Consider the following 72,089-nt stretch of genomic DNA (forward strand, 5'->3'; position numbering starts at 1 on the left):
CAGACGCCCAGCTACGCCATTGACGTCTAGTCTGGTGTGGTGATGTGGAGTGTAGTTATTAGAAAGACGACAGTGAAGTATGGTGTAGCAAGGTGGCAGTGTAGTGTGCTTATTTGGGTACGAAAGGAGTGTGGTGTCTCATTGTGAGTGTGGTAGTGTGATATGTTCGAAATGTTGGTGGTGCGTTGTGGTGATGGGGTATATTGTAGTGGTAGTATAGGAGATTAATAGGGACGTTGGGGTAAGTAGGAAGGGAAGGATGGGTAAGTAGGGAGGAATGGCTGGGTAAGGAGACAAGACGGGAGGAATGGCTGGGTAAGGGGGCAAGACGGGAAGGGTAGGTAGGTAACTTATGACGAGAAGATTCCGCGCGTGCATATAGAAGCTCGGTCATTACTGTGAGGTGTAGTGTAGTGTAGTGTAGCGTAGTGTAGTGTAGAGTGATGTGCTAACATGTGATGTAATGTGGTGTGATGTGGTAGAGGTAGGATGGTTAGTATGGAGTAATAATAACGTCTGACTTGGTCAGGTGTATGTGTGAGATATTATGATGTGTGACATAATTTCAGTTAGTATGGTGTAACGTGGTGGAGTTGATATAGTGTGGTTCAGGTGGAAGAGTGGTGCCTCATTGTGGTGGAGGCGATAGGCGGATAGGAGGTAGGGGGGGAAGAGGTGGGGAAGTTTGAGGTAAGGGGGGCTAGTTATCTTAAACGAAGATTTGTTCGGTCATTACTGGTTATTGCAGTGTAATGCACCGTAGTGTACCCTAGTAAGTGCAGTGTGGTACGATGTGGTGTGAAGTGTGGTGTAGTAAGGTGAAGCCCAGTTGTGCTGCTAAGTTTGGCGTGAAGTTTTGTGTAGTACGATGTGAGGTAGCAAAGTATGTTGTAATGCAGTGTAGTGTGGTGCGCTGTGCAATGCGCTATAGTGTGGTGTTGTGATACAGGGTGTGTGGTAGTGTGGGGTGGTGGAATGTAGCGTCGTGTGGTGTGCCGTCTAATGTGACATGGTGTGGTGAAGTGTGATGTGGAGTGAAGGAATAGCTGTGTTGTGTGGTGTAGTTAGCCTAATGTATTGTGTTCTAGTGTGGCAGGGTGAGGAGAGATGAAGAGAGATGTGGAGGTAGTGTGGTGGTGAAGGGGGTAGGGAAGGAATGTGGTAGGTAGGCAAGAAGAGTTTTTTGGTTAGAAAGGGGTCGTTAGGTAGGAAGGGAGGTACGTTATTGGGTAGGGAAAGATAGATAGGTAGGTAGGTAGATGGAGAGGAAGCGAGGAAGGAAACGAAGGCAGAGTAGGCAGGAAGGGAAGCTTCCGTAGTAACGGAGGGCTGGGTAGGAAGGAAGGAAGGGGTAGGTAGGTAAGTTACGATCAGCAGCTTCTCGTGTGTAGGTTTAAGCCTGGTCATTACTGTGTGAGAGCCTCGGTAAGCCCCTCCATCCCTCCTGCCACCACGAGGCTAACAGAGTGCGAGGGAGGAGGGGGAGAAGGAGGGAGGTGGGACACAAGAAGGAAGAGGAGTAGAGAAAGGAAGGAGAGTTGGGGGGGGAGACGGGGGAGAGGGAGAAGACAGTGGTAAGATGAATGCGTGTGGAGAGGAAGAGCAAAATGGTAAAGAGAAGGCAATGGCTGGGAGAGGGAACAGATGGGTTGAGAGGGAGAAAAGAGTAGAAGAAGGATGGGCAGATATGGGGAGGGAAAAGAAATACTGTATATGGGTGGGAAGAGGAAAAATAGGGACTGAGAGGGAGAAGAGTGGGGGAGGGAAGACAGGCGTGGAGAGGGAAAAAAGAGAGGCAGGAAGTAGATAGGTGTGAGAACGGAAACAAAGTGGAAGAGAAATGATGGGTGTAGAAAGAAGTACAAAGGAAATCAAACAGTAACAGGCCTGTTGGTCCTTTCGTGACTGTTTGGTATAGGGAAGGTTATAACTAACAAAGCTATTCTCTCAGCTAAGGACTAGTGATAGAAAAGCAAGAAGGCTCTCACCCACCCACCAAACTCTACAGCCGAAGCCGGTAGGATATACTGAGAAGGAACACCAAACAATAAAGAAAAGTTGTCATGGAAATTTTACAGGAAAGAGAGAGAGAATATTTTACTCTAAACTATCTACCTGAAAAGGAAAGTAACATTAAGTCAATATTATTTATCGATGTTGATCTGTGGGCTGTGTATTCCAGGCTCTGAAAAAAGAAAAGAAAAAAATTATATATGCTATAGAAATGTGTTATTCTGGAGTGAACATACTCAGCTTCGAGTTAGAAGGCAGATACTTATCTAAATGTTTTTTAAAGGTTGGTTCTGTATCACAGTTCATTACGCTGGAGACCAGTTTGTTCTAAAATAACTACATGAAAGAAGAAATGCTTAGCTTCGTGAGACTGAAAACATTTGCTGATAATTTTGTGCCCATTGCCTCTTGGATAATTTAAGCTATCAACTGGAAATATTTATTCTATCTATCTATCTATTGCCAGACGCCTCAATCCCGTTTGGGTTGGCCACAAACAAATCCCCTCCAAGTCGCTCTGTCCCCCGCCATTTCACTGCCCTGCTCCCAACTCACACCCCCCTCTCTCATATACCTTTCCACCCCATCCCTCCATCTCATCCTCGGCCTCCCCCTCCCTCTTCCCCCCTCCACCTCACTCACATACACTCGTCAGTCTTTCACCCTCCATCCTCTCCACATGGCCAAACCACCTCAGTGTGTTCCTCATAACGCTTCCTATCACATCCACATCCACACCACAACGCTCCTTTATATCCTCATTCGTCAGCCTGTCTCTCCATGTGACTCCACAGGCTCCTCTTAAATAACTCATTTCCACTGCTCTCACTCTTGACTTGTGTCCTTCCAACAACGTCCAAGCTTCACTTCCATATGTTAGAGTTGGTATCACAATACTGTCATGTAGTAACTTTATCACTTCCATGCTCACTTCCCTGTTTCTTATCACTGATTTCAAAGAACCAGCAACCTTTCTTCCCTGCTGTACCCTTTCAAGCACTTCACCCTCCAAACCTCCATCCTTACTCATCACACTACCCAAGTACTTAAACGTACTCACATTTTCCAATTCCTCACCATCCAACCTCGCTGTACATTCACTAACTTCACCTCTCTCAAAGACCATCACTTTACTCTTCCCTACATTCACCTTTAGATTCCGTTTCTTACACACTCTCCCAAACTCATCCACCAAGCCTTGCAGCTCTCCTTCGTCTTCACTCAACAACACAGTATCATCTGCAAACAACAGTACAGGGAGTTTCCAAACACTATCCTCTCTCACCAGGGCCACTCCAACATTCACTACCCTACCTTGTATCTCTTTTATTACCCCATCCATGTACAGATTGAACAACCATGAAGACATGACACATCCCTGTTTCAACCCAACTTTCAAAGAGAAAAATTCACCTAGTTCACTATCCACACGCACTGCAGCCTTCGCACCATTGTACATACTCTTCACAGCATTCAACAACTTCCCATCTACTCCATATATTCTTAACACTTTCCACAATCCTTGTCTATCCACACTGTCATATGCTTTCTCCAAATCCATGAAAGCCGCATACAACTTCTTTCCCTTCTCTAGAAACTTTTCCACTAAAGATCTAAGAATGAATCTCTGATCTACACAACCTCTTCCCTTCCTAAAGCCTCCCTGTTCTTCTTTATTAATGACCATATTATCGTATCCAATGAATATTTTGAATTCTTGAATTAAATTTCATTGTAACATGCATTTTGTTAGACTAAAGAGATTCAGAGCTTCTAAACTCTCCTAATACGGTTCGTTTCTCAGTCTAAGGTATCATCTTTGTTACCCATCATTTTACTCTCTTAAATTTCTCCATTTCTTTTTTATACTACAACAACCAGAACTGAATGCAATGCTCAAAGTTTAGGCGTAATACGAAATTATTCAAAGTTAGGACGATATTATTGGACTTATATTCGAAGGCTCGACCTATGAATCCAATAATTTTCTTCTTCTTCCCCCCGCCCTCTCAGTAGGCTCTGTACACAGTTTGCTTCGTTTCGAATCATTTATTAAAACCCTAAGACATTTTCATGGTTTACACTAACTTGAGTCGAATAATATTTCTGTTTTAATTGGCCATTCTGGTTTTACTGTCAATGTTAACAACTTCACACTTAGCATTATTGAAGCCCATGTGCCATATTTGGATCCAGATAAACAGTTTATCAAAATCGTTCGAACTATCTGCCTCTGCAATGTTGTGTCTGTTCTGTTACCTATTTTATTATTACTGGCAAATGTTGATATCTTACGAAACAATCCTTCGTCAATATCATTTATGTATATTAAAACACAAAAATAGGACCAAACACCGAACCCTGTGGCACTCCACCTGTAAGGTCTATCCAGTCTGATCGATTTCCGTTTATTTCAACTCTGCTTTTTTCTAGTAAGCCAATCTTCAATCCACCATAACACACTGCCACTGAAACCATATGCCTTTCCTTCTGAAGGAGTCTTTTGTGAGGAACTTTGTCAAAAGCCTTTTGAAAATCGAGGTAGACAACATCAACAGATTTAATCTCGTCGTGCATGTTCAATATATCATTGAAAAGCCAACAGATTCCTGTGGCAAAAGCAATTATTTTGAAAACCATGTGGCTAAGCTTTGATGGTATTAGGTGTTTCTATATGTTTCACAAACCTGACTCTAATAATAGATTCAAGCAACTTACAAAGCACTGATGTTAAACTAACTGGGCGCTAGTTTTCTGGCAGAGCTTTGTTGCCCCTATTGAATAGTGGGGTTATCTTTGCAAGCGTCCTCTCATGTGTCACCTTACTGCTCTTTAGTGCTAAATTAAAAAGTTCAGATAAATGTGCTAATACTTCGTTCTGTTCTTCCATTAATACGCGTGGCGATATCTCGTCTGGTCCTGGTGTTTTATTTTCCATCATTTTTAAGACTGCAGATGGTACATCACTTTCGGTAACTGTATTATCAGTGACTGTTACTTTCTATAGGAACTGGGAAAACTGGGGAGATGCTATATGTATTTTCTATTGTAAAGACTGACACGAAGAAAATATTAAGAATTCTCAACATCTTAGTTTCATCATCATTATACTTTCAGTTATCTGTGAATAAGAGTCGTTAGAGTTATTAACTTCTTTTATTCTGATGTAGCTAAAAAAAAATCTTTGGGATCTGATTTACTGATACTGACAATATGTACCTCAAAGTTTTCTTACTTCATTTGCTTAATTTTTTTACTTTCCACCAAAAAGCATAATATTCGCTTTTATATCTTTGATTCCTTGTGATATTTTTAATTTTCATATTACTTTTTTTTCTAAAAAGTGTGTTTAATGTTGAAGTTCCACAATTTGCGTTTAGAATTTTTGATAGGCCTTTTGTTGAGCATTAGTATGCACAAATTCACTGCACTGTTGAGAGTTTCCATGAAAACTGCCGTGCATCATTGTTATCTAATATTTCAGCGATTGGGTGCCAGTCACTGGCCCAGACAATTGCCTTGAGTTGATTAAATTTAGCCCTCTTATACTTGTACATTTTCTCATAATTGGCACTGATATTGTCTTCATTGAATTTAAGTTTAAATGCAATTTTATGATGATTGCATCTACTAAATTCGTCTCCTACAATGATCTCACTAGCCACTTCATCTGCTCACTATTTTTTTTTTTATGTGAGGAAGAAGGAACCAAAGGCAACGAGCCCGCAAAACTGTTCCTTCCAAGAGAAAAACAAAATGCAAGAGAAAGAGCCAAATTCAAGATCCGATCATTTCGAGATGCCTGGACACAATGGTTTTTGAAAGACTTGAGATCATAGGAAGCAGGAAATACAGACAGAGGGAGACAGTTCCAGAGTTCACCTGTTGCATAAATGAAGGACTGGGGGTAACGGTTAACTCTTGCATTAAAGAGGTGGACAGAAAAGGGATGAGAGTTTGCTGCTAGACGGGTGCTATGCGCCCGTCGTAGAGGTGGAGGAATGCATGCAGACAGTTCAGAGGAGGAGTGACCATTGAAGTTGAGAAAGAAAAGAGAGAAAGATGCAACAGTGCGGGGAAGAGACAGGTTGAGAGGAGTCAGTAAGAGGAGGAGAGTTAATGAGGTGAAAAGCCTTTGACTCCACCCTATTGAGAAGAGCTGTATGTGAGGAGCCTCCCCACACATGAGAGTTGTACTCCACGCAGGGGCGGATAAAGCCCCTGTATAGAGTCAACAACCGTGCAGGGGTAAAGAAGGAATGGAGACAGCTTAGCACACCCAATCTCTTGGAAGTAGATTTTACAAGAGATGTAATATGATCTTTCCAAGATAAGTCCCGAGTAAATGAAACCCCAAGCATGTTCAAGGATGATGCAGGATTAAGCTGAATATTATTAAACATTAGAGAGTATACCTGTGGAAGATTTTGTTGGGTTGATAGGTGCAAAAACTGAGTCTTTGATGCATTAAAAAAAAACAGATTATTTTTACCCTAGTCAGAGATACGAGCCAAGTCAGACATTAAGTGTGCCATAGCCTCATCCCTTGTTTGTTGAAGTAACTGCTGAGATGGACTTTGCGGGAATTGAATGGAAAGATGAAGGGTGGAGTCATCAGCATATGAGTGGATAGGGTTAGATGTACAGCTCAGAAGGTCATTGATTAATAAAAGGAAGAGAGTTGGTGATAGGACAGAGCCCTGAGGAACACCACTGTTAATTATGATCTAGAAGAAGAACGATGGCCGTCTACAACAGCGGCTATAGAATGACCAGAAAGGAAGCTAGAGATGAAGGCACAGATAGAAGGATAGAAACCGTAAGAAGGCAGTTTGGAAATTAAAGATTTATGCCGGACTCGATCGAAAGCCTATGAAATGTCAAGTGCACTGGCAAAGTTTTCACCAAAGTCCCGAAAGGAGGTTGACCAGGAATCTGAAAGGCAGGCGAGAAGATCGCCTGTGGAGCGTCCCTGACAGAACCCATACTGACGATCAGAAAGAAGGTTGTGATAGGAAAGATGCCTTAAAATTTTTCTATTAAGAACAGACTCGAAAACTTTTGAGATACAGGATGTTAACGCAATTGGATGATAGTTAGAGGGTTGGGAATGGTCACCCTTCTTTGGGACTGGATGAATGAGATCAAACTTCCAGCAAGAAGGAAAGGTACAAGTTGATAGACAAAGGTGAAAGAGTTTGCCTAGGCAGGGTGTAAGCACAGAAGCACAGTTCTTGAGAACAACATGAGGAACTCCATCAGGCCTTATTAGTATTGAGGCCTGTGATGGCATAAATACATCAGCTGAAGAAATTTTAATGTCAGCCATGAGGAAGTCAGTGGGGGGAAGTGATGGAGGAACAGGACCAGAATTGTCTAAGGTGGAATTGGAGGAGAAAGTCTGAGCGAAGAGATCTGCTTTATCATTAGAAAAAATAGCTACAGAGCCGTCAGAGTAGAAAACAAGATGGAAGGATGATGAGATAAAGTTGTTAGAAAGGTTTTTGGCAAGGTGCCAGAAGGAGCGGGAAATATTCGAGTTAGAGAGTTGAGAGCATTTTGTACAGATGAAACTATTTTTAGCAGAGCGAAGAACAGACTTAGCATGATTCCGGGCAGAAACGTTTAAAAGATGTCATTCAGGGGTGGGTTGGCTCCAGTTCCTTTTATAGGCCCTCTCCTTGTTAAGGACAGCATTAGAACAAGCGTGATTAAACCAAGGCTTTCGTGCATTAGTCAAAGGATATGAGAAAGGAATGTATGCTTCCATGCCCGAGAGAATAACCTACGAAATGCGCAAGGCACACCAAGATGGCTCCCGGCCATGGAAGCAATAATCATTCCAGGGAAAATCAAAGAAGTACTGCCTGAGGGCCTCCCAATCCGCAGCTCCAAAGTGCCACAGACGATGTTTCTTTGGAGGGTCCACAAGCTGTACTGGAACGATAGGACGGGTTAAGGTGATAAGGCTGTGATCGGAGGAGCCCAACAGAGAGAAAAGATTAACAATGTCAGCAGAAGGATTAGTTGTAAGGAATAGGTCAAGTATGTTGGAGCTCTCTCCAAGGCGGTCAGGGATACGGGTAGGGTGCTGTACAAGCTGCTCTTGGTCATTAAGGATAGAAAAGGTGTAGGCTTGTTCACCAGGTGGATCAGTGAAAGGAGAGGAGAGCCAAAGATGGTGGTGAACATTGAAATCGCCTAGAATGGAGATTTAAGAGAAAGGAGAAATGGATGAATGTGTTCCATCGTAGAAGTAAGATAGTCAAAGAATTTTTGATAGTCAATAGAATTAGAAGATAAGTAAACAGCGCAGATATATTTAGTCAGAGAATGACATGAAAGCCGAAGTCAGAGTGTAGAGAATTCAGAAGAATCGAGTTCAGGAACACGAGAGCAAGATAAGTTGTTGCTTATATACACAACAGCCACCTTGGCTTTGAAATGAGTATAGAGAAAGTAGGAGGATGCAGAAAGGGGTGTGCTGTCAGTTGCCTCAGACAGCTGAGTCTCAGTCAGAAAATGAAGGTGAGGTTTAGAGAAGGAGAGGTGGTGCTCAACAGAGCGAAAGTTAGAGGAAAGGCCACGAATGAAGAAGTCAGACAGTGGTTCCAGGCATCTTGAGTCATCACCGGGAGAGGAGCAGAAGGTGGGGGCTTTTATGGTTCCCCCCCCCCCTGGGGATTCCGAGGCTATGTTATTCGACGCCATTTTTTTTTTTTTTTTTTGAAAAGTAAGTGTGGTGTGTACAGTGCATGTAGTTTGATGTTGATAGAGAAACTTGTATTGGAGAGCATGCTAGCCTACTCTCTGTGTTACTGAGACACTGAAAAAGTTCAGCAAAGGGGGATGGTCGGGACCTAGTCCCGAGGGCTGATGAGACTGGAGCTCCAGCTCTCCCTGTCATCAGCTCTCCATCCACCTTGGGTGTACTGCCCTGCTCGACTGGTGCTACAGTCTACTCCTCTTATACTTGGACACTTGCTCATAACTGGCCTTGACATTGTCTTCACCGAATTTTAAGTTTAAGTGTAATCATACTATGATCGCTCATACTAAATTCTTCTGCTACAGTGATCTCACTAGCCACTTCAGCTATTTATCACTCTGCCTATCCCAGTCAGTTTCAACCAGTTAGCTCCAGTGTTGTTCACATGATGTGAGGTGACGGTGTTGTGACGTCATCCATGCCGCAATGATCTATTTCCAGTAACGTGACATCACTTTCTCCTTGCACCGAGGATCGACGGTGAATCACAGTCAAACGCGTGCGTAGGTATGTTACCACCAAGCCAGTGCACATTCCCCCCAACGATACCTTTAACTCACAACCTGGTGAGCATACATTTGGGTCTTAACTAGCCAAACTAGCCAGAGCCAGCCTATTAACATCGTATGTGTTCAGCTGTATATATGCAACAGTATGTATGTGTGATCTCGTCTGCTGAGCTTTTGGACTTATCATCTACACACCAGCTGACCCCTATTCCCATTTCCAAATTCTCTTTCACAATATTATGGGAATGGTGTAGAATCCTCTGTAAAATTTTGTGGTGAGTGTAGTCATTCAGTGCAGAATGTATTCATAACTGCTACCTACCACCAGACAGTTTTATCTCCGAACTACTACTACTTCTTGTTTTGCATTTCTTAGTGTTGTGTTAATGCATTTTAGTTTTCATTGTACTTAAAACATCTTTTCCAATTCATCTCTCTTGCTTGCATTCTTTTTCATGCCCTTTCATTCATATGAGTACCTGCCTTTATACTTTCATTGTGCTTATTTCTGCCACCTTACTTGTAACATCTTACTTCATAAGTTTACATTTACTGAAACTGATGACACACCTTCGTCCGGCGATGAAAGCTTGTCTGGTTCCAGTGGAGTTGAGCATTCGCATGACAGTCTTACATGCTTGAGAAGCGGGAAATCTAATGTTAAATCCGATAGTGTTCCATCAGCTAAGTCACAAACTATCATTTCGAATCAAAGAACCGTCTCTTTTGTTTCAGCTAATATTTCCAGTGTTGATTTTTCATTCCTTACCCCCAGTACTTCACATATTTCTTGCTCATCTTTTGATGAAGGTTCTCTTTCACCACCGTCCTACCATGCCCATGTGTTGCGACTGTAACTGAAATTAGTGCTCCTAATACCATTCCCATTTTTGCTTATTCTACTTCTATCACCATGGCCACTCAACCTTAAAATGGCACTGTTCCACAGACTATAATCTTGGAAGATGCATCACGTCCAAAATTCACAGGTATGGGTAATGATATTACCGTTTGTGATTCAGTTAGTGAGGTCAAATCTGAAACTAATAACAAAAGACCTACAACAGACAGCGATAAGATAGCATACCTCACAGGTAGACTAGATAATGGTAGTTCAGTAGTGGGTTCTCTTGTGACATCTAATTTTCTGGATAGTGTGAGGCGTTTGATGATCACTATTTCAAATTTATGAGTTCATCTGCACCCACACTAAAGCTAGTTGTCTGATCAGTATTAATGGACTGTTGCAAAATATGCAAGGGAATAAGTAAGTCCCTCCAGCTGCGGCTGCTGCCACAGGTACTGAACTTTATGTTCTGTAAAACAATCATTGGATGGAAATAAACGGTGCTAAAACTAGTCTGCCCTAGGAAAATGTTGCAATGTGGTTTAGCTGTCCACGGTTCCTAAATAGCCTCAGTAAAAAAGAATTGGACACTACGTTAGAGATTCACTTTATCCTGATGATGAATTACTCTTCTTAGGTAGACAGACAGAGGAGGAACTCCGTGTTTCACCAACACAGCCTGTCCGCGTGGTTCACCCATCCACTTCAACTCCTGCTTATTAGTCTTACTAGCCTCAGGTCAGGGACTGGTTTATGCCCAGCCAGTAAAGAAACTGATGCGCAACGAAACGTTTCCCGTCCATGTCGCGTGCAAGACCTACGTCACAAGATAGTTCCTCTTATAGCTGTGCTATAGATAGGGTGTAATCTGAATACTAGTCTATAAGGCTCCTGTCCTAAGTAGTAGTTCATGTGTTAATGATCGATGTAGGGATAACTTTATTTTTATATGTCTATATCTCTGTATCTGTGCATAGGTGGTGTAACTGGAAGTGTTGAGCTATGGGAGTAACGAATAACAGATGCGTGCAACATTCCCCTTGCTTGTGCGTCGTTGCCGGGCGCCAAGTTTAAACCTTAAATAGAATAATAATGGGTATGCAATTCTTTCCGTATCATTGTCGTGAAATGATTACTAATGAAGCTGCTAGAATCCAAATATGTGAAATTAATAGGCAAAAAAGGCCAAATAATGTAATATAAATAGTGAAGAGAATTAAACCTCACCATATCGCAAAAACACAGTCTCATTTGATCTGGCAGTAGCGTCCCTACGTGCCCGACAATGCCACATTGGCTACCCAGACGTCGCGGATAACAGACGTTGATTCAGGTAGGCTGTACACATTCCTCCTTTCTCCCCCCCTTGCTGGTTTTAATTCTTGCTTGACGTTTTAATTCTTGCTTGACGTGAACAATATGAAGTAATGTTGTTAAAAGCTCAACGTACATTGGCTACCCAGACGTCGTGGATAACAGACGTTGATTCAATTCACAGACACCGTGACTTTGGGGCGTGCACGAGGCCATCATGTGATATTGCCCATAGACTTGATGTACACCCACACGTACACTACCCATGAATAGTTTTATAAACTGAATGTAGTAGAAATTGAATTATGAATCAATCAGGTGAACCTTTTTTTATAGTCGATAAGGTACAGAATTTTGAAAGTTAATGTGATCATGTAACGGAAAGGCGAATTCAAACTCATCAACCGTTTTCTTTTCTCTTTTATTCATAGGTTAGGAATATTGGGAGTGTTGAAGTGAATTTAGTGGTTGTAAGAAAAATGTGATTTTTGAGTTGTTCCTCGAGGCTAAACAAGCCTGAGTGATTATGAATTATTAGTGATTATGAATTATTAGTGATTATGAATTATTAGTGATCATGAATTATTAGTGATTACGCATTATTAGTGATTATGAATTATTAGTGATTATGAATTATTAGTGAATTGTGTGATGAGTTTATACTGCCCCGACGAAATAGAACAAGAGTGATTATTTTTGGTTCGAGGCTATGCCAGCCCGAAAAGACAATTCATGTCAATAAATGTCCCAGTCTTGAGGCTATTGACGAGCCCAAGAATGACCGATAGTGGGGAATGTGGTGTGATGACCTCAGAAGTCACTGTTGAATATTCAAATTGTTTCGCTTGGTAACAGTACTGTATGACTTTCGCCCAAACTATGGCTTAATTTACAACCCTTTTACATATGATTAAAGGTCATGTAATTCAAAAATGTCTGTTGATTAACCAGTATAGAATTATTAAAGTAAAGTATATGTAATTTTGATACCCAACCAAGGGAATTATGTCCTCTCACGCATAACTCACTCCCCTTCCAGTTCAAGATTCCTCCTCTTTGGGAACGACTAACACACGTGGTACTGACTTATTCTCGACTCGACCAAAACTACAAACGCTACCAAAAATATCCGTTAAGCAATTAACCTTTATCATTCAAAGTCGAAGTACTTCCCCCCTTTGTTTTTACTGAGGTGAATACTTTATCAGTCATTGAGGGGAGACTTATGTTGAGTACCATTTGTATTATCAACGAGTAAGTTAAACAGAACCAACAACGGTGGGAAATCCAATTTCTCACCATTACACTGACAACAACGGTGGGATATATATATATATCTATCTATATATATATATATATATATATATATATATATATATATATATATATATATATATATATAAAATCCGACCATTACACCAGATCTTCGAATAGAGTTAAAACAGTTTGTTGGTATTGTTAGCGCTGAGATCATCGAACACTTCATTGTTATAAGAAACTTTCAGCTGAATGTGGTCACAGTTGTGATAATAGATCATCTTTGCAGTTGCCCTGTAGTCCGTTCAGTAGCAACTCTTCTTCGCCGTCAGTAGGTAGTACATACTGCAACAATCATAAGTCCTTATCATTGTACCATCACATGTTGTGCTCTTGCCAACAAACAGTCGGGGGTAGATCCGCACCAGAACCAACAGAATCCTCCATAATGACACTACATAAGTCTGACCTACCTACTAATGAGCTGCCCCTACAACAGGTCGGTCCTCTGTCTTACATAAATGTAGTAGCCTTAGGTAATTGTGAGGGGGTTCTTATATAATTTTTTAAGGATTCTGGGTCTGTTGTAAGCCTAATCTCTGAATCATCCCTTTACAATATTAAGAAGAACACAAGATGTGTTTGGATACTTGAGCCACCTGAATTTTGGCTGTGGTGTTGGTGGTAAAGAATTTTACGCAAAGGGCAAGGTAACTCTTGAAATGCCACTTTATAATGAATAGATCGCCTCACAGCTGAGTTCTATATCACAAAGTAAATTTAGTATTCTGCGGATGTTTTGATTAGTATTGACACCATGACACAATATTCAATTGATCTAGTAGCAAACAAGGTGGTATCTTGGCCTGCCATCACCGGCAGAGTAGGGTTGGCTGCACAGGGTCGGCCATTATCAAGCAACTGTGCCAGCAGTGACTGTTGCAAATTCTGTTCATGCTCGTCAGTGAAGAAGTGCAGGTGCGGCCTTATTCTTCACAAAGATCCGTGGTCTCAGTATCAGTTTCAGTTCAGTTCATTGTTTCCTACAATCCGTATCCCCACTAGCCCTGTTCCTCACAGAACCCCAAATATCTCCCTCTACCGAAATATCCCCATTTTGTTTTCCTAGTTATCATCTCACAAACTTCCGTAACAGGGGTGGTCCCTGTTGTTATATCAAATCTGAGTATGCAGTTGACACTGTTTTAAAATTCACTCCAACTAATTTGGATTACTCTCAGTATAAACTATCTATCTATCTATTGCCAGACGCCATAATCCCGTATGGGGTGGTCATTTGACTTTGAGTTTTTTGTTTTACGGGGAGGGGCACTAGCCCTCCACCAACCCACTTTTTGACACGTAGGGAGCACGTATAGTTTGGTTATATGGTTATCACCCAGCGTTGTAAATGGTTTCCTGTCACTCAATGTAAAGCCACCTGTAAAGGAAACAAAAGCAATAAGAAGTGACAGGAAAGATGGGAGAAAGAGGAAGACAGGCACAGAAAAAGAATGATAAAGACTAAGGAAGAAGTAGGTAGCACTACATCCATTGAGTGGATGATGGTCGCCACCACCTACCACCTAGTATAAACTAAATTATCTAAATATTACCAAAACTATCCGTGTAGACTACTGCTCCTCCAATGCATCTTTAGAACCCAGTGTATTTGACTCCATATCCACAGAGTTGAGTAACCTTAACCTTACCCTTAGCACCGAAATTACCATTTTGGGTGATTTTAACGTACTGTACATATTGTAGAATGGTTATTGCACTCTGCCAGGACTGACAATACTGGTATAGAGTGAAAGCTTTTTGCAGGATCGTTTAATCTCACGCAATTCGTAATGCAACCAACCAAAATACCAGATAATCCTGACTATAATGCCCATCTCTTGGATCTATTACTGACAAATAATCCAGCTCAATACAGAATAGAATTACTGTCACCACCTGGATCTACCGACCACAACCTCATCAAAGCCTCATTAGTCGGCTCCCCCAAACCTCTCCGTTCTGAACCTCTCAGGGTGACCAGATGGCACTTTGATAGAGCAAACTGGGCTGGATTTAGAAATTATCTTGCTGGCATTCCATGGCAGTCTTTTTTCTCTAGTGATATCAATTCTACCTAGTCGAACATCAGTGACTTAATACTAGCTGGTATGGATTTATTCGTACTAAGTCAACAGTTCACTAAAAGATCGAACTCTCCAAAGATTGATTTGATAGCATCTGTGCCAGAGCAACAGCCCAAGAGTCATTAGCATATAGCTCATACTTAAAATTAAAAACATCTGAATCACTCTGCCAATTTAAGATTGCTAGAAACCATGCAAAAGCAGTAATAAATCTCGCTAAATCAAAAGTTTCTTCAAAACAAAGCATCAAAACTTAACAGTCCTAATGACAATAGAATATCCTGGTCAACTCTCAGTTCTTTCAATAATTACTCTAACAAGTCATCACCCATTCCCTCACTTAAATCAACAGACAGTAACATTACAAATCGGTAGAGAGGTGGCCTGCAGTCCTACCGGACCCAGGTTCAAATCCCGACTGGGGCAGGGAACAGTTTGAGGATTTGAATTTCATAAAAATCAGACTTTGCCTCTACTAGAAGACCCGCCGACATGTCGTAAAAATACCCCCGCTAATACCAATACACCAGTCCTGTATGAGACAGCCCTAACATGTATTCTATATGGACGGTGGGTGTTAGTGCCGAAGTGGTGAAATGTAGAGTTGTATGTATGTATGTAGGAGGACTACTGGGCCTTGAGTGCAGGCTGTGAAGCCTATGCCCAGAGTCGGACACATAAAATAAGAAAAAAGATCCGCGTGGTAAAGCGAATATCCTTGCCAGTACATTTGCCAGAAATTCTACCTTAGAGGATATCAGCCATAATGTCCCAGTACTAGAACTTGACTCTTCCGAAATTGTTCCACTTAAAATACAGACTAGATATGCAAAATCCATCCTCGACAATTTACCAACCAACAAAGCTCCAGGTCCAGATGGAATTCCTCCAACTGTTTTGAAAAAGTGCTCCGCAGAACTTGCCTCTGTTCTAGCTATGTTATTCAGACTATGCATACGTACCATTTTCATTCCCTGATTCATGGAAAGAATCCAATACCCACCCAGTACCAAAGAAAGGAAGTTCCTCTGACCCCTCTGATTACAGACCAATGGCTATCACGTCCTCTCTTGGTAAAGTATTTGAAATTGTAATTACTAAGCACATAGTTAAACACCTTGAATCTAACAACTGAAATAGTGAAGAACAATATGGTTTACATCACGAAAAATCCACCACTGACATACTCAATCTCATGACTCATGCCATCCATCAGTCAATTGACCAACATGGAGAAACCCCTGCAGTAGCCCTTGATATTTCTAAAGCTTTCAACAGAGTGTGGCACTGTTCCCTTCTGTCCAAACTCCTTTGCTGTGGAGTAACGTCTTTTGTTCCTCTGCTTTCCTCATCTCTCAGTGACAGAAAAATATGAGTAAACGTAGATCATGTGTCTTCCAATTTCCATTCAATTAATGCCGGCGTGCCACAAGGATCAGTTCTGGTGCCAACCCTATTCCTAGTGCATATTATTTCTTCTCTGTCACCCACATTCCAATCTATTCATATGAAGATGACTCAACACTTCACAGTTCTTTCACACTCAACACCCATTCACTGAGTTTAATATCTCTAACTCTGAACTTAGAACAGCCAACTCCATAAATCATGACTTATCCAAGATCACTGAATGGGGACAAAACAACATTGTCTCATTTAATGCTGGTAAAACCAAATATATAAAATTTACCAATAGACAGATATTGCCAGGTTCGTAGATTACCTTCAGTGCTACTAATATTCCCATCTTCAAAAGTATTGAAATTCTCGGTGTTTCACCTAACAGTGCCCTCAGCTGGACCTCTCATGTCAGACCACTTGCTAAAGTCGCCTCAAAGATACTTGGATTATTGTACAGAGTTCGTAACTTCTTCACTGACGAGCAGTTACCTGTAACTTATAAGTCATGTGCGCTCTCAGCTAGAATATTGCTCACCCTCGTGGAATGGATGTGGAAAGGTTGCATTAAAACAGCTAGACAAATTTCAAAACAAAGCTGTTGGAATTGTTCATAACCCTATTACAAATAAACTACCTCCCCTACAAGTAAGAAGGAATGTTACCTCCCTTGCATTATTTTACAGATACTTTTATGGCAAATGCTCAGACGATGATGCGTCCATTATGCCACCTCTCCGTGCCTTCCCTCGTGCTACACGGGCACCTGGTAGTGCTCGTGGCTGGAATGTCATACAGCCATTTGCAGAATTTCTGCCTATCAGAATTCTTTTATTCCCCGAACTGCATCTCTCTGGAAATCGCTTCCCTATAGCTGTTTCCCCACGAACTTCAACCTACAGCTGTTCAATTCCAGCTGATACAATTTTTTTATGAATGAAGGACGCCAGTAATCTGGTGTATGATTTTTTTTTTTATTCGTTTGTATTTCCTTCCTCTATTCTGTTGTTCAAAACAAGTATTGAAGTAAATGGTTTCTATGTGCCAGGTATGGACTACCGACACTCTGTCCCTTCACAGGTAAATTCGGTGACACAGCCTAAAGTAACTTCTGTTTCACAGCTACCAGTCGAAAATAATGAAGAGAATGTGTTGCAGTATCACATGGGCCTCCTTTAGCAGTGAAACAATGGCTGACTCATCCATGTCTCTGTTAGCTATCTCAAAAATTCTGGATGATATTTTGCAACACGCGAAGACGAAGATGGCGGTTACAAAACAATGTACGGCTTTTATTGCCGCACAAATTCACAAAAGTCTCCGTTCGTGTTGTAGATGCGAAAGAAGGAGTGGATACCATGATCTTATCTGAGACGTGTTGTGTAATGGTTTAACTTACGTGTTAATCTTGTATTCGGTGCAACATTAATGGTTAGTGTTATCTCTACCTACCAAATGTTACCAGTGCTCCACTAAAACATAAAAGTAGTACAAAGAGTCGCATTTTCCAAGTGTACCCATAGGCTGTAATGTTGTGCCGGGATACACCATTCTTCGTAACTGCTAAAGATGATCTTATGATGATCATGCACATGGTGTGTACGTCGTTTTAAACTCAAGGGATTCTGCTATGACTGTTTCTCCTTACATTTTCTCTTACCTATGCTGGTAATTGTCCTAAAGATACATGACAGTTACTTGATATTTTGCAGACCTATAGAGATGTTGCCATCTCTGGTGAACCTATGGGTAAGACGAATCTTGTCCCACATACCACTGAATTTGTTTCTGGTACTCATCCAGGATATTTGCCAGCATGCAGACTACCATAGCCAATGTTCTATGGCTGACAACTTCATTTCGGGTATGCCTGAACAAAGCGTCATTGAACACTCAGACAGTTCAGGAAATAGTCCGCTCATCTTTGTCCCAATGAAAGGAGATGTATTCAGACCCGTTGTTGACTACCATAAAGTAAACTCGGTCACTTTACCCGATCATCCCATTTCCAGTCTTGACAGACATACTGGAAGCACTTGGAGAGAATAACACCGTTTTTACTTCCTTTGATCTTCTTAGTGATTACTGGCAAGTTGAAATAATGTCATCTCGCCCCATAACTGCATTCAGCACCCCTTGTGGCCAATAGGAGTTCAAAAGACTCCCATCAATGGTCATGAGGCTAATCCATTCATTAGTCGGTAGTAGGGTTGATCATTCTCTTTTTGCTTACCCAGATGACATCATTGCCATGAGTAGGCCCAGAACATCTGACGAAATTTCAGCAAGTTTTTAATCGTCTCAAAATTGCAGGTCTTAAAATCAAACCCAGTAAATGCAATATTCTGCTAAGAAAATTAAATTTTTTGGACATGTGGCTCATGCACAGGGAACTCATACTTCAGATGAAAAGATTAAAGCAGTTGCTGACTTTTCAAAACCCATCAGTGCTGTTAATGTACGAAGTTTCCTCGGACTGAGTAACTACTACCGGCGAATAATAATTATTCATGGCTATTCTCAGTCGCCGCCCCTCGTACTAAATTATTTAAGAAAAATTAAACTTTTGTGTGGACACGTGACCAGTCTCATGCTTTTGAAACACTGAAGACAGCACACGTTAATGCTCCTGTCTTGGTATTTCCTGATAAAAAAAAAAGAAGCCTTTCGTCTTTTGTATAGATGCATCTGATGTAAACCTAGGGGCATCATTGGTGCAAGCTGATTATGCAAAGAGGAATCGTGTAATACTGTACGCTAGTCATCCCCTCAGTGTTGTCGGAGGTAAGTACAGTAGAGTGTCCTTCATTGGGAAACTTTAGTTGTTGTCTTATCTCTCAAACTTTTACGGAATATAATTTAGGGCATCACATTCATTTCCACATAAATCATCTGGTACATCATGACTTAGTCAGAGGAAGACATCTAACTGGCATGATGGCCAGTTATTATTCAAGGCTTCATCCCCAGCCTTTGAGTGTGTGCCTAGTAAATCTGATGTAGTAGCAGATGCTCTTCCTCATCATGCAGCTGCAGCCTAACCATGCCAACGTAGTAATTTTCCTAGCACCACCCTTATGTCAGATGTTGCTCATGGTTGCCAGCACACAGACCCTCTGTGGTCTGTGGTCTATTTCGTTGAGTTAGGAGGCTCCTCATCCTTGCCTACTCTGCCAGTGTCAGTAGATGAGCCTGTGTTGGACAATGATATCTTGTACAGGAAAACAGGCCTTACAGGTAGGGACATGCCTTAGACAGAGGGGTGGGTCAGCTCGTTGTTCCCACTGAATTGATTCTTGAAGTAATCCACAGCATTCTTTATACACTTCGCGCACCCTATCCAGGGAAAGATCTGTGCTTCAGACAAGCACGTTTTTCATTTTACTGGTCTGCAATGCATAAGGATACGAACGTTTATTGTAATTTCTATGTTTCCTGTAATAGTAATAAAAGATCAACTGGATCACCTGCTCCACTTTTACAGTATCAAGTTCCGTTACGTTCATGGCATACTATTTCAGTTGATCTCCTTAAGCTACCTCTTACCGAGTCAGATGCAGCGTAACTATCCGTGACTGTTAATTATTTCTCATGTTACTGTGTTCTCGTGCCTCTTCAAAATAGGATTGGCAAATGTGTTGCACCTGCCTTCATAGATCATGTTATTGCCCATTTACTGCACCATCAAACATCATTACTGATAATGTTTCTGAGTTCAACAACGGTCTCTTTACTGAGATTTGTAAGCAGTATAACATATAACTGGAAAAGACTTATAATATTCTGAACTTCGTGTTTGCCTTGTTGTCAAATTATTATGAGGCCTTAGCACTTTCCGAATTCATTGACGATCCTATACAGTATATATTGCTATAGTTTTTCTACTTATCACTTAAATGTATCAATAACTTTATCTAGCACACTTTTATATTTAATTCTGTATACTCACTGGTGCTCATTATCACACAACTGATTGTTGTCTGCCGTTATTCCATCATGTTATTCACTGACTTGATTACCTTTTGTTTCTGGGTACACATTCCTTACATTCATTTTGTTCCCTGATATTGAATTCCACGTGGACTCCTCTTATTATCTCATTCATTTATCTTTAACGTTTTATTAAGTAATCACTTGCTGAGAGCATTCTCTTGTTAGTATCGTGGCCACATAGTTTTTTTTTTTTTAATTATTAAATCATATTATTCACCACTATCGTCAATAGTATCCTAGTAGTTTAGTCATCTATTGATATTCTTCTTGTCATCTCATGTCGGGAGACATTTCATCAACCCAGGGGAGAATTGTAATGGATGTGCCTTAATATATAGATAGTTGTATGATGTAATAGTAGGAATGCATACTGTAGCTGCAAGGAACTCTGTTGTGGTTAAATGAGAATGTTTGCAAGCACAGCAAAACCTGGCCAGCTCTGAGCTGGTGCACACTTATATGTTACTGTACAAATAAATATGCAGCACAGTATATGTACAAACTCTCTCTCTCTCTCTCTCTCTTTCCTCTCTCTCTCTCTCTCTCTCTCTCTCTCTCTCTCTCTCTCTCTCTCTCTCGAAAACTCAGGTTAACCTTGCGATTTTAAGATTTTAAAATCGTAAAGTAACATTTAGTTAATAACTGAATAACAGGTGTTAACGCTTTGGGCAATTTTAACACAAACAGACAGGCATATAGATTGATAGATAGATAGATAAATAAATAAATGGATAGATAGATTTATATATATACATCTATTATACTGTTTGAGTAAAATGTGTATGTGTGTGTGTGTGTGTGTGTGTGTGTGTGTGTGTGTGTCAAAAAACTCTGAAACTGATCTTTCAAATCCGATGAAACTCGGTGTCCACAGCCTTTGGGTTCCCAGTAGGAGGCAAACGAAATCTCATCGGCGGGGTTTCACTTGGGAGCCAGTTTCAGGCTGTTGTGTGTCCCCACTGGATTACACTGAGCGTTCGATCCATGCCAAAGTTAGCATCCCTGCTTCAAACCAGCCGTTAGAGATCAAAAAAGAGTTTAGACACTCTCATGCAATTCTCGATTTCAGTGCTTCAAGGCGTTCTATTCCAATTGGTGAGTTTCTCTTGAGGTAATTCTCTTTTATCAAATCAGCTGAGGTGCCCTGAGGAAATCACATGTACATCGCATCTGTTAGCGTCTTCCTGTGTGTCGAATTTGTACCAGTTTCTTCATATGTTCATGTACCATGCGGTGCTCTGAGCTGATCACGTGGTAAAAATACCCGTAAGTACATCATTTATGAAGCCACACAATACTTTGAACTTGAAAAGAAATAAGCAGTTTTGTCTTTTTTTACAGTGCACAATTAAATGTAAAAGAAACAGCTTAGGGGCAGTTTTGACCTAAGTCTCGATAAGCATCTGCTCCAAGTCAGGGTACATAGGAGATGCCCAAATGCCCTCCGCAAGCGCAATCGCACCATGACCAGGGGGGCCAGAGGCGCTTTTGTGCGTGTGTATATCTATCTATCTATCTATCTATCTATCTGTCTATACCTATCTGTCGAGAGAGAGAGAGAGAGAGAGAGAGAGAGAGAATAACTGAATAACAGGCGTGAACGCAATGGGCAATTTCAGTACAAATAGACGGAAAGATGGACAGAGAGAGAGAGAGAGAGAGAGAGAGAGAGAGAGAGAGAATGATTTTCCCCTTCTCAAGCCATGATAAAATGTAGCTCTCTGGAAAAGAATCGCTCTCTCCAGCCGGCCCAAATTCTTTGCCTCTATAATTTAGTTAGACTAGCCTCTCCTGGATTTTCCCTTGATTATGATATTAACTGTTTGAATCCTGTGCAGTGTTCCTTAGCCTCGCTTTACTCCTTCAATCCCCTCTTGAGCCCCTCATACATGCACAGTTTCAACCGACAGTGGTTTCAGGTCCTAATATACCTATTACATTACACCCATAATCATACGGACACTTACTTTGCTCAAGGTTCATTTTATTGACATAGAATTCATAGTTTTGTCACGGTCCGTAAGCACGTAGAGAATACATTATTTCATATATTCTTTATAGATAAAATTATTCAGCGAAATATAGGTAATATTTTCACGTACAGTTTTATTCTTAAGAGGTAAGTTAATTGTTTTAATGTCATAGTATTCTACAGTATGTTTTCAACAACATATTTTTCTACAACCTGTCTATTCAGTCGTATCAATGATGCGTTTTAAATAACCTGTAAATACTCAATTTGCAGGTGATTCCCAGATTACTTGAAAAGTTTCAGGTATAATTCGAATTCGCTCTAGTGCTCTTGCTAATATTGCACTGGAGAAGTTCATACCCTGGTATGATCTCCCATTAGCAAGGGATCTCTGTGTAGCGGTCAGCCTTTCATGAGCAGATATTGGTTTCGTGATGCAGGTATCTTTTTTCTTGATGAGAGACACAACGACCCGCAACAGCCTCAAGTATTGTAAGTTACTTGATCGATACGTAGATGACTGAACCAGTCCAGTCGCCACCCAAACCGAATTCAGATAGAAGTGTAGTGTGAGAAAATTTCACTCATTATTAGCAATCATTTCTTGCACGACTTATAATGTTTCCTTTCTTGCCTTATAGTGATTACTCCAGCAAGAATTGGTAGCAAAGAATTGTATGACTGTCGTAGAGATAAAGCGGTTTCACCATCGTGCTGTCACAGTGAGAATTGAATTTAGGGCTATATAGTGTAAGGGCAAACGCGGCGGACTTCAGGCATATCAGTTTAGGAGCACTGTCAGATAGAACTGTGCGTGTATGGGAGGCTTTAGGCTCCACTACACCACCTACTGCCAATCTCAACACTCTTTGAATGCTCCTCAGGCCCCCCTCTGACACAATTATTGATCTTTTTCTCTTCTAGCTTCCACTGCCCCCTTCCTAGACTTCCTACCACTTTCGTTAAGAGCAAGAAAAAAAATATCCTTTATATAGAATGGTTGTGCTGCTACTTGTTTCATCCATGCTGCCACCAGACGATATCATTAACTTAGGACAGGCTATTTGACATCTTGTTTATTTTATTATTGATACTGCAATTACATTTTACTGCTCCCCCACTTCACAATCTAGTAATTTATCAGACAGATAAGCCAAGTGGAGAGCTTATTCCTTCACTACGAATAATTCTTTTTACATTTGCCAAAGTGATATTATTTCTGTTTCTTCTTCTCTTGTTGTCATGCTCTAACAACTATATTTCTTGGTCGCTTGCCTTAAATTTACGATACGTGATCCTGGGTATGGTATGACCAGATGGCGTGGCCCTGAGAGGTGAGCGGTGGTAAGTCTCAACTTCTATGAAATCATGCTTGTATTAACTACATTGCGAGTGATATAGTTTCACTGTAGTTTTAACCCAGCTTGTGTTTGCACTGCAGTGCTGTACATCACGTGCAACTCGGATGCACAATAGTGATGTGTAAGCGATGGTCAACATCGTCCCTACCTGGATGTATTCTGTATCATTGTTGTTATCCCCAGAAGAATATTTTAATCAGAAGCTCAACAGTGCAGTTGCCTTCATTAACTCCTTCACTGCCAAAGGCTTGACCTAAGTTAAACAAAACTGTTACCTTCTCTTCACCCTTATTCACCCAGCAAAAAGTTAAGGTTCTGGACATAAATTCGACTGTTGCATGTCATATTGTAGGGAAAGACTATGACTTGGTGAAAATTAATTGCATTTATTAATGACCAACGTCCGGTTGTTTGTTATTAATCCTCAGCCTTCTGTTTGTGACATGGACGTAGATGTTTGCTGGAATAACTACACCGTGGGTGATAAAGTTAGGTTCACAGTACTATCAGCCCTGACTTTTTGGAACACAAGAAATATGAATGATATCGCACTCTGAAGTGTCGAGAACAGCCTTAAGAAATATTCCGACATATGGATACTGTGTTAGTTGTGGTGATATAATGGTTTCGGCTTGAACTGATCCAACTTGCTAATTCTTGACTGTCCATCAGTTCCTTCCCTATCCCGCAAAAGGAAGATGATGGATTACAGGAGAGGGAGAGTTTCAGCCGGTAGCTCACAGAGTTCAAGTCTAGATGAGCCACCACAACAGTAACAACTCAAGAACTGTCTACTTCCTGTGACTTGTGGTCTTTTATTCATCTCGTGGCCGGGACTCCAGTACTCTATTCTCAATAAAGCTGGACGATTTTACTCAGCCAACCGAGTCATTGGAATTGCGAAAGTATTGAACGCAGTGTTACCAGGCACATCGGAAAGAATGGATCTTGATTTGGGTTTTCTTTTGTGCAAATTGCCTTGGCAGCGACATGTTTTGCAGGCATTTCATCTACTATATTTTGTCACGCACCCATTGAAATGTTGGATTAGAAGTATAGGGCTTGTTTTGATTGTTTAATGGTTGTGGGGACATTGACGGTGTCTCGGTGGCGGTGGATAGGCAAGGGAGTCAGTCACACTGTAATTCTGGTGTGAGGCAAAAAGGCTCACAGAAGCAGGTGTCAACCAAAAGTCCTGAACCAGTCCTTAGAGACTAGGTCAACAAGGGTGTTTCTGCTTGACTCCAGGTGTTATCACAATAAGGTATGTTATGACTTAGAAGTGATCGGTGTGTATGTTCATAATACGACATAGATATACAAAGTGTTCGTAACTGTGTAAGCTAATTTTGTGAAATAAGGAATAAGTGAATCAGTCCAGATGTTTCACAAATGGTAGTTGTGTACTGTTAATAATTTATAAGGTACGTGGTAGTGACAGAAGCATGAAATGGTATTTAATTATTTACTAATTTAGATGAGGTATACAGTTGTACGTGTTGTTGATGTGATAATTTTACTATTTTCTGGCTCAAGATATAGGGAAAGTACCATGTTATTACTTCATGGTGTAGGGTTAGTGCATGTTGGGCATACACTTTAACCACTGTGAATAAATTGCAATTCTTGTGAACAGAGAAAGAGAACGACTGAGGGAGGACTGTGGCTGTGATGAGTGCTCAAGGCGGATTCGCCTGTCGCCATAGCGGAGTGTGGTTGTGACGTAGGAGGGTTATGGAGTGTCAAGTTTATTGCGACATCAAGACTTCCAGGTTATCGTATGTTGAAATCATATACAGATGCGGAAAGCTATCTAGTCATTGGAAGTGGAGATATTCATTACCAGGCTACAGTACACAGTCTGAATAGCTGCAGTGGTTAATATTGTTATCTGAACTCTGATATCTGAATTATCATTGGTATATATTGATGTATACTGTTCTCTGGTTTGACACACACACACACATATATATATATATATATATATATATATATATATATATATATATATATATATATATATATATATATATATGAGTGTGTGGAGAGAGAGAGAGAGAGAGAGAGAGAGAGAGAGAGAGAGAGAGAGAGAGCAGATATAACATGATCACAATGTCACAATCAACAAAGTAAATATCGGAAGTGACCATAGAATGGTGGGTTGCACAGCCGGATTCAATTTCAGAAGTGAAAGAAAGAAGATGATTAAAGATAAAAAGATATTCCCAATAAAAGTAAACGAAAACAAAGCAGGGTTTCAGTTGGAAATACGGAACACGTTCCAGGCTTAAAGTAATACTGAATGTGACATTGATGAGATGAATGACAGACTAAAGAAAGTGCTAGAAGAATTAGCGGCGATAGTAGGAAAACCTAATACAGCCAAAACCAAGAAGTATTTAGAAAAGACACTCGGGCTTATGTAAAACAGAAAGGAAATAAAAGTTAAAACAAAGAAAGATGAAATAGAACGAGCAGAAATAAATAAGCTTAACAAAATACAAAGAGAAGAGAAAAGGAAGAGAAACACGGATCAGATCATAGAAACCATCAAAAGAGGAAAAAGTCTGAAACAGGTCCGAAGTAAAATGGCACTAGGAAAGCAACAATTGACATCACTAAAAGAAAAAAACGGTGAAGTCATTAAATGCAGAGATAAGATGATGAAGAGAGTTGAAGAATTTTACAAAGAACTGTATGCATCAAAGACCGTAGTATCAATAGCTAACTTTTCATTTTGAATTTTTCATAATGAATGAAGGAAGGAAAAACAAAGGAAAAAAAAAAAGTCCATGTGCCTAAAGGCATCCTCCATTCATAAAATATTTATAACAACTGGATTTGAATTGAGGTGGATTAAATGTTTGTGGGAAACAACTCCCACGAAGTGAATTCCAGAGAGTAGTAGTTCTGGGGATAAATGAATTTTGATAAGCAGAGGTTCTGGATTGCGGGAGAGAGAGTGTGAATTCAAGGTTGCTCCCAGCTGCCCGTGTATTTCGGGAGAAAATGTGAAGGGGACGAACAATTGAAGCCAGTTCGTCAGAACACTTACGGTAAAAATATCTATAAAATAATGCTAAAGAAGCAACATCTGTACGTACTGATAATGGAGGAAGGTCTCGCGTGATGGCAGGATTATTGATTAATCTAATGGCTTTATTTTGAATTTTGTCCAACTGCATCAATGCAACCGCTCCACATCCACTCCACAGTGGTGAACAGTATTCGATCTGAGAACGTACATGACTTTTGCATATTGTGGTCATCTGCTCGTCAGTGAAGAACTGACGAACTTTGTACATAAGTCCCAATTTTTGGAAGCATTTTTAGCAAGGGATTTAACATAAGCTGTCCAGTTTAGGTTGGGGTTTAGAGTAACACCTAGGATATCAATTGTAGTGGATATGGGAATATTGACATAATTTAAAATTATGTGAGAGTCCGAGGATTCTTTCTGTTGGAGAAATTAATGTATTTAGTTTTCTGAGCATTAAATGAGGCCAGATTTGTTTGTCCCCATTGATTAATTTTAGAAAGGTCCTGGTTCAGAGAAATTGCTGAGTTTAATTGGGAATTTATAATATCAAATTGTGTAAAGGAGGTACTAAATGTGAAAGAACTATGAAGGGTCGAGTCATCAGCATAAGAGTGTATTAGGTTGTGTGTGACAGATAGGAGGTCGTTTATATGAATGAGAAAGAGGGTTGGCGCCAAAACTGATCCCTGAGGTACACCAGCATTTATGGAATGAAACTGAGAATAAATACCATCTACCATGACCCGTATTTTTTTATTATGAAGGTAAGAAGAAAGTAGAGGAACCAGTGATGCAAGGCCATAGTGTGACATCTTAGACAATAAAGCCCGATGCCATACTTTGTCAAATGCTTTTGATATACTAGTGCTATTGTGTGTGTCTCACCGTTTTGGTCTATTGTTTTGTTAATCTGATGGGTAAGAAGGCAAAGAATGTCTACAGTTGAACGTTCTTGTCTAAATCCATACTGCCGATCATTGATTAATGTATTGATTTCTAGATGCTTGATAATGTGTTTGCTAATTACCGTCTCAAAAACTTTATCGAGAATGGAAGTTATTGCAATTGGTCTATAATTTGATGGATCAGAAGTTGCCCCCTTTTTAGGAACAGGATGGATATTTGCTTTTCTCCAAGAGGCTGGAAAAGTTGAGGTACGGATGTATAAGCGGAAAAATTTTGCCAATACAGGAGCCAACACTGAGTAGCAATTTTTATGTACTATTGAAGGAATTTCATCTGGACCAGTAGCTTGTCTGCTGAGAGATTCTGTAATACAGCTTGTACGTATCTGTTGTGAATCATGAAAGGAGGTATTTGAGGGGAATCAAAATCAGGTACAGGAATTTTGTAATTTTCTGTATCTGGGGTTGAGTTTGTTGAAAAAATGTCAATAAGTTTGGCTTTTCCACGTGGGTCATTTACTAGATTTCCACTGGGGGACTGTACAGGTGGAATGGAAGAGGTGGTAGTGAAGTTAGTTTTGAATGAATTAAGGGTTGACCAGAATATTTTGTTATCATTTGGGTTGTTTAGTAGTTTTTTAGCTCGCCAATGCAGCAAGTTTGATTTAGAAAGATGATGATAGTTTTAGCATGGTTTCTGATATTTCTGTAATAGTTAAAGTCTTCTTTGGTTTTTGTCCTTGTATAAGTGTTATAGGCTACTGTTTTATGTTCTGTTACTCTAGCAAATTGTGGTCAAACCATTTAGGAGAATTACATCTTTTTCTGTAATTATGATGGGGAATGAATGTTCCCATGCTGACTTTAATGAAATCCTGTATGTGGCCCAAAGTGGAATTTACATCTTGGGAGAAAAAGGAGGTTCAAGGAACATCCATGAAAAAATTATGGAGTCCCTCCCAGTCCGCCCTGTCATAGTGCCATTTAGTCGCCACGCTGTTCAGAGCAGGAGGGTGTGGTAGGTGTTAAACTGGTGCCTTGAATCAGACAATGATCCGAGGAACCGAGGGGGGACTTCACTTCGACACTATAATTATCTGAATTGGTTGTTAGAAACAAGTCCAATAGGTGGGGATTTTGATCGGGGTTGTCTGGTACACGGGTGGGTTGACTGACTAACTGGGTGAGGTTAAATAAGTCTGCAAATAGCTCACATTGAAGACCAGAGTCATCAGTTCTGTCTGAATAAGTGAGCCATTTCACATTATGGATATTAAAATCACCCAGAATAGTAATTTCTGATGCAGTATTAATGTTGAGGACACTTAGTTGTGAAGACAGAGAGTCAAATAAACTCGGCTCTGGAGGGGCATTAGGGGAACGATAAACACAAACAGAAATATTTAATTTTACCAAAAGAATTTAATTTGTATATGGAATAGTCGAAATAAGGACAATTAAATTTAGTAATCTCCTCCACGGCAATTTCTGATTTAGCAAGGCAACATACGCCTCCTTTAGGTCTGAAATTTTGAATCAAAATATAACCAGGAAAATTAAATCTAGCTAAATCAGAGGTGGAGCTTACTTGTGTCTCTGTCAGAAATAGCAGATCAGGGGATTCAAACTGGAGGAAATTTTGAACAGAGTTGATGTTGGAGTGAAGTCCCCTAACATTGCAAAAGAAAATTTTTACTGCACCGATGAGCAGATTTAGGGCGCCGCAACACTGGAGGTGGCACAGTCGCTTGATGACGACCGGGAGGGCCCTGTGCAGACGACCCAGCCCTGCCGGTAGTGGTCACCCGAGAAATCACCTCACTAACTCCCAGTATAGCAGCAGCCGTGGTTCTTTTTATGTGGGGGATAGCAGGGATGTATTGTGAAATGTGTATGATATGTAATGAGAAGATTGGTGTTTTATGGAGAGAGGATAGCAGGTTTAAGGCAATGTGATATAATGTGGATGTGTGTGTTGTGTAAAGAGGGCAGCCCGATGCCGTCTGATGTTTGAGGCAGAAAGATGTGTAACCAGCTACCAAGGCCTAAGAGAAAAAATGATATCCAGGCAATTCCCTGAGTCTCCCGTTACCTTAGCGGTAGTACTTCTCTGGGCGGGGCTGCCTACTCCTACTACTCCCAGTTGACATAAGTGATATACCTGAGATAGCACCAGACGAAGTAAATATTTCTATTAAAAATATGAAAAGAGGGAAGGCTCCGGGAGAAGATGGAATAGTAGCAGATTTACTGTTGGATGCAGGAGCAGAAGTACAAAATAGGCTTCCACACTTATTTACTCAATGTGTAAAAAAGAAGGAAGTTCCCAAAACATGGTGTAATGCAATAGTTATTTTACCTTACAAAAAAGGTGACTCAAAAGATCTTAGATTCTATCGACACATTGGCTTATTATCAGTCATTTACAAACTCTTCACTAAAGCCCTTACGAACAGAATAACTACAAATTTGGAGGAAAACCAACCTCGTGAGCAGGCAGGATTCCGAGGCGGATATTGGACTACTGATCACCTACACACAATGAATCAGCTAATTGAGAAAACTACAGAATATAATAAACCACTGTGCTTAGGTTCTGTTGATTACGAAAAGGCATTCGACTCAGTGGGGCACATAGCAATTACAAAGTCATTGCGTGAACAAGGAGTGAATGAGAACACTGTAAAACTGCTCGAAAACACATATAAAAAGGGAACTGCTACAGTTAAATTACATAAGGACTCAGAAATAATTAAGACTGAGAAGGGTGTGCGTCAGGGAGATACAATTTCACCAAAATTATTTACAGTATGGCTAGAACGTATTTTCAGAAAGCAAGCCTGGGAAAACAAAGGAGTGAACATAGATGGAGAAAAGCTAATCCATTTAGGATTTGCAGATGACATTGTCCTAATCTCAGAAACAGCGGAGGCATTGCAAGAAATGTTAAATGACCTGAACAGAGAAAGTCTCAAAGTGGGGCTAAAGATGAACCGGAGTAAAACTAATGCTTAATCCACAAACACCAAAGAGCGTCATCAGAGTAAGCGGAGAAATTCTTGAAGAAGTCGAGTAGTGCAATTAATTTGGACAAATACTAAAATTATCGAAAGATAATGATAGCGAAATAAAAAGACACATTACAATTGGATGGAAAGCTTTCCGTAAAAACAGATACATTATGAGAAGTAGCTTGCCAGTTTCTATGAAACGAAAACTATATAACGAGTGTATAATTCCAGCTATGGCGTATGGTTGTGAGACCTGGCAACTGACAAAATCATTGGAAAATAAACTAATCCTTTCAAAGAGAGCAATGGAAAGGTCAGTGTTGGGAATATCTTTAAGAGACAGGAAAAGATCAACTTGGGTGAGAGAGCAGACTAAAGTCAAAGATATTATAGAAGCTATAAAAGAACAGAAATGTAGGTGGGCAGGCCATGTGGCAAGAAGAAGGAATAACCGATGGAGCAAGAGGCTGACTGGCTGGACATCAAGAGATTGTAAGCATAGCAGAAAAAGGCCAGACAGGAGGTGGAGAGATGGGATAGAGAAATTTCAGGGAAAACGTGGCAAAGATTGACTCAGTCAAGTAACTCGTGGAAATGGTTAGGGGAGGCCTTTGTTCACAAGTGGACTTGTAATGGCTGGTGATGATGATTATATATATATATATATATATATATATATATATATATATATATATATATATATATATATATATATATATATATATATATATATTTATTTATGTATATATATATTTATTTATTTATTTATTTATGTATATATATATATATATATATATATATATATATATATATATATATATATATATATATATATTTATGTATATATATTTATGTATATATATATATATATATATATATATATATATATATATATATATATATATATATATATATGATAATAATAATAATAATAATAATAATGATAATAATAATAATAATCCATCCATCCATCCATCCATCCATCATCCAATCCCACGTTGCCCCACAAGGAGCGCAGGAGCCCTGGGCCAGGCAGCCGGTCCCGACATTTAAGATGAGAGTGACCAGCCTCACTCATCCCTGAGTGGCATTACGTGAGCAATAAACCCCAACCATCCCTTGGATATAAACCTTCACCTGCTCAATCCGATTGGAGCACAATAATTACCCACTAAACCACCAGGTGCCAAAATTTGGTTATATGGTTACCACCCAGCGTAGTAAATAGTTTCCTGGTGTACAGGAAACCATTTGGCTTATCACTCAGTGCAGAGTCACCCATAGGTAGAAAGAAGAGGAAAGAATGAAGGAATGAAAGATATATATATATATATATATATATATATATATATATATATATATATATATATATCAGTGTTGTAGTCAAGACCAGGTACCTCGAGACCAAGACCAAGACCAGACCCTCCGAGACCAAGACCAAGACCAAGACAAGATCTTCCGAGACCAAGACCAAGACCAAGACCAGACCTTCCAAGACCAAGATCAAGACCAAGACCAAGAATATATGTGTCTGCTGATTGAATGAAAAGTAGCTGCAGCCTGCAGGTGCTGCACTGCTGGTCAGTTTTCATGGGCGTCTCAGCCCCTCAAGTGAGTGCACTAGTACCCCAATTACCCAGTTGCAGATTATGTATCGATGCGATACTCAACACCATTTAAGCAAATTTAAGTTGAATGAGGTAGAGGAGTTTCTGGTAAGACAGTTACTAAAAAGAAGAATGAAAGAGAGAAGAGGGCAATGGGGATAATTCCCGGGGCCAAAACTGAAGAGTACGGAGGGACCAGGGCCCACACCAAGAGTGTGACATTTTTGCTTCTTTTTCTGGCCCATGTCAAACATTTTCCAGGCACCTCGGGGCGCGGTCATAGCTCCCTACGGCCCTTCACACTAATGTTTCGGCTTTTGAAAGTTTCTTAAGTTTTTAAGCTTTTGAAAGTACGGTTTTGAAATTATAATGTATGGTGTTGCATAGTTTGTCAGTGCCATGGTACTCATGGATAGCTGTATCTTCCTCATGCGAAAGCTGGTTTTCGGAAGACTAATTTTCTCACTTCTCTCCGAGCTTACCTGTGCCCAAACGTTCCATACACAACATATTCATCTCTCGTTTCTCGTGAACAGTCGAGGGGGACTACCTATTTTTCAGGATAATTACAGAAGAGATAGAAGGGGTTTCGCGATACAGAGGTGGGAAGTAAAAAAAATTCGTAAATATAAAATACATATTTTACTTTCATAAGTGCTCCAAATACTTCTTACGGTCGTACCTATTATTTGTTTAAGAGAACAGTTTTCACTAACTTCCCCCTTGAAAGGGGCCCTCATTCCAGTCTGCTCACTACCCTTCTTGCTACTACAGATGATTTATCGGACCCCAGGTGCTCCCCCCCTCTTTAGTGGGGCTAGAAACGCCACTGGGCCACATGGCCATAGCCCCCACTCATAGGTGAATAAGTTGTATGAAATACGAGGGTGGCTGTGAAACACTAGAAAATATTCTGATTTCTTCTAAAAAGGTCACAGAAGTCATTGCAGGCCTCCGTGATAGCCATCTGGAAGCTCTGAAGGGTCATAACTCGAAGGTTGGAAGCCTCTGATGTCTGACTTGGCCCCCATCGCCCCAAAATCCTGGCTACGCCCCTGTAAGGGAGGAAATATATTTATATAATTTAATATCTGTGAACAACTGATCATGTACGTAAAATATTTGTGCTTTCATTTCTTCATTGGCATGAAGAAACAAACATAGGAAAATAGAAGCTTTTGTGGTTACGTTTTCCAAACGAACTAGTTAAACCTGTGGTGTACGTGTACAAGGGATACGGGGATTGCATATACCATACACGTATATGAAGTACACGGAGGTGAACAGAGCCGCAAAAGCTGTATGCGTATGTGCAAACGGAGATTATCATTGCGAGAATGGCCACGTCATGCTTGCTGTCTTGACTTGCACGCACTCTATCGGCGCTCGCAGGGCTCAGCTCATCCATCATCACCGTAGCGCTAGCCAGGCAGTATCTTTAGAGAGTACAACGCTGTATGGCGCGCCGTGAATCGAATCAGCCATGATTTTTGTCCGTGTATGATCATAAACTCCAACCTTCCCCACGCCGCAATGCACTTTGTAATGCTGGTCTCGACCTGGTCTCGAGCCAAAACTGCGAGACCAGAAGCTTCGAGACCAAGATCAAGACCAAGACCACATCAAACTGGTCTCGAGACCTACAACACTGATTATATATATATATATATATATATATATATATATATATATATATATATATATATATATATATATATATATTCGTATATAGCCTTGAAGATGAGGCACTTTCCGCAACAAACTTGGTCATTTTCACGTCTTATCTCACACTCTGTTGTACTAGTAAATGACACTGTCAGCTTTAATCCTCGCCTTTTGATCTGCACTATCTATACCCAAACGCCTTTATGACCTCAGGAGAGAATTTTCGAGCTGGAGAGGTTACATAAAGCCTTGATTAACCCTCTCACTGCAGTAGGCCTTCTCTGAGCTAATGAAGTGTGTGGATATTGCAAGAATGAAGTCAAGATTGAAATAATCGTTTTGAAAGCCTGTGTCGAAAAAATAAAGTGGTACTGAGGAAATGCGATGAGCTCTACATTTCCTACAACAATTAGAGCTCTTTGACACAGCCAATCTACTACACTGTAACACTGTTCAGTGCACTCTGGCACTGACACTACCTACTACATTGTCCACAACACTCTGCCTTACACTACCTACTACATCTGTCACTAGTCGTAGCCGTAGACATAGACAGATGTGGAGCGATAGGGAGGTTGGTTGTAATTGGAGATTGTCGAAGCACCGCTAGTATAAATAAAGTCGTGTGGTATTGTCACCAATGTCAAAGGCCATCAGATGTCAGGATTATGTGGCCTTTATCTAATTTGTTATGGAGAGAGAAGGTGTATCATTTTGCCCTGGTTGAATGAAGAGACCTAGGAGGAGAGAGCATAAATGTTGGCATTATCGGGAAACGTGAGGGTAGGCCGTCTCTGTCACACCTTCCTCTCTTATATCGTAAATGAAGTGAGGTGATGAAATAGTAAAATTTTGGTCGTTGGGGGTTTATTGTGAAACAGTTGCTTGACTAAAAGTTAAAGAGCTTCAAATGACCCGTGTATGGTTGTTAGCAGTGTGTGCTTGCTAACGCCTTCCCACTCCCTAACTCCTACTCTCCTATTGCTCTCTGGGGATCTCTCTCTGGTCCTCTCTCCTTCTCTCTGGATCTCTTGCTGGTTCTCTCCTCTTCTCTCTGGCTCTCTAACTCTCCTACATGTGATTTCGGACTGACATCCTTCTCTGACTTTCGGCTAAAGTGTGTTGGCGTACGTGTGTGTGTGTGTGTGTGTGTGTGTGTGTGTGTGTGTGTGTGTGTGTGTGTGTGTGTGTGTGTGTGCGTGTGTTCATGTAGACATCCGACACGCGAACGGTAGCTTCCATCAGATCATCCTGTGTTTAGAATATTTGAGTGTCTGGCTACGGGGGAGTGTATCTAACCTCCTCCTGGAGAAATCAGATATAACTATCTGTCTATTTGATATTGTTCATGTTAACCACTGTTACATAATTATTAATGTCTCAAGCTACTTTAATGTCTCTAAACACTGTCCACTATACACTCTGCCTCACACGACCTACTACACTGTCCACAACACTCTGCCTCACACAACCTACTACATGTCCAGAACAGTCTGCCTTACACAACCTACTACACTGTCCACAACACTCTGCCTCACACAACCTGCTACACTGTCCACAACACTCTGCCTCACACAACCTGCTACACTGTCCACAACACTGCCTTACACTACCTACTACAGGTCCACTACAGTCTGCCTTACACAACCTACTACACTGTCCACAACACTCTGTCTTACACAACCTGCTACACTGTCCACAACACTGCCTTACACTACCTACTACATGTCCACTACAGTCTGCCTTACACAACCTACTACACTGTCCACTACAATTTGCACACAGTCCATTGCACCCTGAGTCACACTACCTACTACACTTCACGCTGTCCACTGCACTCTGACTCATACTACCTATCACACTGCCACATTATCAACTACACTTTGCCTTTCGCACCACCTGGGCTCACATTAACTAATACGCTGTCACAGTACTGCATTTCGTCATAATACCACACACTTAACGCAAGAACATCCAATTAATCTCTCCTATTTGATCGACACATGACACATTTAATATTACACTAACTCTGAATGATCATTACTGACATATTAACCCTAACTAATCCTCACACTAACACACTTTGACAATCACATAGATATATAATAACCACACACACACACACACACACACGCACACACACACACACACACACACACACACACACACACACACACACACTAGATTAAGGACCAGTGTGTTTTCAGCCACTGGCTGCAGTGAATAAGTAAATAGAAAATTATTATTATTATTATTATTATTATTATTATTATTATTTTATTATTATTATTATTACACACACACACACACAAGCTAGATTAAGTACCTGTGTATTTTCAGCCACTGGCTGCAATGAATAAGTAAACTGAAAATTATTATTATTATTATTATTATTATTATTATTATTATTATTATTATTATTATTATTATTTTATTATTATTTTTATTTTTATTTATTATTATTATTATTATTATTTTATTATTATTATTACACACACACACGAGCACACACGCACACACACACACACGCACACACACACACACACACACACACACACACACACACACACACACACACACCGCTCGCTGGTGCAGTGGTAACGTTCCCGCTTGCCAACTGGTGGACGGGAGTTCGCGCCTCGCTCAGGTTGCGAAAAGTTTCACTGACGATGTGGGTGGTTACTGTCCCCCTTGAGCAAGGGGACGGGTGTGTGCGTGTGTGAAGGTCACAGCCTTGCCCTTAGATCGGACTATATGAGCTCTCAGCTCCCTTCCGGGAGGGTAAAAGCTGACCATCACGACCATCAAGTGATCCTGACCGACCCGGTGAATACAAACCCGGTGAATACACACATACACACACACGCACACACACACACACACACACACACACATACACACACACACGCACACACACACACACACACACACACAAGTTCTAAATATCCGGAGCGACCATTTTCTAGCTTTGTAATGGGTGGTATGGACGGTGCAGTTATTGCGCGTCACTTTGGTTTCACACCCAACAAGTTAACTGGATTTTTAAAAGGGAGTGGCAGAGAAGTGAGACGGTCAGTTGCGGGATACTGTGAGGATAGTGCGAGGATGTGGGGGTATAGTGTGAGGATGTGCGAGACAGTATGTTTGCGATAGAGTAAGGGTATGATGGTAGTATGCGCATTAGTTCTATCTATCTATCTATCTATAGCCCGACGCCCTAATCCCGCAAAGGGTGGCCGCAGACAAAACGCCTCCAAGTCACTCTGTCACCCACCATTTGACTCCCCTCCCCCCAACTCACCCCCCACTCCCTCATATACCTCTCAACTCCATCCCTCCACCTCATCCTCGGTCTACCCCTCCCTCTCCCTCCCTCCACCTCACCTACATACACCCTCTTAGTCAGTCTTTCATTCTCCATTCTCTCCACATGTTCAAACTACCTCAGTGTATTTCTCCTAATCTTTTCAACCACATCCACATCTACCCCACAACGTTCCTTCACTTCTTCATTCGTCAACCTGTCCCTCCACGTCACTCCACATGCTCCTCTCAAGTAACTCATTTCCACTGCTCTCACTCTTGACTTGTTCTCCTCTTGCAAGGTCCACGCCTCGCTTCCATACGTCAGGGTAGGGATCACAATACCATCATGCAGTGACTTCTTAACTTCCATACTCACCTCCCTATTTCTCATCACTGCTTTCAGTGTACCAACAACCTTTCTTCCCTGCTGTACCCTTTCACGTACTTCATCCCCCAAAGTTCCATCCTTACTCATCACACTACCCAAGTACTTGAATGCACTCACATTCTCCATATCCTCACCATCCAACCTCACTGCACAATCTGTGACTTCATTCCTCTCAAACACCATAACTTTACATTTGTTTACATTAACTTTCAGCTTCCTCCTCCTACACACTGTCCCAAATTCATTCACCAAACCTTGCAACTCCCATTCATCTTCACTCAACAATACTGTATCATCAGCAAACAGCAACACCGGAAGCTTCCAAATCTCACCCTCATTCATTAGGCCCAGCCCCACATCCACTGCCCTACCTTGCACCTCCTTTACAACCCCATCCATATATATATTAAACAGCCATGGAGACATCACACAACCCTGTTTCAGTCCCACATTGAGATCAAAGAACTCACTCAGCTCACCATCCACTCCCACCGTAGCCCTAGCTCCCTCGTACATACTCTTCACAGCACTCAACAATTTTCCCTCCACTCCATATATTCTTAATACCTTCCACATACCTTGCCTATCTATTCTGTCATAAGCTTTCTCCAAGTCCATGAAGGCAGCATACACTTTCCTTCCCTTCTCTAGATACTTCTCCACTAAACATCTTAGAACAAATATCTGATCTACACACCCTTTTCCCTCCCTAAATCCCCCTTGTTCTTCTCCAACTAGCTCCTCTGTCATATGCCTAACCCTATCAGTGAGTATTCTACCATATATTTTACCAGTCACACTAAGAAGGCAAATACCCCTATGGTTAACTAATAGCATTAGTTAATATGGCTATTCGAGGGTTGTGTGACTGTAATAACGTGAGAGTGCCATGTCACGATCCGTTTATATTAGCTTGTGTGAGGCTTACTGTGAAGTGGGTAGAGTGTGTTAGTGTGTTGCGATGGTGAATGTCTGTTGTTAGTTATCTGCATTGTGTGTGTGTGTGTGTGTGTGTGTGTGTGTGTGTGTGTGTGTGTGTGTGTGTGTGTGTGTGTGTGTGTGTGTGTGTGTGTGTGTGCGTGCGTGCGTGCGCGCGCGCGCGCGCGTGCGTGACGAGGGCGATTATTGCACTCTCCGTGCCACTCTTTATCACGATATGCTGGAAAATTAGTTCCTTGTCTAGATGTTCCTTCTCTTTTTCCTCATGTATATTTTTTTTATATTTTAGTATTAGCAACTTAATACGGCCCTTAAGTGACTGTAGGAATTATACAACATTAACGGTGGTGCTTGGCATTGCTTGGATTATCCAAGCCGGGGCAGCTAGTGTCACCAAAACATGGACAACATTCCACGGCCCACTCATGGAGGCTGGAGCCTCCTCCTCCGTACCCCCTAATGTAGTGTCTTCAGCAGCAGATATTCTATAGAAATCTCGTGTTTTGGTCTAAGGAGAGCCAGTCAAACAGTTACTTACTTGCACCAATCATGACAAAATTCACGCAGGCTTGATTCCCGGCAGCAATTCTGTTAACGCCCAGACTTTTGCAAAGGGGATTGTGCATCAGGCAGTCCATGGCCCAATATGCGGTAAAGGAATACTCTTGCTATAAGCAGTCTTGGACTTGATATACAATTAGGCCACTACAGAGATAAAAATGGCAGTGTCAAAGTGTTAGTACAATGAATGTTTATGGGACCCAGGTTAGATATTTTAGTAATTGTAGGTATGCTTAGTCTCACAGACTTTGCCCATTATAATACAGGTTCGTGTCGGTACTTTTATTTAGTTACCACCAAACGATTTTATCTAGTTGCAGGAAACCCCTACCGTCTACGACTTGTAACTCGAACAGAACCTCACACAATAAGGGATGGTGACAGTTTTATGCATTGGTAAAAGATCTAATTTAGGAATCAGATGCTGTGTACATGTGGAAGCTGTGTGAATCAGTATTGCAGATGAGGGAGGAGTGTAGTAATGTGAGGTTCAAGCCGGGCAGGAGAGCTGGACTCCCAGTATAGAGGCCCTTATACCTTCTGACTTCCATGTGGATCGCTTAATTGGTGCACTTAGCCGATTGATGAATGCTTAATGTTCTGACGTGGAGGCTTTGGGCTGGAATCAGTGCACGGACATATACACAGTCGTATTAAAATCCTCGGGTTGCAGGATCTGAAGGGAGTCAGGTAAGCTTAGAACCATTTCCGTATATATACCAGTATACATTTCGATCTATAGACTCAACCACCACACACATTCCATATATTCAAATAGGAAGCTACTCACCACCACCATCATTATCATCATCATCCCTTCTTAGCCCTAATTCATGGTAGGGAGGAATCCAGAATAAGAACATGAAAGCAACTTGATGAACCAGTGACCGCAATATGAACAAAGGCAATAATATAGTTGTCAGCATTACTTTGATACCCGACACAACTTGAGGCGCATTTTAATTAGATAGATTGAAAAAAAGGATAGATAGATAGATAGATAGATATAGAAAATATGTAGATGACTTATTGCTTTCTATCTATCCATCTATCTATCTATTGCCAGACGCCTCAATCCCGTTTGGGGTGGCCACAAACAAATCACCTCCATGTCGCCCTGTCCCCCGCCATTTCACTGCCCTGCTCCCAACTCACACCCCCCTCTCTCATATACCTCTCCACCCCATCCCTCCATCTCATCCTCGGCCTCCCCCTCCCTCTTCCCCCCTCCACCTCACTCACATACACTCTCTTCGTCAGTCTTTCACCCTTCATCCTCTCCACATGGCCAAACCACCTCAGTGTGTTCCTCATAACGCTTCCTATCACATCCACATCAACACCACAACGCTCCTTTATATCCTCATTCGTCAGCCTGTTTCTCCATGTGACTCCACAGGCTCATCTTAAATAACTCATTTCCACTGCTCTCACTCTTGACTTGTGTCCTTCCAAGAACGTCCAAGCTTCACTTCCGTACGTTAGAGTTGGTATCACAATACTGTCATGTAGGAACTTTTTCACTTCCATGCTCACTTCCCTGTTTCTTATCACTGCTTTCAAAGAACCAGCAACCTTTCTTCCCTGCTGTACCCTTCCAAGCACTTCACCCTCCAAACCTCCATCCTTACTCATCACACTACCCAAGTACTTAAACCTACTCACATTTTCCAATTCCTCACCATCCAACTTCGCTGTACATTCACTGACCACCTCTCTCCAAGACCATCATTTTACTCTTCCCTACATTCACCTTTAGATTCCGTTTCTTACACACTCTCCCAGACTCATCCACCAAGCCTTGCAGCTCCCCTTCGTCTTCACTCAACAACACAGAATCATCTGCAAACAACAGTACAGGGAGTTTCCAAACACTATCCTCTCTCACCAGGGCCACTCCAGCATCCACTACCCTACCTTGTACCTCTTTTATTACCCCATCCATGTACAGATTGAACAACCATGGAGACATGACACATCCCTGTTTCAACCCAACTTTCAAAGAGAAAAATTCACTTAGTTCACCATCCACACGCACTGCAGCCTTCGCACCATCGTACATACTCTTCACAGCATTCAACAACTTCCCATCTACTCCATATATTCTTAACACTTTCCACAATCCTTGTCTATCCACCCTGTCATATACTTTCTCCAAATCCATGAAAGCCGCATACAACTTCTTTCCCTTCTCTAGAAACTTTTCCACTAAAGATCTAAGAATGAATATCTGATCTACACAACCTCTTCCCTTCCTAAAGCCTCCCTGTTCCTCTCCAACTAATTTCTCTGTTCTTTCTCTAACTCTGTCAATAAGTATCCTACCATACACTTTTCCTATTATATGAAGAAGACAAATGCCCCTATGATTACCACACACTTCTTTTTCCCCTTTTCCTTTGTACAAGGGAATAATTATACCTGACTTCCAATCCTCTGGGACTCTACCCTCCTCCCAGGCCAGTCTGCACATCTTCCACATCCATTCTGCTACTATCTCTCCCCCATGGTTCAGCATTTCACCACACACTCCATCAATTCCTGGGGCTTTCCCCGATTTAACTTTCTTCATTGTTTCCACAACTTCTATCCTACTGATTTCTTCCTGTCTTCTCACCTCCCTCCTTCTCCCAGCCATTCCCCAGCCACTTATACTCGCATTACTTCCATTCTGTATGTTCAACAATTCCTTAAAGTGTTTTCTCCATCTGCTCACTTTTTCTCCCTTCTCCACTAGTAATCTACCATGTTTATCTTTCACTCCCCTGCTAACATCACTTCCACCCTGTCTTAATCTTTTCACCTCTTTCCAAAACATTTTCTTACAGTCCCTCCACTTTACACTCAAATTCCTTCCAAAACTCCTCATCCACTCTCTTCTTACTCTCTCTTACTAATCTTTTCACCTCTCTCTTTCTTTCTACATATAACTCTCTCTTCCGCCTCTCAACTTCTTCCACGCCCCTATATCTCATCAATTCATTGTATGCTTTCTTCTTTTGTGCCACAGCCTGTTTCACCTCTACATTCCACCACTCTGTTCCTTGCATCCCCCTCCGTCTTCTCTTCCTTCCACACACCACATCACATGCTGCACATATTTCTTATGTAAATATCCTACACACACCTTCCACGTCTCCCATCTGCTTCAATTCATATCTGCCCAATCGTTCCTCCACTTCTCTCTTATACTCTGCCTCTTTCTCATCCTCTTGTAACCTTTCCACTCTCCTTGCAACTACTCCTTCCTCTCGTCTTTCCCTTCTTCTATTCCTCCATCTTACTTGCATTCTAATTCTGGCCACCACCAAGTAGTGGTCAGAAAGTCCACTCCCCCAACCTCTATAAACTCTTGCATCCATTACACATCTTCGCATCCTTTCATCCACACACACATAATCAATCATTGCCTTCCTTTCATTCAGTTCACCACCCACCCTTCTCATCACTTGCCATGTATACCTGTGGATCATTTTATGCCTGAAGAGGGTATTGGCTATCACCAACCCCCTCCCAGCACAAATGTCCATTAACGCACTCCCATTCTCATCTATCTCAGCAGGCACACCCCACTCACCAACTATTCCATCCACTTTCACATTCCCTACTTTACCATTCATATCACCAATCAAAAACACTCTCTCATTCCTTCCAAACTTTTCCATGCACACTTCTACATTTGTCCAGAACTCTTCTCTCACTCTTCTAGCACGATCTTGCGTTGGCGCATACACACACACACAATCGCCCACATTTGTATTCCAACTTTCAACTTTACCCACACAATCCTTGACCCAACTGATCCATACTGTCTTATGCTCCTCTTCCATCTTTTACTCACAACTATACATACTCCTTCCTTTGCCCTCTCATTCTCACCTACTCCTGCACATACTAAATGCTCTCAACTCTCCAACTCGAATTCTTCCCGCTCCTTCTGGCACCTTGCCAAAAATCTTTCTAACAACTTTACCTCATCATCCTTCCCTCCTCTTTTCTACTCTGATGGTTCTGTAGCTATTTCTTCTACTGATAAAGCAGATCTCTTTGCACAGACTTTCTCCTCCAATTCCACCTTAGACGATTCCGGTGCTGTTCCTCCATCACTTCCCCCCTCTGACTTCCTCATGGCTGACATTAAAATTTCTTCAGTTGATGTATTTTCTGCCATTACTGGCCTCAGTACTAACAAGGCATATGGGCCTGATGGGGTCCCTCCTGTTGTTCTCAAAAACTGTGCTTCTGTGCTTACACCCTGCCTAGGCAAACTATTTCGCCTTTGTCTGTCAACTTGTACCTTTCCTTCTTGCTGGAAGTTTGCTCTCATTCAGCCAGTCCCAAAGAAGGGTGACCACTCCCAACCCTCCAACTATCGTCCAATTGCTTTAACGTCCTGTATTTCAAAAGTTTTCGAGTCAATTCTTAATAAAAAATTTTAAGGCATCTTTCCTATCACAACCTTCTTTCCGATCGTCAGTATGGGTTCCGTCAGGGACGCTCCACTGGCGATCTTCTCACCTACCTTTCAGACTCCTGGTCATCCTCCTTTCGGGACTTTGGCGAAAGCTTTGCCATTGCACTTGACATCTCAAAGGCTTTCGATCGAGTCTGGCATAAATCTTTAATTTCCAAACTGTCCTCCTACGGTTTCTATCCTTCTATCTGTACCTTCATCGCTAGCTTCCTTTCTGGTCGTTCTATAGCTGCTGTCGTAGACGGCCATCGTTCTTATCCTAGATCTATCAACAGTGGTGTTCCTCAGGGCTCTGTCCTATCACCAACTCTCTTCCTTTTATTCATCAATGATCTTCTAAGCTGTACATCTAACTCTATCCACTCATACGCTGATGACTCCACCCTTCACCTTTCCATTCGGTTCCCGCAACGCCCATCTCAACAGTTACTTCAAGAAACAAGGGATGAAGCTATGGCACACCTAATGTCTGACTTGGCTCATATCTCTGACTGGGGAAAAATAATATGGTTGTCTTTAATGCTTCTAAGACTCAGTTCTTACACCTATCAACCCGACAAAATCTTCCACAGGTATACCCACTAATGTTTAATAATATTCAGATTAATCCTGCATCATCCTTGAACATGCTTGGGGTTTCATTTACTCGGGACTTATCTTGGAAAGATCATATTGCATCTCTTGTAAAATCTGCTTCCAAGAGATTGGGTGTGCTAAGCCGACTCCGCTCTTTCTTTACCCCTGCACAATTGTTGACTCTATACAGGGGTTTTATCCGCCCCTGTGTGGAGTACAACTCTCATGTGTGGGGAGGCTCCCCACATACAGCTCTTCTCAATAGGGTGGAGTCAAAGGCTTTTCGTCTCATTAACTCTCCTCCTCTTACTGACTCCCTTCAACCTCTGTCTCTTCGCCGCACTGTTGCATCTTTATCTCTTTTCTATCGCTACTTTAATGGTCACTGCTCCTCTGAACTGTCTGCTTGCATTCCTCCACCTCTACGACGGGCGCGTAGCACCCGTCTGGCAGCAAACTCTCATCCCTTTTCTGTCCAACTCTCTAATGCAAGAGTTAACCGTTACTCCCAGTCTTTCATTCATGCAACAGGTCAGCTCTGGAACTGTCTCCCTCTGTCTGTATTTCCTCCTGCCTATGATCTCCAGTCTTTCAAACGCAGTGTGTCCAGGCATCTCAAAATGATCGGATCTTGAATTTGGCTCTCTATTGTATTTTGTTTTTCTCTTGGAGGGAACTGTTACTGCGGGCTCATGGCCTTTGGTTCCTTCTTCCTCGCATTAAAAAAAAAAAAAAAAAAAATATACCCTTTTCATACTCCCATTCTCTCACACTTTCTCCTCTCCATTTTGTTTCAGTTATTCCACATACATCCACTTTCGCACCCTCAAGCACCTGGACAATCTCTCTCTCTTTCACCTAATCATTCGCTCCCCTTATATTCCACGTTCCGATAACCATGTCCTTTGTCCGGCCCTTGGTCGTCATCGTTTGGTCAGTCCTTGTCCGAGGCTTATTGTTTGTTTTTTTAGTTAGTTGTTTTCCGGGGAGGGGTACTAACCCTCCGCCAACACTTTTAGTCGCCTTTTACGACAAGCAGGGATACTGGGGGAGTATTCTTGAAAAAAAAAAGCCTACCCCCAGGGGGGTAGGGGGGTTTTTGCTTCTGCAAATTTCTTGTTACATTTACGTGGTCGATGGATGGCCTGATATAATTGGCTTCGTAATGTTTGTGCTTGTTGACGCCTATTACTATATTAGTACTGAACTTGAAGAGTTTTGATAATGTACGATATTTTTTTTAACGGCTTATCAAAATTCCATTAGGTAAATCCATTGTACGATAGCATAGTAGATACATAAGTCAGTATTCATGATATTTTATAGCCTTAGCAATTATTGGTATTGATGAGGACGTGAGTGAAAAGCACTAAGGAGCAGTGGCACCAGGCACGACAAACCTCACCCGACAACAGAGCTTTTATTTTCAATCGTTTTCAAGTTATATCCTTCTGAAACTCCGTGATCTTGCGTTTGACCTTTCAAGGTCACTCAAGATCAAAGGTCATGGTGCCAAATGAAAGCCCATATGCGACTTCCGATATCTTGATAATAGTTTAGGTGATAATGTTGTGATTGGAGGAGCCCAAAGGAGAGAAAATATTAACAGTATAAGCAGAAGGATAAGTTGTATTGAAATGGTCACATATGTTGGAACTCTCTCTACTCTAAGGCGGTTAAGGATACGGGTAGAGTGCTGTAAAAGCTGCCCTAGGTCATTAAGGATACAAAAGATGCATGTCTTTTCATCAGGTGGATCAGCAAAATGAGAGGAGAGCAATATGATTCACCTTATAAGTGAGAATCATATAATTTTACATTGTCAGTAGAATTAGGGGATAAGTACACAGCTCAGATAGTCAGAGAATGACAGGATATCTGAAGTCAGAGAATAGAAAATTCAGATGATTAAAGTGCAGTAACACGAGAGTAAGAACTATTGTTTCGTACAGTACATAAACACAACAGCTACCATTGGCTCTGAAGTGAGTATAGAGAGAGTAGGATGATACAGAGAAGGATTTGATATCAATCGCATCACGCAACTGAGTCTCGGTGAGGAGGAGAAGTGAGATTTTGAGGAAGAGAGGTGGTGTTCAACAGAGAGAAAGTTAGAGGAAAGACCGCGAATTTTGCAGAAATGAGGTAGTGAGTCAGTGGCTCCAAGCAAGCATCTCTTTTGGCCGGAGACGGCCAAAAGAGATGCTTGCAGTTAAAGTAGACGGGAATGAGCAAAATTCGATTAAAATAAAATAATTGGATTTGTTATTATCCTGGTGAGTGTAGCCTATACACTGTATATACACTGTATATGGCTAGTGAGGGAGTGATCGCCCTCTACCTACACAGATCAAAAGCCCTCGGGAGCAGGGGGGTGGTTGCTTTCTCAGGCAGAGGAACTCCTTGAGAGTGAAATGGCTGGGAAGCATGCCGGCATGTGACCGGCTACAGCATAGCTGGGTCTTTCGGGTGTGGGCAATCAGGCAAGTTAGCTGCCTACTGCGACTGCAACACAATGGCGAGGTGTTCAGGAAGTTAGCCAAAGAAACCTTGATGGACTCTGAAAGAACAATAATGGCCCCCAGTCCCGTGCAGCCCTTAAATGGGCAGGGAGTGCTAAGAATCTCACGGTTGCCTCAATTACAATCTAATTCCTTTGTCAATGCAAAAAATACAATTAAAATTGGTAACTGGAATGTGAGAACGCTAAATCATGACGGTAAAATCGATGAGTTAGTGAAGGTTTTTCAAAATTATGGACTTGATATTTGTGCTCTGACAGAAACTAGATTAACTGGAATCGATAAGTTGGATTTGGAGGATGGTATACGTTTATTGATATCTGGCCGACAGGACGGAATGCATTATCAGGGAGTAGGATTGTTGCTGGGTTGTAAGGCAAATAAGGCTTTATGTGAGTGGGATCCTATAGATGAGCGATTGTTATACGCACGGTTTAAATCAAATCATGGCAACATCAGTCTGTTTGTGTGTTATGCACCTACTAATGATGCACTCGATGAAAGGAAAGACACATTTTATGAAAAGTTGCAAGAAGGAGTAGGAAGGGTACCTAGACATGATGTTTTGATCTGCGTTGGAGACTTTAATGCAGTAATGGGCTGTTCAAATGAGGGATTTGAGGCATGTATGGGTAAGACGGGAGTTGGTAGTAGGATGAGTGAAAACGGAGTGAGGTTTGGAAGCTTCTGTCTAGCAAATGACTTAGTCATCGGGGGCACACTCTTTCAGCATTGCAATATACACAAGACAACTTGGGTGTCGCCGTGTGGAAAATATAAAAATCAGATTGATCACATTGCTATCAGTAGGAGGCATAGAAGTTCTCTGCTAGATGTTCATGTTAAACAGGGAGCGGATATTGGTAGTGACCATCATCTCAGCATTGCAAAAATAAGGTTTAAACTTAAAAATCAGAAGAAGGAAAAATCTGGTGTTGGTAGATACGATATTGTTAAGCTTAGAAGGGAAGGAGAAGAAAAGGAGGAATTCAGATTAGAATGCAGAAATAGGTTTTTGGTGTTGGAAACGTTGGAAGAGGGGGAGAGAAGTGTAGATGAGATGTGGGAGGATGTGAACAAAGTTTTGCATGAGACTGCTGAATGTACGATTGGAAGGAGACATAGATTCAGAAGAAAAAAATGGATATCAGAGGAAACGTGGGATATGATAAAAAAGAGAGGTGAGGCTAAATTGAGGAGTGAGATGCAATGCGTTGATGAACGAGAGATTGAATTAGCAAGAGCTGCGTACTGGAGTTTGAATTCAGAAGTAAGAAGGTTAGCTAGGAGAGATCAAAGAAGATGTGTGGATGAAAAGGTTGCAGAGACTGAAATCTTAATAAACAAAAATGATGGACAGAGTCAAAGAATAGCATATGAATTGATTAGAGAACTGAGTGGTAATGCAGGTAAACGCAAGGAAATACCAGTTAGAGACAGGGAAGGAAATTTATTGACCAAAGATGGAGATATTAAAAATAGATGGAAAGAGCATTTTGAGACAGTTCTTAATAGACCAATACCACCAGAAGAGGATATACCGTCTGCTCAGGAAGATTTAAATATAGAAACAGGAGAGTTGAGGCTTGCAGAAGTGGAGAAAGCAGTAAAACAGTTAAAGAATAATAAGGCACCAGGGGAGGATGGTTTATTTCCGGAAATGATTAAAGTGGAGGGGGATAGATTAATAATGATCTTGACCAAGCTATTCAATAAGATATGGGTGACGGGGTTACTACCATCAGTTTGGAAGAATGGTGTAATTGTTAAAGTTCCGAAGAAGGGAGACCTGAGTGAATGTGGTAATTGGAGGGGAATCTCTTTGTCACCGATAGCTTTGAAAGTTTTCAGTAGAGTGTTGTTAAATAGGTTGGAGCCGGTGGTTGAGGGTATTCTGAGGGATGAACAGGCTGGTTTTAGAAAGGGACGTGGTTGCAATGATCAGATCTTTATAGTTAGGCATTTGATGCAGCAAGTTAATGAAATGAGAGTACCGTTAAGTCTTTGTTTTGTTGATTTTGAAAAGGCTTTTGATAGTGTTTCGAGAGAGACTATGGGGAAGATCATGAGACATTATGGAATACCAGAGGAGTTTGTGAGGGTCATTATGAACATGCATGAGGACACATTTTGTAAAGTGATGGTTGATGGTTGTCTGAGTGATTCGTTTGAAGTCAAGTCCGGAGTAATTCAAGGTGGTGTTCTATCGCCTTTACTATTTATATTGGTCATTGATTACATTATGAAACGCGTTGGAACAGAAACCGGTGCAGGTATACTTTGGGGAGAGAACAGGAAACTTTTGGATTTAGATTATGCAGATGATATAGTTTTGATTTGTGATGGGCCAGAAGAGATGCAGAGAGTGTTGGACTGTTTGGTGAGTGAAGGTCGCAAGGTGGGTTTGGTTATTAATTGTGGAAAAACTGAAATAATCAATATGAATATGGAAAACTCGCAGGAATGTGTAATTGGAGGTATGGTTGTAAAGCAAGTTGATAGGTTTAGATATTTGGGTACTTACTTAGCCAAGGATGGTTCTTTGAACTTTGAATTCGAGGAAAGGTTAAAGAAGGCTAATCAGGCAATGGGAATGCTTAAAAATATTTGGAATAATAACAATTTCTCTGTGCATACAAAAATCAAACTTTATAAGGTAATGGTTAGGAGCATCTTAATTTATGGACACGAGTCTTGGTACAGCACAGTGACTATGGAAAATAAATTCTTGGTGTTTGAAAATAAAGCACTTAGAAAAATATTAGGAGTTAAATGGTGGGAAAGGATACCAAATAGTAGAATTAGAGAAATAACGGGAGTGCAGCCGATCGATGAATATATTAGATTCTCACGATGGAAGTGGCTAGGACATGTGTATAGGAGACAGGGAATAGTACGAAGTACACCAGGGTGGGTGGCACTTGGTAGGAGAGGTAGAGGAAGGCCAAAAGAGACGTGGGTGAGGACAATGAGACGGGAAGCTGGAGATGAGTGTTGGGGAGATCTTGAGGAGTTAGCACAAGATAGGATGTGGTGGTGTGAGTTCATCGAGGCCCTATGCATCCCCGAGGGTGCCACAGGAAATGATTGATTGATTGATTGTTATTATAAAGGATCAGTAGCACTGGCAGTAACCAGTGACACACTTTAATACTACATATCAAAAGTTCATCAGTTTTATGAAACGAGTTTCTAATCAGTTGTGGAATGGTCCAGTTCCGTCAGGTGAAAATAAAACATTTACGGTAGTCTTACTCAGAATCATATGAAGTTTCCTGGTAACATACAACAGTAAAAAAAATAACTGAAAGTGAAATATAATGAAATTACCTTGAAACGGTTTGCTACTAAATATATTCTAAAACGTGAGCAACTGGGGAATTTTCTAACCGGTTAAGAAGGTTGCTTATGAATGTAAAAGAGGGTTTACGTGAAAGTTGTTTATGTTGCTTAGATAAGACTATGTAGTTGCGGTCAGTAGGTTATTTATATAATCTCGAGGTACTGTTCAGTAATTTAAAAAAATGATACTGACGTTTGATAGGGGGTATGAAGTACGATCAATTATGATGATTATGAAGATGATATGGTGATGGTGTTGGCGGCTTTGTTGGTGGTATTATTGTGATGGCTGCTATCCTGGTCCCTTCAGCAAGAGCAAGTAGACAGCATAGATTCCTGAGTCTGTGACAAGCTTGGAACCTGAGAGTCTGAACAAACTGAACCAACGCATACGAGTACATAGTGCATAGGCTAGCCGTAGCCCACACCATTACCAAGGTTAGACTTTTCCTTTGTTTACTTTGTCATCGCCGTTCACACACACACACACACACACACACACACACACACACACACAGATACATAAATACATACATACATACAAACACTCTCGCACAAACAAACAAACAAACCTCTCCACTTGTGTCCGTCGTAGGCTGTCAAGGAACATTTCACTTACTCACGAAATGAAGTTGCGAAGCAGAGGCGCCTTCAGTCGGCAAGGTAGACAAAGTTTTTCCTGTCAGTGGTAAATGTCTGTGTGAGAAAGGGAGGTACAGATGTCAACTGTTATTGGTGTTGTTGCTACCCAAGACCCTCCTGAACATGCATCCAACTGAATGCAAGTTCAAGTTGTCTTTCTTCCTGCAGTCTCCCAGCCTCGTTTTGGGAGATAATACAGGACCTGAGGGACGTTGTATGACCGAGCAGTAGGGCTGCTTGGTTATATCCTTCCCTCCTCGTGAGGGCATCCCATTCCAACAGCATGGGGATTGATGTGGCCAGAGAACTGACGGGGGATCTAGTTGGTTGGATGATTTGTCTACGGAGAAGCACATGAATGCAGTTTCTCTTTTGAACCTTTGTAGTCGATGAATTAACTCTTGACAGGTGTATATGAAGTCCGGGTATAAAGGAAAAAGTAATAAATGTGTGTAGATGATTTTGCTTCTGAGGCTGGGCCATATTTCGAAGGCTTGAATAATGTGTGAGTTGCTGTGACTCATTGCTCTGGGCATGTTGGCCGGTAGCTCTTCCGCTTTTACACTGTATCTTTGTGTTGTTGAATCGTGTCTTGGCCCATATATACATATATATATATATATATATATATATATATATATATATATATATATATATATATATATATATATATATATATATATATTATTCGGGATTAGGACTAGGATCGTAATTATAATATTCGGTGATATGCGAGAGTTTATAGTGTATTATCCTCAGCGAAATATTTTACACGTTATACCTTAATTTCCTCCTGTATGTTATCAACACAGACTAAATCTAGAGCAGAGATACAAATAATATACAAGAGAATGCAAGGTGTAATATGCTAAATAGATTACTAATGATATGTGTTACGAAGGCTTCAGTGCCAGCAATAATATGGCAGTTGGGGTGTTATTCGATGTGTCATTGGATATTTCGTAATACCTCATCCTTAGCTACTCATTTTACCCTTTTCACCTCAGTATCGTGTTATGTATAATTCATGCAAATTGTATCGATATTAATGCGGCGTAGATAAGAGACAATATAATGTAAATGTGCAACGTGCTAAATATATCGCTAAGGACGAGGTGTTACAAAGTCTTTTCTGCCAGTGATAATACAGCTCATAGTGTGAAGAGTTAAATGCTTGCTATCTCAAGACAATAATATTCATCTCAGCGTAAATCTTTACTACGGAAGGGGTTAATAAAGGCTGTTTTTTATCCCTCCAGTTCGAAAAGTTTTTCTTAAGCTGAATAAAATGGCGTGGTGGTTGCAAGAAGAGGAAATAAAAGAAGTGAGGATCAGCGAGATATGTTTTGATCATAGCCCCTTGAATCAGGTGGCGTCTATTACTGTTATTCCACTTCGTTCTTCACGAAGTGGAATGTTAGGTTAGGTCATGTCCGTCCGTCCTAACCGCGTCCGTTCTTCCGTTCCACGCTGCATCTCAGACACCATTTGCTGGAATATTCTCATTTTTTGTATGATTGTGGGGCCATATAGGAAGCTGATGCTTGTCTTTTCGAAATTTGGAAAAATATCAAGATGGCCGACTTATGACCAATTTTCTATTATTGAAACTTTAAATCCTTTATATCCCCTTTGCTTTAACAGATAGGGTTACATGTTGTAACGAAGTAGAATATAGTCACTCTGAGAGAGGCTTGTTTTATTATTGCCATGTTCTGGCGATTTTTTAACCCTCGGGTAGATTTTTCATGCGAGGTGAGTTTTATATTGCCTTCACTAACCCCATCATAAATTGATGCCTCTTCCCAGGTTGAAAGAATCGTCTGAAGGTATCATGAATAAACTGAATTAATATTTCATCATACTGAGAGATTACCCGAATATAATAATGACCGGGTAATAGCAAGAATTAAGCCCACAATGTGGCCCTGGGCTGGAGTAGTTAAGTCACGTCTCTACACTCTCTCTCTTTAATTAACTTCATGGATTCAGGGTGTTGGGCTCATTATACTTCATAATGAAACCAAACATGCTGTAAAATATTAAACTGTTTTAATGAAAAGGAAAAATGAGAGAGAGAGAGAGAGAGAGAGAGAGAGAGAGAGAGAGAGAGAGAGAGAGAGAGGGGGGGGGGCTTTCTTTTGACTTGGTGGATGATGCTGAAGATTCTTGAAAAATGGTGGTGGTGACGGACTCCAGGTGAAGGTCAGTGCAGGTTTTGATAAGGACACATACGAGTATTCTGTTAGGCTAAGGAGGCTGCCTTTCACCTTGCCCTTACCAGTTTATTTCTCTATCTGGCACCGTAACCCGTTCAACCCCCTGCCTTCTATTTTTATCAGTGCAACACCAGAGCTCTCATCAATCCATCACAGATCTTTCGTACTGAAGAGATTAATGGAGGCTGTATCTAACTCCGTCACTTAGAGAAGTCTTCTATAAGCTTAATAAACTCGTTTGAATGGAGGCTGTATCTGACCCGTTCACTTCGAAAAACCTCTCTTCAACTATACAATATTGACAGAACGGATTCATGGACTCTGTATCAAATCCTTTCACTTCGAAAAAGCCTCTTCTAAGCAGAACTAAATCGTTCACAGGTGCCAAGAATAAAAAGGATGATACATGACTGGAGTGATGTGGTCAATATGTAACTAAGTTATTTATGCAGAATCTATTGATATCAAGGTATCAGTAAAGAACATACAATGACAGTGTAAGCTGTATTATGCAAAATAGGTTGTAATGTGCAAAAAATAAATCGCTGAGGAATAAGCACTACAAAAACTCGTAAGACGAAGAGCATATGGTCCAAGAAGTCTGTTCATGTATTGTTCTTCCTTCACACGAAACTGCATTATGCCCTCTTCAGACAACCCTAAGATCTCTGCATTTAGCCATTCCACTTCCTTACACCCGTACGCGAAAGCACGGGGGTGTTATATATGTATTTCCTTTGGTTTGTTTGTCATTTTCCTCTTCCGTCTGTCGGTCTGTTAGCAAGATTATGGAAAATAAGTGGATGGAATTGCATGAGATTTGGCAAAATGATCAAGGACTATCAGCTGATCATTGTAATAATTTTTGACTGAAAAACGTCATAGGTCAAGGGAAGGGTCAACTCAGCAGTTTTTATCCGACTCTAACGAAACTTGTTGGAAAAGTAGAAGGATAGGCAATGTTGTTATGATGCAGTTATGAGAACAAATGGGCAGTGATAAAGGTCACAGGGCACGATCAAATGTTTGGCCCTTTAACGCAAACAGCCTGTATTCGTTTTCGTCCAGACTTTTATAGTTAATGACATAAAGTGCTTTTATTTTCAGAGCAACTGGAGGAAGTTAAAGGCCATAAGGGAGTATCTACTTAAACATTTAATTCGATTTAGACAAACTTCCTGGATAAGTTAAGAGTCAGGTAAGAAAGAAGCAATTCCATTTTGAAAACAATATGTAAAAGGTCAAGGGCACAAGAGCAGAATCAGAAGTTCAACCTTAGGCTGATTGTAGGACGCACGTCCTGTACGAGGTACTCTCTAAGTGCTCCTTCTTGTGAATTCCTGGACTTAACACTCCATGATCATTGTATCATCATCATCATCATCATGTTTTTATTGCCAGTAAGATCGTAGGTGTCCAAGGATAGGCTACTCATTCCTAACGTTTGAGGTGAGGGTGATCAGCCTCTCCCGCTTCTAAGTGGTATTATGTGGGCATTGATCCCAACAATTCCTCGCATAACAAGCGCGTGCCTGTTGGAACACCTGTTCTGTAAAAGCATCTCTCTCTCTCTCTCTCTCTCTCTCTCTCTCTCTCTCGTGTGTGTGTGTGTGTGTGTGTGTGTGTGTGTGTGTGTGTGTGTGTGTGTGTGTGTGTGTGTGTGTGTAAAAAGTTGCAAGTCATCTTGTATACCAAGCTTGGTGGGCGAGTGGGTAGGGTGGTGGACGGATGGATGGAGTGAGTTGGCGGGTGGGTGGTTAGGGAGGGTGGAGCAGGGTGGATGGGGTGGATGGGCAGGGTGAGAGGGTGGATGGGGTTGGGTGGGTGGATAAGATAAAAGAAATGGGATGAGTGGGAAAAGTGGACCAGGTTGGTGAACCTGGTGCGGTGGGTGGGCGGGGTGGGGTGAGTGGGTGGGTGGGAGGGTTGGGGTGGTTGTTTGGGTTGGGCACGTCGATTGGGTGACTGGGCTTTGTAGCTGGGTGGCTGGGTCTTGTACATGGGTGGCTGGGCTTTTTGGGTGAATGAGTGGATGTTTAAACATCGTGAAGGACAGACCAAGAGATGAACAAGCCAAAAATATATAGATGAAGTGGTTGGTGGGGATGGGTGGACGGGGAAAAATAGGTCCACTGCAGAATAGCCGTACAGAGTAAAATTCCATTGTTGGAATACGTCCATGGGGGAATAAAAGTCCATGGAGATAAAATCCTCGGAGGAAATGCGTCCCGGTGAAAACATTGATCTAACTGGAAAAAAGTTAGATGCAGGAAATAGGTCCATTCTGAGGTGCGGTGTACCCCAATGGGGGGTAAGTAGGTCCATGGGGATAGGTAGATCCACTGAAGAAATAGATATGTGGAGGAAAAGTAGGTCCATGACAAAAACATGTCCTTGATGAAAATAGATCAGTCGATTGAAAATAGATATATGGAAGAAAAACAGGCCCATGGCGGAAAAGAAGCTCATTGAGGAAAATAGAGTCATGGCAAAATACGTCCATAGAGGAAAATAAGCCATCTATCTATCTATATACCTAGGCTGCTTCCCCCAAGGAAAGGGAGGTAGCCGAGACAGGACGACACACTCCCCATTTACTCATCCATTCAAACATTCATTCGCATCTTAGCCCCAAAGGGGAGAACGGACAGATCCTCACCGCACCACACCGCACAAGGGTCAACTGCGCAATGCAATCAGTGACATCCGCAGCAGGGCCCGACAGCAGAGCTGGTTTACCCCTGCCACATCATAACAGACTCATCCCCTTACCCGCACCTGACCTGAAATAGCTGATCAGACCAAATGCGGGAGAATATAGTGAATAAATTGCTCCATGGGGGAAAAAAGGCCCATTGAAGAATTAAGTCCTTAGGAGAAAGTACGTCTATGAGGAAAACTAGGCCTATGGAGTAAATAGGTCCATGGCAGAAAATAGGTCCGCGGGGTACAAATAGATCTAAGGGGGAAATGATTCCATGGGAGAAAGTGACTGCGAGAGGGGAAAATAGATCCATGAAAGAAAATTGGCTAATGAGATTAAAATAGGTAAATGGGGGATAATTGTTCCATGGGTAGATGACCCACAGGGGTCTAGCTGGAGACTGGCTTATGTTTTACATACTTATAATCTAGCACACTCTTCCCCTCAGAACATCGCACACGATGTTGGTGTAAAATTTCAACACACTGTAACTGCAACTGCCAATAGTCATTCATCGCCCGTGTTTCTGATCACTTTTCCCCTTCAAGGCATATTAGTCAAGGCTGGAAACACCCCCAAACTTCATTACGGAGGTTAAGCTTTATTTTTTGGTAAATTTCGCGTACTCTTGATCTCGGTAGTGCGTTAATAAGTCAGCCCTCGCCTTCTCATTACCTCATCGCCTGGATGGTATTATTCATTATGTTGGCCTTCACTGGCACTCTGATATAACTAGCATTAAGTCGATTGGAAACAGCAACAATAAATAACCTAAAGAAGTCATCATAGTGAGGTAGATAATCAGCAAAGAAGAGGCTTTTCGATGTTGAGGAGATTAGATATAGCCTTAATGTACTCCTTCAGAACTAGATATTCTGCTTAAGTTGAACAAGAGTAAAATTGTTCATTGACCTGCGGCGAGCTCTTGTTTCAAACAGTTTGCTGCAAAGAGTAACTAGCCGCAACAGAGAGATCCGCTACCCAGATTCTGGAGGTGCTTTAACAGAGTGCCCTACTACCCATATTCTGGAGTTGCCTTAACTTTTACGTCTCAATAGACTTAAGTTAGGCACTTTTACTAAAGTTGTCTCCACATGGCCCCACCTCAGGTGTCGGCTGATGGCAGATTTGGATTCTCCATGTCAAATTACCTCTTATGGTACCACTTTTTTTTTGTCTCCAAAGGCCTCCTTTTAACAAATCCGCCAGAAGCAGAAGAACGCTCGCCAACCATTGACCTGCTGACTATCGCCGCATGTAATAACATCGACTGGAAATAGCAATTATATCCTTCAAAAAATCTTCCCTCTATCCCTCATCTACTTCTCAGTACTCCCGCGTCCTTCCAATGCTGACAAAAATTTACTAATAATAGTAATAATGGGGTAAAAAAAAAAAAAATAATGTGTCCCACCCCATCACCGACAACTCATCTATTCCCCCTCACCCTGCCAGGATCATCTCTCTCGTGGGACGTTTTCATCGTCATCACTACATTTTCTTGCTGTGGTCGTGTGTTAGTGTGGTGGTGATGTGGCTGTGGTGCAACTGTGGTAGCTGATTTAGTATGGAGGTGTTGGTGGTACTGGTGTGATAGTGCTTCATGAGTTCTGTATACTTGTGACGAGGATGGTTGTTATGTCAGTGATGTGCTGGAATCTTTGTTGTGGTAATGATGGTTGGTGTTAGTTTTGTGATGTCATTGTGGCTGATAGTGTGATGGTGGTGATGTAGGAGTGGTGTATTATTCGGCATTAAGTGTGATGGTGTGGTGTGGAATTATCTGTGTCCTTGATTTATTGTGTTGTGATGGTGTCGTGTTCATTTGTGCACGATAACTTCCACAGTTGATATACATGCACCTCAACATAAAGTATCTTCACTGCGACAAGCAGGATGAGTACGTTGGGCTGTGAAGCTTGAGGTATACGTTACATAAAAGATTAACCATTAATTCCGGTGGCGTATTTCTTGTCTTATTTTTGCTACTTTCAGAGTCTTTTATTCAGCTTAGGAAAGATTTTATGCAACTGTTGGTTGGGAGAATAATATTTTACAAGCGTCATCACAATGAAGGGTTAATGAATTTTAGACTTTCTTGTTCTAGTCCTAAGCGAATTCTTGAGTAAGGATAACAGATGAGATTAAATGAACGGTAAGAGAACTCACAAATCACCGCCAAATGTGACATTTAATGCCTTTCCAAATTCAGCTCTACTTAATTCTGACAAAAATGAAAGCGGGACAAACTCACACCACTAAGATCAACAGATCCTGTAATAAGAGTAACCCTTTTATCCCAGGGGGTACCTCCTAAGCTGAATATAACTACTTTGCGTATGATCTAGAACAAAACACAAAGGGTTCATGGGTATTCATTCCAAGTCCTTCACCCTAATGGATCTCTTCTTAGTTGAAGAATGTAGTCTGTCGTTAGCCAGAATACCTTTGTCCGTCGTTAATCAAAATAAAGTACAAAGGATCATATAAAAACCCCATCCTACAAAATTTTTCCCGCACAATTTTCACGTCAGTGCTATTTGAGATGGACTCTCACAGATGCAGGATACACGGACAGCTTCACGAACTTCACAATTTGAAGAGGAGTTCTTCACCTACTTTTGGGAGAAAAGCATATCCACGAAGGTTAAGGGAAGGGCGTCAGAAAAACACACACACACACACACACACACACACACACACACACACACACACACACACACACACACACACCAACAGTTTTGCTGGGCATAGTCATTACTTAGCTTCCCGAGAAATTATTGAGCTTAGGAAATTATCGAGCTTATCTGTTTAACAATTTGAATTTGGAGAATTTGTATGAGCTAATAAAAGCGTTGTTAGAAAGAAGACATTAGTGCGAATTTTATTTTCTAGGCCAGATCGTTAAATACGATAGTTTTCCCATACTTTCGGAGTTGTAGGTTATTATGAACATAGTAAAGTCATCTAACGTCAGCTGAAATACAATGCAAAGAAGGTAAATCGCAGTCAAAGGGCTTATACCCCTTAGTGGTATGAGATCCCATACTAATTTTTTTGCTATTTTCATGCAATTTGATTCGACTTACAAGGAACCTACTGCAGGAAAAAGTTGAATAAAGGCTGTATCTAACCTTTCCATTTTGAAAATCAAACGAAACCAAGTCAAACGAGACCATGTTTTTTTCATGAAGGGATCTTCTATTCTGGGAATTGGCCTTGGTACGACTGATGTTTTCTGTGGAACTAAACCGCGAAAATCATCTGATTACTTACCAATATTTGTTGGAAACTGTTGTATGGAAAAAAATCATTGACGTGTCATAAAATGTGTAAAAATGTGTAAGTCTCAGCCTGAACATTTACTCCATTTACTAATGACTTTAGTCTCCTGAACGAAACTGTTTAATTGTGATAGGAAAAAAATATACAAGGAGTCATTGCAGCGACGATTGTAAAGGAATCATTATGGACATGGATGAGTGGAGGCATATCAGCACGAGGATATGGCCACCATCTGGGTTATTAGGTGTATAATCTAAACCCTTCCCACAGAGTCTTCTAATAAAATTCATTATGCTCCTCCTCCTTTTGCCGACTTTACCCAACTTATATTATAATAGGTGAAATGGTTAGAGAAAGCCTTCATTAACTACCTCCAGTACCAGGGCTCTCTGCTAAGCTGAATATATCTGTAACATCAAGAATACGCTTAAAATAAAGAAATAGCCAAATGGAAGTCCTTATCCCTTTCATCACCATGTCTTCTTCTGTTTTGTTTTAGTAACCACTTGATTTTAGGCCGCTTAGAAGACACTTCTACCTGGAAGGGTTTGGTGTAGCCTTCATTAAAATTCTTTCAGCAGGAGATATGTTTCTTATCTTGAATAAAGTAATTTGCCGGGGGCAAGAATATCATGAAAAAAGTGTCTTCGGGTGCGGAGGTTAAGGATGTCAAGACTGTTAAATATCTTACTACATAATAACTAGCAACATACATATTATAGTCTAGAGGTTAGGTCAATGTCAAACCTAGGGGCCAGAGGAAGTGACGTTAGCACCTCTCCAGAATGTCTCACACCAGCATAATAGCCCACAAACAGCTCCTCGTGACCATACACACGCACACGCTTCTAGAATATTTGGACGACAGTGTAGCTCATGTGATGGAAGTTCTTATATACGGAAAGAAAGAGGAGAAGAGAGAAGAAGGCTAGCAACAAGTGCGAGAGGGTGGCAGAGAGAGATAGAGTGAGACAGTGGGGAGGTAACAGCGGGACTCTATACTTCACTCGTGCGTGAGACACTTTGTTAATATTTCCAAGACAAATATAAATAGTCCCATACTAATCTTTACCTCTCCTGTCATTGCATGACAAAGGGAACGAAGATTATCTACTAACAAAACTACTCACGTATAACAACCGCTCGTCCACGAGTCTAATATATGTATAACTGATCTACAAAACACACTACAAGAAGCTACAAAGTTTGTATAAGATATGGTGGCAGCGAAAGTACGAACCTCGTCTACGAATCTACAGTGAATTCCTACAAAAGCAGGCGAGACTCTAACCAAGATTAGCTTCAGTTCCACAGTTGAGTCTACATTATCGAGATAGAAAACAAACAATACCTCTTACAACCAACGACTCACAACCAGCTCCTGACGGTATTCTCTCCAACTCCCCCACCGTCTGCCCGATCATCACGCTTATGTAGAGGTGAAGAGGTCACACGACGCCTTGCCAGTAGTTTTAATAAAATATTGATACATACAATCTTCCAATTTCTACGACGAACCAACTAACTACGACCATCTTCGATCAACTACAAGTAACAAGTCTACAAGACATCTCTATAATCTTCTACACGCACCTACAAGTAGCAATATTCTACATCTACAACGAGTAAATCACAAGAAAAAAGGACCGAGAATACATCGAGAAAGAAAAACAAAACAAGCAAACGTAGAGCGAGAGTTAACTCACAACCCACAACTACATCATCCCTCACCTGACCCCACCCATCTCTCCAACCTACCCACCACCTCCACCACCACCACAATGCTGAGGAAGGGGTGTCGACGGCAGCAAATACCAGATCCCTCACTCACCTCTCACCTTACTCATCGTTACTCAGCATTAGTCATCGTTACTCATTTACTCGCCACAGCTACCAGAGTGTGAGAAGTCGACGTTGCTAGCGTTTCGCTGAGAAGTTAAGGACACCCCACGCCACGTCAATCAACTCGTGTGTGACACCACCACTCAATCCATTCCCACCACCGTAATAACTAGTGAGTTACATAGTTCCTTCATTTATGCAATACACAGTGGTAGACGAAAAACTTCTGTACAAACATATAAAATGTACTGTATAGTTACAACTTACATACACATACCTACTTCAATCACTAAATACTTGCACCAACAATAAATATTCTACACTGTATATATTCATTCATTTACTATAGCATTTATTTACTACCAAAGAGTGTTACCATTTATACCTACATAAAATACATGTTTCATACATACAGCTATACATTATTGCATCCACAAAGTAATAAAGAAAATATTCTATCACAGTTACTCAGTGAGCGATTAAAAGAACTGTATTAAACATTTATTAATTAAACCTACCTAGTGGAAACAGAAAATTAAATTACAAGGAGAACCAAGAAAAGAAAAAAAATGGCCAACACAAATGACGTTAGCAAGAATGAACATCTTCCACACAATCGTGAAGACAAAGATTTACACAGTGCTGACACATATATTGCCCATGATACGTGCAAATGAACAACAATTGAGTGTATATAGTTAATGTTGTATATAGTGGATATATTATTTTATATGAAATAACAAAATATGGGGCTATATAATACCTTTTTCAATAATATATGTGCAATATGAACTAAGCCTTAAAAAAGGGTCTCAAGGGAACTAACCGGCAATTATGCAACCTCGGACAACACCGAAAAAGTGTAGACAAACAAAGAAAAACAAACTATAGGAAATCAATACATACAAAAAAAAGAAAAAAAAAAACTAAGATCGCATAACAAACAAATGAAAATAGGTGTAAGTGTTACTGCAAATGCCATAATGCAACATAAACTCCTTCTATAAGTGAAACAAAAAGCAAATTATTGTTCTCCACAAGCCAGTGGCAAGGCACATCATCACTATCATCGACCGCAGCACGACAGGATTAGCGGTCAGGACTGCAGTTACTACAATATTACTGCAGTTACTACAATTATGTAACGACAAACGATTGCATTATGTTACAGTTGTTACAGTTATGTAACTACATATCATTACAATACAGTTATGTACAATACAATTATTATGTAACAATGCAATGATGTAACAGTTCATACAATGTTACAATCATGTATTACTACAATGTTACTACAGTATTACAACAGTGTTACTAGAATTATGTTACACTTGCTACAGTTATGTAACTACAAACGATATGTAACAATTACAATACAATTATGTACAATACAATTATTATGTAACAATACAATTATGTAACAATTCATACAATGTTACAGTTATGTATTACTACAATGTTACTTCAATATTGCTACAGTGTTACAAGAATTATGTTACACTTTCTACAATTATGTAACTACGAACGATATGTAACAATTACAATACATTTTTGTACAATACAGTTATTGAGTAACGATTCATACAATGTTATTACAATTCTGTATTACTACGATGTTACTATAATATTACTACAGTGTTAATAAAATTATTTTACAGTTGCTACAGTTATGTAACTACAAACGATATGTAACAATTATAATACAATTATGTACAATAAAAATACAATTATGTAACAATTCATACAATGTTGCTACAATTCTGTATTACCAGAATCATCATACAAGTTAGGTGAAATAATAGGCATTACTAAAGGGATAACTCCATATGTAATGTAATGACCTAGCAGTATTACCATTGCACAACTACATGCGTATGTCTGTTATACATACACATTTTACAATATATTATACTATATTCTATAATCAATTTAACTATAGTGCATTTGTTCAATTATGTATACAATTTGTTTAAAATATGTATTATGTATACAATTTGTTTAAAATATGTATACAATTTGTTTAAAATGTATTTGTTTAAAATGTATTTGTTTAAAATGTATTTCGGTGAGTGTAGCCTATACACTGTATATACACTGTATATGGCTAGTGAGGGAGTGATCGCCCTCTACCTACACAGATCAAAAGCCCTCGGGAGCAGGGGGGTGGTTGCTTTCTCAGGCAGAGGAACTCCTTGAGAGTGAAATGGCTGGGAAGCATGCCGGCACGTGACTGGCTACAGCATAGCTGGGTCTTTCGGGTGTGGGCAATCAGGCAAGTTAGCTGCCTACTGCGACTGCAACACAATGGCGAGGTGTTCAGGAAGTTAGCCAAAGAAACCTTGATGGACTCTGAAAGAACAATAATGGCCCCCAGTCCCGTGCAGCCCTTAAATGGGCAGGGGGTGCTAAGAATCTCACGGTTGCCTCAGTTACAATCTAATTCCTTTGTCAATGCAAAAAATACAATTAAAATTGGTAACTGGAATGTGAGAACGCTAAATCATGACGGTAAAATCGATGAGTTAGTGAAGGTTTTTCAAAATTACGGACTTGATATTTGTGCTCTGACAGAAACTAGATTAACTGGAGTCGATAAGTTGGATTTGGAGGATGGTATACGTTTATTGATATCTGGCCGACAGGACGGAATGCATTATCAGGGAGTAGGATTGTTGCTGAGTTGTAAAGCAAATAAGGCTTTATGTGAGTGGGATCCTATAGATGAGCGATTGCTATACGCACGGTTTAAATCAAATCATGGCAACATCAGTCTGTTTGTGTGTTATGCACCTACTAATGATGCACTCGATGAAAGGAAAGACACATTTTATGAAAAGTTGCAAGAAGGAGTAGGAAGGGTACCTAGACATGATGTTTTGATCTGCGTTGGAGACTTTAATGCAGTAATGGGCTGTTCAAATGAGGGATTTGAGGCATGTATGGGTAAAATGGGAGTTGGTAGTAGGATGAGTGAAAACGGAGTGAGGTTTGGAAGCTTCTGTCTAGCAAATGACTTAGTCATCGGGGGCACACTCTTTCAGCATTGCAATATACACAAGACAACTTGGGTGTCGCCGTGTGGAAAATATAAAAATCAGATTGATCACATCGCTATCAGTAGGAGGCATAGAAGTTCTCTGCTAGATGTTCATGTTAAACGGGGAGCGGATATTGGTAGTGACCATCAACTCAGCATTGCAAAAATAAGGTTTAAACTTAAAAATCAGAAGAAGGAAAAATCTGGTGTTGGTAGATACGATATTGTTAAGCTTAGAAGAGAAGGAGAAGAAAAGGAGGAATTCAGATTAGAATGCAGAAATAGGTTTTTGGTGTTGGAAACGTTGGAAGAGGGAGAGAGAAGTGTAGATGAGATGTGGGAGGATGTGAACAAAGTTTTGCATGAGACTGCTGAATGTACGATTGGAAGGAGACATAGATTCAGGAGAAAGAAATGGATATCAGAGGAAACGTGGGATATGATAAAAAAAGAGAGGTGAGGCTAAATTGAGGAGTGAGATGCAATGCGTTGATGAACGAGAGATTGAATTAGCAAGAGCTGCGTACTGGAGTTTGAATTCAGAAGTAAGAAGGTTAGCTAGGAGAGATAAAAGAAGATGTGTGGATGAAAAGGTTGCAGAGACTGAAATCCTAATAAACAAAAATGATGGACAGAGTCAAAGAATAGCATATGAATCGATTAGAGAACTGAGTGGTAATGCAGGTAAACGCAAGGAAATACCAATTAGAGACAGGGAAGGAAATTTATTGACCAAAGATGGAGATATTAAAAATAGATGGAAAGAGCATTTTGAGACAGTTCTTAATAGACCAATACCACCAGAAGAGGATATACCGTCTGCTCAGGAAGATTTAAATATAGAAACAGGAGAGTTGAGGCTTGCAGAAGTGGAGAAAGCAGTAAAACAGTTAAAGAATAATAAGGCAACAGGGGAGGATGGTTTATTTCCGGAAATGTTTAAAGTGGAGTGGGATAGATTAATAATGATCTTGACCAAGCTATTCAATAAGATATGGGTGACGGGGTTACTACCATCAGTTTGGAAGAATGGTGTAATTGTTAAAGTTCCGAAGAAAGGAGACCTGAGTGAATGTGGTAATTGGAGGGGAATCTCTTTGTCACCGATAGCTTTGAAAGTTTTCAGTAGAGTGTTGTTAAATAGGTTGGAGCCGGTGGTTGAGGGTATTCTGAGGGATGAACAGGCTGGTTTTAGAAAGGGACGTGGTTGCAATGATCAGATCTTTATAGTTAGGCATTTGATGCAGCAAGTTAATGAAATGAGAGTACCGTTAAGTCTTTGTTTTGTTGATTTTGAAAAGGCTTTTGATAGTGTTTCGAGAGAGTCTATGGAGAAGATCATGAGACATTATGGAATACCAGAGGAGTTTGTGAGGGTCATTATGAACATGCATGAGGACACATTTTGTAAAGTGATGGTTGATGGTTGTCTGAGAGATTCGTTTGAAGTCAAGTCCGGAGTAATTCAAGGTGGTGTTCTATCGCCTTTACTATTTATATTGGTCATTGATTACATTATGAAACGTGTTGGAACAGAAACCGGTGCAGGTATACTTTGGGGAGAGAACAGGAAACTTTTGGATTTAGATTATGCAGATGATATAGTTTTGATTTGTGATGGGCCAGAAGAGATGCAGAGAGTGTTGGACTGTTTGGTGAGTGAAGGTCGCAAGGTGGGTTTGGTTATTAATTGTGGAAAAACTGAAATAATCAATATGAATATGGAAAACTCGCAGGAATGTGTAATTGGAGGTATGGTTGTAATGCAAGTTGATAGGTTTAAATATTTAGGTACTTATTTAGCCAAGGATGGTTCTTTGAACTTTGAATTCGAGGAAAGGTTAAAGAAGGCTAATCAGGCAATGGGAATGCTTAAAAATATTTGGAATAATAACAATTTCTCTGTGCATACAAAAATCAAACTTTATAAGGTAATGGTTAGGAGTATCTTAATTTATGGACACGAGTCTTGGTACAGCACAGTGACTATGGAAAATAAATTCTTGGTGTTTGAAAATAAAGCACTTAGAAGAATATTAGGAGTTAAGTGGTGGGAAAGGATACCAAATAGTAGAATTAGAGAAATAACGGGAGTGCAGCCGATCGATGAATATGTTAGATTCTCACGATGGAAGTGGCTAGGACATGTGTATAGGGGACAGGGAATAGTACGAGGTACACCAGGGTGGGTGGCACTTGGTAGGAGAGGTAGAGGAAGGCCAAAAAAGACGTGGGTGAGGACAATGAGACGGGAAGCTGGAGATGAGTGTTGGGGAGATCTTGAGGAGTTAGCACAAGATAGGATGTGGTGGTGTGAGTTCATCGAGGCCCTATGCATCCCCGAGGGTGCCACAGGAAATGATTGATTGATTGATTGATTTTCTAGAATATTATTAGGCCAGTACAATATGATCATGAATATTATGTCTATACAATATTATAATCAATATTATGTATTAATAGATTAGAGTGTGTCACTGATGAATGCTGTCGGAGGATCGCCAGCTGGCGTGACCGAGCGATGTCAGGACTGTAAAATATCTTACTACATGATAACTAGCAACATACATAATATAGTCAAGAGGTTAGGTCAATGTCAAACCTAGGGGCCAGAGGAGTGACGTTAGCACCTCTCCAGAATGTCTCACACCAGCATAATAGCCCAAAAACAGCGCCTCATGACCATACACACACACATACACGCACACAGGCTTCTAGAACATTTGGACGACAGTGTAGCCCACGTGATGAAAGTTCTTATATACGGAAAGAAAGAGGAGGAGAAGAGAGAAGGAGGCTAACAACAGGGGCGAGAGGGTGGCAGAGAGATAGAGTGAGACAGTGGGGAGGTAATAGCGTGAGACACTTTGTTAATATTTCCAAGACAAATAAAAATAGTCCCATACTAATCTTTACCTCTCCTGTCATTGCATGACAAAGGGAACGATGATTATCTGCTTACAAAACTACTCACGTATTACAACCGCTCGTCCGCAAGTCTAATATATGTATAACTGATCTACAAAACACACTACAAGAAGCTACGAAGTTTCTATAAGAGGATGACTTCATTAATTTTACGGAGGGAAAGGTTAGGGTAAGCCATACTGTACTTGTTCATTTTAACCCGATCGAAAATAAAGTACTTTTGCCGCTCATTTCACGCAACTCAGTATCAGAAAAAGACTATTACTGCTCAACACCCTTACCGTATTAACGGCATAGTGAGAATCTATTGTTACATCAACCCATCATTCAAAACGGGATGATGGTAGCTTTAGGCCATGTAAAGTGAGAAGAATATATTATCATAGCATAGCCATCACTTAGGTTATGAGCATGAATAATGTAAAATCTCCCCTAGATCCTCTCAGTAAATTTACTGTGTTAATCTACTTAAGTCTGCTCACTGAGAGATAACAGACTTCCCAGTTAGGCCTCCACTCATAACTTACCGCCCACCTCATTAACGGAGGAGGTGAAATTGAAGGTCCAATTCTAAGTGTCGCATGAGGCCTCGTATCACAGCGATTTGTTCTACATATTACAGTTCAGTATCAGTTAATCTTATTCCTGTAAACTATACTGATATTGAAACGATATATATAGCCATATTAAAGAATGTTATGGTGTAATATACAAAATAAATCTCTAGGAAACGGATGCTATGGTGTCCTTTACTTAGAATACGCCCGTGAGACTATAGTATAAAGTGACAACTATTTTTGTTAAAATAGAATGTTTAAAAGTAACGAATCCTCAAGTTTTTACGGTCATTTACGGAACCCCTGTAACTGTGTACTAGTCAGCTACGATACAGAAAGTCTCATGGGTTCTTTTATAATCACACATATCAGAAAGCATCGACCAAAACTTTTGGCATGTCTATACCTTCACGCTCTGTTTTACTATTGCTGCCTGTGTCATTGCAATCTTGGCAGTACAATGGATGATTTTCGTCAATAACAAACACTGTCCTTTCAACATGAGGACTTTACATGCGTCATGAGAGTATACATGAGTAGCATATCCTTCCAACGTTTGTTACTCTTCTTATCCGTATTCTTATTCATTTTCACCATCATCATAATTTCTTCTCCTTCTTCCCGAGGACAGTTTTGAACTAAACCGTCGCCATACTCATAGTGATAAGTTTACAGCGCCTACTTTCATAGTGTGTATTACCCCAACTCTGCCTCAGGTAAGAAACTTGTTCCCCAAGCCAGTACAGCAACTTACACAGCGCCCTTCTTCAAGGTGCTCGTGCCAACCAGAGTTATCATATCATAATCCATTGCTTTGACAGAGCTGAGTTTTGGCACATGCTTTCCCAACGTGGAGTGAATTGATCTATGTTGACCTAAATCAGCCTGATGAACCTGAAGTCAACTGAAAGACCTTAGATTGTCTGAGACAGCCCTGAACTGAGTTTCTTTAATTTGACTATGGCTGAAGTGTCACTAGACTGAATAGTACAAACCTAAGATGACCCTGGAAAAAGCAACCGGACTTGTACTGATATGAGTGGGCCTGACTGGATGTGACGGCCCTGCCTACACCTAACTGGATCTGTACTAACATAACTGGTCCTGAATAGCCTTCAATGGACTTTGATGGGTGTGAATGGGTACGAGTATATTGGAGAAGGATGTCAGTTCTTTTTGTATTCTTACACATTAGTAAGTAATTTATCATGATCTCAATAGGTACGACTCAATTGGACCGCAATTGTACGTTGGTGGAGTCATGATCCAGCCTTCAGTTAACCGTTTGGCTGCCATGAACCTACCTTGCTATTTTATTAAGCCAAAATCCTGACTGATTTGTTCAGGGAGGCAAAAATTCGTCCAGAGGTTACCAGTCACACTTTTCTATCCGGTGATTTCTGGAGTTTCTCCCAGCTAAACAGAACAGTCTTGTGGCAGCTTGAGAAAAGTACCCTGATGAGTCCATAGAAAGTAAAAGGGTTAAGCGACCAAATATTTCAAACCAACATAAATCAATTAAAAAAAAGTGACGTGAACGAAAGTGTGATCGAGTCCCACAGTTAAGCATGGCAAAAGTCTGGTGCGAAGATGCCATGTTTCAGAAGAGATCTGATTGGCTGTCAGTTTTGCCATATCCATCACCACTACGACAACATTTTGGCCCGTATTCTCGTCGATTATCGAGCTCTTCCTTCCAGTTTAATGCTGTATATGGCAAGCTAATCTTTTCTTCTGTGATACTCACCCACAATATGTCGGTATTAAAAAGAGGCATGTAGCATGCAAAAAAACAAGAATGATAAAAAATGAGAAATAAATCACACTAGGAGAGGTGCTAGAAAGCTTCCTAACCCGACTCGAATACGTTCCTTGGCATACACTCATGCCATACCTTCACCCTTATACCATACAGTGTGGTGGAGGAGCTTAAAGTTAAGAGGGGTGTTGCAGTGCAAGGAAAGGAGGCTTGGGAGGAAGAGACTTACTGTAGGTGTTACTGTAGGTGGAAGTTGGATGTGGATGTGGGGAGTGAGGAGTGGAGAAGACAGTGAAGTAGAGGATGGCAGATGAGAAGTGCCTGCATGTGTCACTGGAGTTTACAGTTATGTCAACAGAGTTTTATTATGACAGCGGTGTGGTGTGTTTGTGGTTTTACTGTGACAGATAACATTAATTAATTCTTTCAGAACAATTACATAATTAATTCTAGTAGTCTTGCTACCTACAAAGGATAATTTTCTTCTGTTTAGAGTAGACTTCTTGTACTGAAGGAATTACTGAAAGCTACCTGTCTAATTCTTGCTATCTCCAGACGAATTTTTGTATTTTAACAATTGTGCTGTATAGTTATGAAATAATGAATGAAAATTACATAAATCTTGTTCAGGTGCAAAAGTCTCTCGCAAGCCGAATATAACTGTCGTGGGACAACAAAAACACAACAGAAGTGACATGCTCGGTTGAAAGGGTTAATGGATTCTCTAGCAAGATAAAATTTTATAGAACTGTCCTGTGCTTTATTCGGATTTCAGTGTTTCCATTATTCAACAGCTTCAAAGTGTTGGTTCTTGCACATATTTTTGGTGATACTGGTAATTCACCCTATCGTAATGAATTCATAAATACGTTCTGCAGCTGTCTACTTCGTCCATCTATACTTCCTTGTAATGCAGAGCACATTTATCAAGATTATATTGCTATATCATTAGCTGACTATTCCCTACTCTTTTCTCTGTGCGTATATGATATATTTTCACTTCAATTGTAAGGAATTTTCTCAGTTTCGAAGGGAAAATTTTTCTTCTATGAACACCAACTGAAACTTTTTGCTTAGAATTTCACAAATTCCTTTCTCATTTTAAGCCTTAACATCTAATGGTATAAGTGCCTTGAATATTATCTCATAAAATTCGTTTCATTTGTGACATCGATAAAGGAGTTTGGGTTACTCTGAATTATTTGCCACAGTATCCTTCTCAGAACCTATTTGTGCATCCTTCCTTATTTGTGTGTAATGCTTTTAAATATGTTAGTATTTTGCATATACCTGGTTGCTCTCGTGTCTCCATGAGAGATACTTTTCTTTTTTTTTTTTGTCTCTTTACATGTTATATCAAACCATTCATTTCTTTTTATAATTCTTCCATAAAACAATGTACATCAACATTATATATTGCAAAATCATTCATATTTATTACCTGTAACTGTGTGCATAGAACTGTTCCATCCTTTTTCATATTATAAACTTCTCAACCAGCCTTACTGCAGCATGACAGTAATTCTGTGTGTGTGTGTGTGTGTGTGTGTGGAAAGAGAGAGAGAGAGAGAGAGAGAGAGAGAGAGAGAGAGAGAGAGAGAGAGAGAGAGAGAGAGAGAGAGAGAGAGAAAAAGGCAATCACTGTACAGGCAGAAGTGTAGAGTAACAAGGAAACAATAACAATTTGCAAACAAGTGGCAGGAACATTACAGCTAAGGATGAGACACGGGCAGAGCGATATTCTTGAAGGATACAGATGAACATACCAGTAAACAAATCTACATGGCAACGAATTATGACCAGAAATAGTTTTTTTTTTTTTTTCGCATTACTGCAGTCTAGTTTGGTTGTGAATAATTTCGTTGTGGTCCCAATGAAGGTAATGGTAATAATAAGCAATCCTAAACAAAGGAGTTTAAGAAGGCTTATAAATATTACCAGATGCTCTACCATTCATTTGAGTTAGGTTGTGATGTGCTTGCTTGTTGTATGGGTGAATAAAATATATAAACAACTTATCCAACACACGGCACGACATAAGCTCATGGAAATTTATGTATACGGGCCTACCACAGAAATCCACCATCAGTTCAAGAAAGTTTGGTTGCTGCACGAATGAAAACAATTGTATAAATTAGCAGTCATACACACGACACGGCATAAACTCAGAAAAGTTCCAGCTTACCTCCCTCCACAACAGACGTCTCAAATTTACCATTTTTAGCCAACTTCACTGCAGATTACGATAAGATTACAAACAGGCATTCTTCTACACAACAGGAGTTCAGTGGAATTTATACTACCAGAAAATTTTCTCGCCCTTTGTTTACATACCAAAGTGAATATTTAAGTATAAATAAGCAAAACTATCCATAATCCCAAATTTGTTCATGTATACAACATTTCACAACTACACATCAGCTCAAAGGACTTGAGATGAAGTTTTTGACAGCTGTATGAGTGAAACAGACGGTAAAACAAACAACTGTGTCCCTATCACGCCCTAAGAAAATTTACTGCATAAGACCCTCCACAACAGCACGTCTGCCATTGGTAACCTTAAGGCATGTCCGCCACAGGTTATTATAGCTGGAAAAAAGAATCTCCAGTGCAGAGGAAATTCTTGGGCAAGTTGGAGTGTTGGTGACTCTGCTGGAAATGAGAGATGCCAGGTTTCAAGCTGTGTGCATTGGCGATATTCAGAGAAATACGAACTGGCATGTTTACAGGAAAGAAAATATGAAAGTTGCTTTTCTTCAACAGCATCCACACACACACACACACACACACACACACACACACACACACAGTGTGTATGTGAATGTGTGTGTGTGTGAGAGTGTGAGAGAGAGAGAGAGAGAGAGAGAGAGAGAGAGAGAGAGAGAGAGAGAGAGGAGGGGGGAATTAAAAACCATCACATTTTCAACCTTAAATCCTCCCTAAGTGACAGGGATAGGCAGGACCCTGACGAAAGGCAATAAACAGCATTAATGTGTAATTGTCATACAGCATGACCAAAGAAGCGGTCCAAAAAATCATATACAAATGCGATGATGTGATGATGATGAGTACCCCAAAACTTTAATAATTGCCTAATCTCTTCATTAGTGCATTTATAACTGACTAGCAATTTACATTTTCTTTGCGCAAATCCATGAATTATCATCTAAGTTAAGAAACGTTCAATATACTATGAGTGA

The sequence above is a fragment of the Coenobita brevimanus genome, chromosome 14 (genome assembly GCF_032717465.1).
Source record: "Coenobita brevimanus isolate Jiangsu-jjx chromosome 14, ASM3271746v2, whole genome shotgun sequence".
NCBI lineage: Eukaryota > Metazoa > Arthropoda > Malacostraca > Decapoda > Coenobitidae > Coenobita > Coenobita brevimanus.